At 36.6% G+C, this 72,089-nt stretch overlaps 1 protein-coding gene across 1 annotated transcript; it reads left to right on the top strand.

Moving 5' to 3' along the window:
- Nucleotides 1–33,556: 33,556 nt before the first annotated feature.
- LOC131067612 (uncharacterized) lies at nucleotides 33,557–37,083 on the top strand. The gene is made up of 4 exons (XM_058002687.2): nucleotides 33,557–33,974; nucleotides 34,063–34,275; nucleotides 35,040–35,195; nucleotides 35,411–37,083. The coding sequence occupies exons 1-4, from the start codon at nucleotides 33,795–33,797 to the stop codon at nucleotides 36,680–36,682; spliced, it is 1,821 nt and encodes a 606-aa protein (XP_057858670.2). The 5' UTR covers nucleotides 33,557–33,794; the 3' UTR covers nucleotides 36,683–37,083.
- Nucleotides 37,084–72,089: the final 35,006 nt, after the last annotated feature.

Genomic DNA, 72,089 nt, shown 5'->3' with positions numbered 1-72,089 from the left:
CATCATGTATTTACCTGATAACAAATGTGAAACATAGTTTAATTAGCAAAATCTTAGATAGATGTATTCCCAAAGTTATTGGAATTTTAATAGAACAACACAGAAAAGACCATCAAAGCATACTGAAAGAGGTATCATAAAGGCCACAAGCACAATTTGAATAACCTTCTTCAGACAAGCAGTAATATTTTTTTAAAGGCCAAAATATCTACTAAGTAAACTTAATTGTTCTTCAAAAGTTTTGAATCCCCTGGCAACAGGGAAAAAACAAGCATAAATAGAGCACCCATCTCTGGAAAACAGCTCCCAAAACATGCCAAAAAGGCATAACCACCCTGAACAGAAAACCATGTTGTGTCGACCCTGAAGATCGCACCCAGCAAAACGGCCCTGAAACCCCACTTCTTGCCGGCAACAGTCTTCATACTGCCATGAACCGAAAAGATTTCACTAACCGTGGATAGGCTGCTAGAACATCTACAGAAATATGGGTAACTGCTTGCTTATTACGCTAAAAGGTGGCCTCAAAAAGGAAACTAGTCAACATGCCTTTCCATTTGTCACCATCACACTACTCCAAAAATTGGACGCCACATACAGACCGAGGGAGTAACGTCGTGCCGACAATTGTCCTACACGCCCTGCGTTACTGGAAAACTAAAGAGGCAAACAAAAAAAGGAGAACCCAGCGACAAACCTTAGACCATGGGGTTTTAATGTGAACATTTCTTGGCGACTAATAGGGGAAATTCTACCTGCGAAATAGGAGAACCCAAAACTACTGGCTCGCAGACCAGACTTCATGCCAAAATGGGACGAAGCAGATCGAAGGCCTGTTGCAAAGGCAACCATTCATCCTCAGAGAGCGTAGCCTGTGCCTCTAAATTCTGGAAACACTGATCCAGGCAAATTACTTCATCAAAAGGTAAGGTTACAAGCTCGTCCTATACCTGCTTCAAGAGAGCAGAGAGTTGGGCCAGAGGGTGTAAAATACACTCCACCTCGGTCACAGAAATAGGGTTCCCCAGGCACTATAGGAAAGCTCTATCTTGCTGCAAATACTCAACCTAGCTTAATATTTGCTCAAACCTTAGCACAGTGTCGTCCATGGGAAAAGGAGAGGGCAGACCCAATGAAACAAACCTCTCTAAATGTCGCTTGATGTCTAGAACTGAAAACTGCAAGGGCGTTAGGGCCGTTGAAGCCTACATGACTATCCTGTGCCAGTTTATGAAAACATTCATCTTTTTAATCAATTGGCGATGATCAACAATCCCTTTCTCCCTTAGTCCCTCATCCTGAGCAGAATACAACAACTGAATAAGACTCTGGGCTACTGAGAACTTACGGCCAATAACAAGCATGGAACTGCTAATGAGGGCATTAGCCTCAGCGCAGAGGGACTGCATGTCACTAAGGAATCTTAACACATGTTGCAGGGAGGGACAATACTACTTTACCTTTTCCCAATGAGAAACATACAATTTTGTCAACATGGTAGAAAAGTCTGGAGAAATCTACTACGGAGGTGGAATGTTCAGTAATCACGAAATTTTATTATCCTTCACAACCATTTCCTGCTGGAGCCGGCTGCATTTTCTTTGTTCAATGGCCACTTGATTTTCCAAAGTAAGGATCTTTCCCTGTCCACTCCGAACATCTTGCTGCAGCTGCGATGTGTGATCTTGTTCATGCCGCAAAAGAGTCTCCAACTCTAAAATGCGCTCACCAAATTGTCCAAGACTAGCCTCTCTCGCTTTTACTTTTGCTTTGAAATTTGTCTTTTCCTCACACAGTGATACTTGGGCCTCACTCAGTTGATGGGCATAATCCTCTTTGAGAAAGATTTCTTCGAGCAGCTGCATTTGGACCTGAGTAACATCCCTAGACGCATCCTTTAATTGTTATATTTTCATATCCTTATCTTGCAATTCCTTTAGAGCCACGTTCCTTGTCGCTTCTTGGCCTTTTAGTTGAGAGCTCACATTGTTGAAGGCCGACTGCAACTTCCCTTTCTCTTAATTAGCCTAAGCTAGCAAACTTTGCAGACGATTGATTTCTGAGCCCCGAGATTTGTCTTCCTTCCTTTGCTGGGTAAGGGAATCTCAAAGACTAACATTCTCTGCTTGGAGCTTTTCCAGATGGTGGCTCTTCTTGATAAAATCTATGGATACTGCTTTTGAAGTCTCCTCCATCATTCCTATTTTGTCAGATGTTGTGGCACTTTGAAGACTAACACCGATGGCTTGTAGCACGTAATCATTTGGTCTCATCTGAGATTCTGATTTGTCAACCTTGGAAAAAAGATTTGCAAAGTAGAGGCAATCCTTTTGCTCACTGAAATGTGTTTGCAATTGAGGGCGGGCTGGATGAGTTCCTTCCTTTTCCTTCCGCTTGCTCGTCTTACCCAGGCTAGTGGTCCTATCATAAGCAACCTGCTGCTGGAAATCATCTGGGTTATCGATAGCTTGACCTGCAAAAGCTGCACCAGGAGGGACTGCAAAGGGGAATTGCGAAATGGGCCCAGCGAAAGTAGTCTGGATGGGGTGGGCCAGAGTCAATGGGGAAAATAATGGGACAAAAGGGGAAGCCCCTAATGGGAAAGGGCTTGAGGACGCTGCGCCCATAACCTGAGGAGAGGACTCTCCAAAACCTAGCCTACACAACACAGGGGTTGTTTCTGATGCTAGCAAGGGAAATGCTGAGGATATGAAAGTCATGGCCAGGAAAGGGACAGAGGCCTGCAGGAGCACATTTTAGGGATCAACCGACATACCTTTCGGGGCTAAAGTGAGAGGGGTAGGGACTGAGGTTTGCATTGTGGCCACGGGGACAGTTGACAGAATATCCTGAGCCAGAGATGAGAGAAAAAATGGATGTACCTGAATAGTGGAAGGCAGCGGTCGCTGAAGATCCGAAAGTGGGTTTACTTCTGACGTGCTAGGATATTGTTTCTTCTTTGGAGGGATCTCAAGGGACTGCTTCTCAGACTGCCTCTTACTAGCTTGCAAACGAGGCCTGCGAGCTGCGCTATCCAAAGGAAGGAGAATTTGTGGTTCTGGGTCTTGCCCTTCGATATTTATAACCTCAACCTCCGATCACATGGCAATCTTGGGAGATGAGTCCCCACGTGAGGAACTATCACCTGTCTCATCATCAGATTTATTTACCTTACACCATTCCTGTTCAAAACACTCATCTAGGGGTGCATTCCCGATGCTGGCTCTAGGCTGATTTACCTTCTGTCGATAAACCCAAAAATCTTCCCTTTTCTTTCTAGACCAAACTAAAGTCTTCATGTTTTCCAACAACGCCTGAGGAATAGGCTTCACGGGGTTGAACTTCTGCAAGGGAGAATAGAACTTTAGCCATGGGGGTGTCTTAAGACAGAAAAATTGTCAGGGCCCACATACAGGTTCAGGTCGTCAACCTGGGGGGTCGTGCGCTTTGCCCATAAATTCTGAGGTTCATGCCCGACAGCATTCTTTCTTTTGCTTAAGCAACCATTGGGGTCATAGCTCCAAGAGTCATCAATCACTACAAAATCAAGCTGCATCATCTTTGATGTCAGGATTTCTTTTGCAATTTTTCTTCTCATTAGGGTGATTGAGCCAATGGCCTTGTTATCTTTGGTGATAGAGGTATCATGCTTTCCAGCCCCGATGGCTCCTTCGATCCTCACCAACTGCCTTGCCATTTCAAGGGCCAGGGTTTGATCAGTTACATAAGTGGGCAGCCGAAAAGGTTCTTTAGAGAACCCATGCACTCGGATGAAAGAAAAATCAGGGCCCATGAACCAGTCGCAAGGAGGGTGCTCATTTTGCATACAGTTCATCTGGATCTAAGAGAAACGGGCTAATGGCTCATTGGGGATCACTCCAAAGTCCTTGAGAACAGGAGCCATGAACAGATCCAAAAATTGATAGGAATCATAGGAGGCCAACAGTAGGGGTGTCCAGCAAGACACCGACATTACATTTCCAGATTCGTCATAAGTGGCCAAGTGCATGAACTGTCCGAAGAAAGCCTCATTTTGGTGCAAAAGAAGGTGTACCAATACCGAAGAGAATCTGAAGCACTGCAACTATTGGAACTCAGATAATTGCTTAATGATGGCCCTAGCAATAGTTACAGAGAAGTCAAAGTGAAAAAGTTCTCTTTGCTTCCTACATTTGAAGAGAAAATCCATCATGGAAGTTGTGATATCTCAGTCGCTGTCATGACCACACAACCATGTAGTGTAGAAGAGATATCTTTGAGGTCGTCCTACTTTAGGTCACTGTAGGACAAAGGGAACTTCGGAAGTCCAGCCAACAGACTTCGGTTGAAGGTACTTTGACAAAAAGTCAAAGCATCTCTCCTGGTGCTTCAGAACTCCTCCATTGAGCTTTTCGAGAAAACCTATGTTGCTTCAAAAATTGGGAAGCACATCATCTCCCTAATGGCTTTCGAGGATATGACCAATCTCAAGAGGGAGCCGCTAATAGAGCATGAGGTGGGATCAAAAACCTCCGCACAAGCTGCTACGAGCTCAGGGCAGTACGAAACTGCGGGAACCAAGCATTGGGGAGCACCACTGTTCCAAAAATGCACCGCCACAAATTGAGGGTCAATTATGTGATGCAACATCCTCGAGCAAGTAGCCTCTCTGAGGCTCTTGGGCTACTTACGAATCTAGGGTTCGAAAATATTTTCCAAAGAATCCAAAATAGCAAACGCATTTCAGGTTGTCATTTTAGTCTTGGCCTTCGTTTTTGGATACTCCTTCTTTAGAGGGACAACATGCGCAGAATAAGATAGTTCTCTGAAAATATTAACCTAGAAACCTCTGGGAATAGCGCTTGCAGACGTGGCTTCAAAATCCATTATGAGTAGAAAGCTTCCCTTCTTTTTCCTGGAAAAAACTAAAAATGGGAGATAAAACTTTGCTTGCCTTCTTTTCTCTCACTTTTCAAAAACAAAACGGACCGATAGGAGGGAAAAGCTTCAAGCCTTAAATGCATAACGTGGCTAGATTTTCGCAAAAACTAAATGCTTAATGGCAAGGAGCTGCTTACACGTGCACCAACTCAAATTGTTGCTGCAATAAACCCCGGCGGATGAAGGGTGTCGTCATTCCCGCTTCCCTAGAATACCTTTGGCTAGTTTAACATTACTTGGGGGAAAATCCCTCAGGAAAATCTTTTCTTTGATCGAGAGGATTGGTTAGAAATAATGCTCGCGCGAGTTGAAACAGTCTAGTGAAACTTGATATTTAAAGCGCAACGTACTTGAATGTACGCATGGTTCTTTGCTTATATCCACTTCTCTCTTGAGGTAATTGACAAGACCTCGGTATCTTGAGGATAATCCCATTCACATGACGTGAATTAATGGAGAAATGACAGAAACATTGGCATTTGGGAAGGCATGAGCTCTAAGTATTGGACATCCTTGTGCTGAAATTTTGCTATAAATATGTCTTTTCAAACATTCTTTTACCATATTGCAAGCTTTAATAGTGGAGCTTCTGTAGAAATGGATACTCCTGTTAGGCTCATCAGCAAGAAAGCGCAGGTCACTTTCTTGGGAAACATTTCCGACCAAAGGTTGCAGGGGATGACATGCAGGAAGAACCCTTTAATAATAGTTGCCATTACATGGATACTTGGAGAGGATTTTGTTGGTAACCTAGACCGATATCGAGTGAATACGAACATCTGCTCGTGATTCATAGCCTCTCTGCTGGATTGCAGTCAGTTTGGGGTAATAGCAACGCAACTGACTCAAGCTCTCTTTTTAGAGGACTACTTGGGTGGACTGGAGAATGTAGTTGAATACTATGTACCCTTCTGAGGGCTCCCTCTGGCGTCAGACTTGGAGTAGTTCATCACACTCAACGAGGAGGTGGCTTGGCATCCACTCATTGGTGGGCTAAAAACAATGATGTTGTCCTCTCATCAATATCGTGCCGAGCTTGCCGCAAAATTTCTTTTGCGCATATATTTGATAGTCCCGATTCTGAAAGGCACGGGATGGTATATTGGATTCAGGGATTATATCTTCCCGAGAATTTTAATGTCAGATCAGCAACCAAACCTGGTTGTTATTTTCATGCCTGGGGAGCTCGAGAGTGCCTCTGACTCGGAGTGACTAGGGAAAGAAGAAAACTCTAACACTGATGAGGGAGAGACTAAAAAGAGCCACTAAAGAGGTGACAAACCATCCACTTGGATTTGAACAAAAAGATTGTAGAAAAAGGAGAGGCCAAGAACCTATTCATTTTGTAACGAAAATACAAGAATGCTCTTAATATAATTGATTTTTTCTTTTCTCCTTTATCTGTCTTCTCTTCTTTATCTGCTTGCTTGGTTCTAGGTAGAAATAAATAAGATAAATAGGCACTATATACATTATGAACATGATATACATTATATACCTTAAAAAGGGAAGGGAACCTTTAATGAAAAGGTTTGAGGTGGAAACTGTTAACCGGGATGGGGAGGGCATCCCCATTCATATCTTCTAACTCGAAAGCATTGAAACTTTTGTAACCTATAATGCGGAAAGGTCCCTCCCATAGGTAGTCGAACTTGGCGTGTTGACTAGGTTTCATTGTCCTCTCGTTATATTTCAATACGAGGTCTCCAAGGGCAAAAATCAGATTAGAACTCTTTTTACTGTCAAACCATCTTTTGATGACTTCCTATTTTCTTGGAGAGCCGTGAAAGCTACCTCCCTTGCTTCTTCTAGCTCCATAATCTCTGCCAACCTTACGGCCATGGACCTATTTTCGGCAATCTCCATTGATTTTAGCAATTGCAACATCGGGATCTCTAGTGACATAGGGAAAAGTGTATCTTTTCTATATACCAGCTTGTACGGGGAGTTTTTTAGAATCTGTTTGGGTGTTATGTGGTCTGCCCATAGTGCGCTTCTTAGGTGGTGGTGCCACTCTCTCTTGTATTCAGAATCTATCATTTTAATAAGTCTGATCAGGTTTTTGTTAGTGGATTCAGCAAGTCTATTCCCTCGAGGATAGTAGTTAGAAGAGGTTTTGAGATAAATACCTCTATTGAGGGCGAATTGGGTAATCCGTGAGCCTATGAATGCACGTGCATTATCTGATATAACAGTTTTTGGGGGACCATACCGACACGTCAGATCCTATAGGAAAGCCAGTACCTCACTTTCTGATGAATTCTGTAAAGGAACGAATTCAGACCATATGGTGAAATAATCAGTAGTAGTTAGGATCCACTTATGTCCGGCTGAACTTGGAGGGTTGATCATTCCAATAAAATCAAGGCCCCATTGAGCAAAAGGCTCTTCCACTGACACGGCCCTGAGTGGCATTGCAACTTTCTTCCTTCTTCCTGTGTAATATTGGCACTCTTTGCATCCCCTTACTAAATTGTGTGTATCTTTGAACATGGACGACCAAAAATATCCAGCTTGAGTAATCTTGATAGTGGTTGTGGGTGCAGAGAAGTGGCCTCCTAAGGAGTCGTAGTGAAACTCATGTAGGATTTTATCAGCTTGGCTTCGGTCCACACAATAGAGCAGGACTCCATCAAAGTTTCTTTTCAAAAGAGTTCCATCTATTAAGCGGAAACCACTATTTTGGAGTTTGTAGAATCTCCTCTTAGCCGGGGGGAGATTTTCAGGAAAAATCCCAGTCTTCATAAAATGCTTCCTTTTGTCAATCCAGCTATCACTGGGAACATCTGGCACAAACATAACCATTTCCTCTACGGCCACTTCATCATTGCAGGGTTCACAATCTTGCACTATATATTCACACAGGCCTCTGCCGCGAACAAGCTTTGTTGGCTTGATATCGACATCATATTCTAGAATCTTAGTGATCCAATTTGCCCTCTTTTTTAGTGATGTCGTTCTCCATGATGTATTCCCTTACTACAAGATGGGTTACGTACACCATGGTTTTATTACAGGCAATGAAATGCCTGAATTTCTTTAGTCCTTTTACGGTGGCTAAGGCCTACTTTTCAACAAAGTTGTATCGGCCCTCATAATCCTTAAGAGTTTTTGAATGGAAAGCTATGGGATTCTCTCCTCCTTTTTGGACATCTTTTTGGGTTAGGACCATGGGGATGCTATGCTGACTAGAAAAAATGTACATTATGAAGTCCTTAGACATGTCTGGGTTAGACAATACGGGAGCGGAACAGATAACATTTTTTATTTCAACAAAAGCTTTTTTGGCTTCAACAGTCCATTTGAAATGTATATCTTTTTTTAGCATGAGAGTGATGGGTCTTATTATTTTGGCAAAGTCAGAGATAAAACGAATAACAAAATTGACCTTTCTTAGAAAAGATTGGACTCCCTTTTTGTTGACTGGGAGGGGAAGGTCTTTAATAGCTTTGACCCGGTCTAGATCAATGGAGACACCCTCTTTTGAAACTATATGCCCAAGTAATTTTCCTTGAGGAACCCCAAAGATACATTTTTTGGGGTTTAAGGAGATCTCAAATTCAAGATATTTTTGGAGGACTAACTCGAGATGATCAAAATGATCCTCCCGGTGCTTGGAAAACACAGTCAGGTCATCTAAGTATATTAAGATGATCTTATTAATTAGATCTTTGAAGGCTAAATCTATGGCCCTTTGAAAGGTTGCTCCAGTATTTGACAATCTGAAAGGCATCTTTTGGTATGCAAACATTCCCCACTTAGTAGTGAACGTCGTCTTGTGCTGGTCCTCCATTTTCACACTTACTTGGTTGTATCTTGAGAAACCATCGAGCATTGAGAACATTTCTAATCTGACCACTGTGGTCAGTAATTATTCCATGGATGGCAGGGGATAGTGGTCTTTGAGCGACACTCGATTCAAATCTCGAAAGTCCACACAAAGCCGAATATCTCCATTTTTCTTCCTAACAAGGACCAAATTTGACACCCATGTATTGTGCTTTATGGGGTAAATAATCCTTGATTCGATCAACTTTTTCAACGCTTGAGCCATGAGGGATTCAATTTTTGGGTTAACTGGTCTTTTCTTCTGTCAAACCATCTTAGCCTCATTTGCAAGCTCGATGGAATGCTGGATGATGTTAGGATCGTAACCCCTTAAATCCTCATAAGACCAAGCCATGACACCTTCATATTCATCACAGTATTAGACCAACTTTTTTCTGTCTTCTGAGGAAACATCTTTTCCTACCTTGAGAATTCTTCCACTATCGACTGACATCTCGGCGTAAACCTCTTTGTTTGCTATGAGCTTCCATTTATCCTTTTTAGCATCCTCATGGTCAAACAGGTTCTCTAAGGTGATAAAACTGTTAGGGAGCTTATTGGACCAACTGGATGACCTAATTCCTGCAAGCTTCTTTTATCTTAGGTTGCAGCTGGTCAGCAAATTCTCTCGAGCTTTGGATGAACAAAGCGATTTGTTCATCACTTTTGAACACTTGCCAATAAGTATCATTATCAGGAATAGCTAGGAAAACAACCACACTGACTGCTTGGGAGTCAGTTAGGAAGTATGTAGCAGGATCAAAATGTGCTCCTATGGTGGACATTTGGTCCGCTATGGTATTTAGTTTCTGAGGAATGCTTATAATATTGAAGGCATTGAAACTTTCTATTAGATCCCACACTCTGGCATGGTAAGACCTCATGCGAACATGCTTGGCATTGGATATCCATCAAACTTGATGAACCACTAGCTCATAATCACCAAGGACTTTCAATTTTTTCATGCCCATCTTTTCCGCCATGTTCAAACCTTGAATCAGTCCTTCATACTCTGCTTCATTATTTGAGCATGCAAACTACAACCGGAAAGGCTTTAGGATTTGATCGCCCAAAGGGGAAGTGAGACAAACTCCCTCTCTAGAGCCCATCTTGCATTTGGCTCCGTTGAAGTGTAGGGTCCATAGTGCCGAAGACAACTGTTCTTCAGAGAACGGATCTTTGGTGAGCTTTGGGATGATCTGATTTTCTTCGAAAATGCAATAGGTACCCAGGCTGGTGGCATGGTAATTAAAGAAGGGGTCCAAATCTATGAACTCATTCAAGAAAGCTTCTTGCTCAGGTGGAATCTCTCTCATTACTTCTTCATCTTCTAAAAGCTCTACTACCTTTCGTTCATTGGATATAGAGGTGTGGGTAGGCTCGAAATTATTCAAGGCCTGGTCAGCTATATGCTCAACATGAAGGGATTCTGAAAGGATTTTCATCTTGGCGCTGTGTCGGGTACGAAGGATAAGATGGGACCAATCCAGGGACATATATCCTCCTATTTTAGCGATAAAATCTAGAGAAAGACAGAGTCCAAAGACAGGGGGGATATCAATGACTACTACTTCTTGAGATACAGTCACACTTGGACAAGAAAATAATGTTAGGGGGAGGCTTTTCATGAGACCTACCATCTGAACCTTGTTCCCATTGAGCTGCATGACTCCTTTATTCAAAGGATCATACTTGATGTTTAATACCTCGGCAATTTTCTTAGGCATGACAGTAGTGCTAGCCCCAGAATCTATCATGGAGTTATGCAAAAGTTTATCTCCAACTATAAGGGTAAGGTAGAATGGATTTGGCTTAGGCTTACCTTCTCCTTTGGCAGCAGGGGGTGAGCCCTCATTTGTCAATACGGTCAGAGAGCGCACTTTACCCGCTACTGGTCGGGGACCCATTCCGTCAGTCTGAAGGGATTGTGGAGGTACCGCACTTGGGTCTTTTTGGTCACAAGACAATGCCTCTCTTAGTCTTCTCTTTTTCTCTGGGATACTCAGGAGATCCCACAGAGAGACATCAGTTGGGGCCTTCTTCAAATTTCAACTACATCCAACACCTGAGGCGTGAGAACCTTCGGCTTCTTCGACTTATAAGGGATGAACTCTTTCCTCGGATAGGCAAAATTAATGACTAGTGGTTCCAGGGGCCTGTCCACGCGCACTGATCTCATACTATTGGTGTCTTCCCCGGTCAAATGCCTTTTAGAGAGAAGATTGTAATCTAAGTGCACAAGAGGGGCTCCATCCTTTGGGGTGATTACGCCATTAGTTAGTACTACGTCCTCGTCCTCCATCCATGAAAAAAGTGCATGGTCAGGGGCGATCTCTGCTTCTTGTTGTAATGACATCCCTTGCATCTGAGCGACAAAAGCCGCATTGTCCATACCCGGAGATGTATATGCAGACTCATCCGACATCATGCCTGAGTTCCTTTGTTATGCAACCCTCTACTACAAATTCCATCTTGGGCAATTCCTCGAAGTATGAGCATTGTTGCACGAGAAACACCAAGAGTTGGTGTCATCTGCCAAGTTATTTTGACCTACTGTCAATTCCCTACTAGTGGTTGGGTAGACAACCTACAACGGGTTGGGGACTGGGACTATTTGGCCATTCGGCGGAAGAGGTTTCTCAGCACGATGATTCATATGCTGGTACGGAGGTCGATTCCCTTGGAAATTTTGCAGAAAAGGGGGCTTGGTGGGCGAGACCTGGGCTCTTTTTAGGTTGACAATTTCATTGGAGAAGGATCTCAGGAGATTTTTCATATCACTAACTTCAGCAACCAAAGAAGCGGTTTGGGGAGTAAGGAATGAGTACATAGACTGCGGAGTAGATGTACTAGGAGCGGCCTCTTCCATAACTAAGGTAGATATTTCAAGGAATACTGGCATTATAGGGTGAGGGGCTAGCTTTCCAGTGTCGATAAGGTTATTTTTAGCTTGGACTACTATATCAAATGCTTGCTAAAGAGTATTACCTCCTAAAGATTGAATCATCACTCATATATCAAAATTGAAAGCTTTTAGATAGAATACAAAAGCCATATCTGCCAGAGGACGAGCAGAGAATGGTATCCTATGCCAGGTTCATTGAAACCTCAGGTTAAAATCGGTTAGTGCTTCGGTTGAAGCTCTCTTTATTGTAATGAGTTGGTGCATTAAGGATGATCTGTTAGCTTTATTCGAGAATCTCTGAAAGAAACGATCTCCCAGCTGATCCCAATCTACTATAGTGTTGGGGCTTAAGGATCTGAACCAGTCCAAAGCTTTTCCTTTGAAAGATGCTATGAGCAATCTCAGAGCCACATTCTATTCAGTGATGCCATGGATAGTGCAGACAGTAGCTACATCTTGCAAATGCTCCCTAGGGGTTTTATGACATTCTCTTGTGAACTTAGGAATGACCTTAAGTGTGACTGCAGGGATGGCTCCCCAAACCACGGGTGGAACTAGGGGAATGAGGGGGCTACCATTATCCCAAGTCATAATTTTTGGGGGGGGGAACTTGTGCCATCACAGCGTGTATGATTGTGGGAAAAACCTGAGAGGATGAAGCTGTGGCTGAATGGACGGTCACCAATGGAGGAAAAAGAAGGTGAGGGTTTAAGGCTATTTGACTCCTGGTGACAAGTCTATGACTCATAAACTAGCTCAGAGATATATTTTGAAGTAATTGCGTCCCACCGGGCGTGCCATAAAAAGAACTATTGACTCTAAATTTTACCTTGGAAACGAACAACCTTATGGGAAATTTAGTGATGGGGGACCTGTTATGTGGGTTTCACTGAATAACCTCCGGGATTGAGAAGTCGACTCTTCCTTATGGGTTTGGAGGGAAAAAGGGGAGAAAGAAACATAAAGAATAGTAAATCTAGACTATTGAGGCGATACGCCAGAGCTTTTAAAGGACATGAGCATACAAAATCCAAATACATATGACTTTCATAAGCCCATTCAACAATCTACAAGTTCGGATCAAGACCATAACCAAGATACAATTAAATTTCTTTGCAACATAAGGAAATACTGATCATGCATTTACCAGATAACAAGTGTGAAACATAGTTTAATCGGCAAAATCTTAGATAGATGTATTCCCAAAGTTATTGGAATTTTAATAGAACAACATAGAAAAGACCATCAAAGCATACTGAAAGAGGTATCATAAAGGCTGTAAGCACAATTTGAATAACCTTCTTCAGACAAGCAGTAATAATTTTTTAAAGGCCAAAATCTCCACTAAGTAAACTTAATTGTTCTTCAAAAGTTTTGAATCCCCTGGCAACAGGGAAAAAACAAGCATAAATAGAGCACTCGGCTCTGGAAAACAACTCCCAAAACATGCCAAAAAGGCATAACCTCCCTGAACAGAAAACCATGTTGTGTCGCCCTGAAGATCACACCCAGCAAAACGGCCCTGAAACCCCACTTCTTGCCTGCAATGGTCTTCATACTGCCATGAACCGAAAAGATTTCACTAACCGCGGACAGGTTGCTAGAACATCTACAGAAATGTGGGTAATCACTTGCTTATTGTGCTAAAAGGTGGGCCCCCAAAAGGAAACCAGTCAGCACGCCTTTCCATTTGTCACCATCGTGATACTCCAAAAACTGGATGCCACATACGGACCGAGGGCGTAACGTCGTGTCGACAATTGTCCTACACGTCCTGCATTGCTGGAAAACTAAAGAGGCAAACAAAAAAAGGGGAACCTAGTGGCAAACCTTAGACCAGGGGGTTTTAGTGTGAACACATACACCAAGTAAAATCCTTCCAAACATGAAAAACACTTGGTTAATTCCCTTAGAAAATTGAGGTGTGCTAATAATTAAAAGAAGACATGATGTAAATTTTAAACACATAATGTTTTTTAAAAAATCACCCCTCTTTAGCGGTCCTACAATAAACTAGTTAGCATTTAAGTTGTGGGGTCTTTGACAAGCGATGGAGCTACACAAACGTTAGCAAAATGCAATCAAACAACAAACATTAGCAAGTTAGCAACAAATTGAGAAAATTTAAATTCAAGAAAATGACATAAAATAAAAAAACATAGAGCATTCCTACAACTTCACAAAGCAATCCCACTATTTCTAAAAATTGAAATTGAGATGAAATAGACTTCCATCAAGGTAGAAATCCACTTGTATTCTTGCATTTTTGCCTGCAAGTGTCAAAAATCTGCAATACAACACACTAAAGCAACAAAAAAATGTGACATGAACCCGTGAAGTGAGTGCCACCGAGCATGCCAAAAATGTGTGCAAATAAAATATTGAAATACTAAGTTAACAATCTAAGCAAAACCGAAATCAATTAAGCACTCAAGATAAGAATGCTTAAGAAGGGAAATTTCATTAAATAAAAAGAAAGCAATTAAAATGCAAACCAATAACCCTTCGATTTGATGGTCTTTTCATTGGATGTGTGCTCGATCTATGCTTCCAAGAGTGCTTGAATGTGCTCCATGATGGTTGGATATGCAAAAAACTAAGCTTAATTGGATGCAAAGTGTATGAATGTGAGTAATTAAATTGGCATTATAACGGTATGATAGCATGAAAGTAGATACAAAATGGCATTACAATGGTAGGAAAGCATGAAAGTGGATGAACTGTGAAGGAAAATAAGGAGATTAAATAAGCCAAGCTAGGAGAAGAGGAGGAATGAAAATGAGACACTTATCCTTGAGAAGGGCAAGTGTCATGGATGAAAATGACAAGTGTCCTTGAGAAGAGAAAGTGTCATGGAAATGACAAGTGTCCTCGAGGACACATGCCTATTTGGGAGAGAGACACCCAAAAAAGAATTTTCCATTCCAAATCTGAAGATATTTCCAAATATCAAGATAATTAGGGAGAGATACAACAAATTAATTTTAAAAGAAGGATCTCCTAATCATGAAGCCATTATTGAACTCTGCATCAAGAGACCAACATCAACTCACACAACTTTGATCTCATTTGTCAACACACAATCTCATACTTTTGACATAATCTTAAATAGCTTGCATATCATTCAAACACAACTCTTCTTCTTTGCTCTTCACTAAATTTCATTTACTATTTCCACATTGCACTCTCTTCCATGCTCTCTTTCACAACTCAATCACATACATTCTTTACATACATGATAGATCATCAAAGCTTGAACCAAGTTGGACTGAACTAATAATATACCTTCTAGATGAAAACATAGATGTTGATCTAGTCCAGGAAAAAGAGGGGACCAAAACATATCTTCCTAAGTCCAATCCACTAATCCACACTCACTAAAATAAAAACCTCAACATTTTAACACATAATGTGTCCACATAGATAATTAATTAGGTCAAAACATATTCTCCAATGCAAATTACTCTTATCTGGATCTCCACAAACTACAGTGAGACGCATAACACATCGAATTACCTTCCACAAATCATATATAAACCAAAAGTTAGGATTTAACATAGAATATCACAACTGGAAATGAAATATACTACAACTTTCAAAGAACACAAATAAATTTTTGAACCACAAAACTAAAATATAATAAATATAACCAAAGAAGATAACAACACCAAGAAACATTAGAAACACTTCCTGGATGTAAACATTTCTGGAATAGCCAATAGAATAACTTCAACATCAAAACAACAATATATCTTTACACTACAGACATTCTAGGCCAACAACTATCTGAAACAACAAGTTTGACATCAATGACAACCACAACAACACATACTTCTAACAATCTCCCCCTTTCTCATTGATGGCAACACTTGACCAAACTGAATACTCAACCAATCTAAAAAACATATTGCACAATCAGAAACTGCAACAACTTTCTCTTTCTCTCTTTCTCTCCCAAGTAGCTTTCTCTTTCTTTCCCCCTTTGCCATCAAAGATAAAGGTCACAGTACCAACACACACTCCGCTACTCCCACTGAGAGTAGCCATAGAATCAATCCAAGAAAAAGAATTGTCATGAAAGCTTCCCCTAGAAAGATGCACGCTCATAATACACCTACCTAGAAGGAGGGACAATAACCCCAAGCTTCTCACCAAGAAACTCAAAAGTTTTCTTTGCCTATGCCTTATTTAAAATATATACACACCTGCTCTTTTGTAGAAATATATTCCAACAAAATTTCCTTCTAAACAACCTTCTCCCTTAAGTAGTGATATCTGATTGAAATGTGTTTTGTTCTTGAATGGATAACTAGATTCTTTGAAATGTTTATTGAACTTGTATTGTCACACATAATAAGAATTGCTTCATCATATGTTACTTTGATATCATTAAGATTTCGTCTCATCCATATTACATGAGTACATCAAAATATTGTTGTAATATACTCCACTTCAACAGTAGATAGAGAAATTAAACCATGTTTCTTATTAAACTAGGAGACCAATCTATCTCCTAAAAAGAAAGCACCACCACTAGTACTCTTCGAGTCATCACTTCTAGCCCAATCTGCATTAGTATAATTTTTTTCCCAACTTTCATCTTTATTTACTTCCTCATAAGTCTTCGACTTAGTCATTAATAGAAAATAATAGTTGGCTTATTCTTGTGCTTTTGCAATTTTCCTTCTCGTCTAAACACTTTTTTTCTTGTTTCCAATTATCCAATTTTCTGATAATGCTTTTGGACACACTTAGTAGGAGTTTTTGTTGTGTCTTCTTATTCTTCTTCATTTGTTTACTTCTCCTTGTTCTCTTTTGGATCACTTATATTCTCTGTAATAGCTAGAACAATCTCAACCTCGATCTGAGTATTAGATTTAGTCTGATTCCATTCTTCACATACCTTCACATTTGTACTCTCTACTATCTTGTTTAGCCTTTTGTTGAGACATAGGTAAGTCTTGCTATTAGCAGCATATCTTAGAAAGATCCCTTCATATGCTCTAGAGTCAAACTTCCCAAGTTTATCCTCATCTCTTTTAATATAACATTTGGTTCCAAAAATTTTGAAATATTTCACAGTAGGCAGTCTTCCATTCCACAGTTCATAAGGTGATTTAGTATGATTTACCCTAATTTGCACCCTATTAAGAAGATATACAACAGTATGTATTGCCTCTCTCCAATACACATTAGCCATATTAGCATCCTTTAATAAGGTCCTAGAGATGTTAATAACTATTCTATTCTTTCTTTCCACAACACCATTCTCCTGAGGACTCCTCGGAGAAAAAATGTGCCTTCTAATCCCATGTATTTCACAAAAATTATCAAACTCACATGAAGTGAATTCTCCTCCTCTATTTGATCTTAAGCATGTAATTTTAGCTTCTACTTGATTTTCAACCATGAATTTGAAAAATTTGAATCTATCAAAAGCCTTGTATTTATCTCTTAGAAATGTAACCCAAGTCATTCTAGAGAAATCATCAATAAGTTACATGAAATGCCTCTCTTCATTTAATCCTCTTGTCCTTGTTGGTCCACACAAATCGGTATGAATCAACTCCAGTGGTTTCAGAGTGGAATAATCCTTATTTTTGAATCTTCTCTTTATTTGCTTCCCCAATTGACATTATTTGCACATTGTATTAGTATGCTTCACAAGTCTAGGTAGGTCTCTAATTGATTTAGATATACAAATCTTAATCATGTTATCAAAATTCACATGTCCCATTATTTTATGCCACAACCAACATTCATTACTCTGAGTTAGAAAGCATTTTCTCTCCTTTTTGTCCTTGATTTAGTATAAATTTCCATTTTTTCTAATTCCTTGTGCAACCTTTCTACCAAGATTTTATTTTCTAAATCACACATCTGGTACTATTGAATAAAACTTCATAACCATTTCTACACATCTGACCAACACTTAATAGACTATGTCTTAATCCTTCAACATAATAAATATCATCAATTTTATGCTTACCATCAATAGAAATATTGAACCAATACCTCAAATATCTACTCCATCTTCTCTAGTAAATTTCACTGATCCACCATCATATATCTTTTAAGATTAATAATCCTATCTTTGTCACCAATCATATGATTTGAACATCTAGAGTCAATCATCCATGTATTCGGTTCTATTTTAGCATGCAATGTAGTCTTGATTGTTTTCTCCTCTTTTGATTTATCTGATGCATTCTTCTTTTCTTCAATTACCAAAAACAAGGATTCTTCATTTGGGTAATCATCAAGTTCATCTTCAGATGAATGTTCCTTTATAAAACACAAGCCCTTTTTCTATTTTCTATTAAATTTGCATCTTCTAGTTTTATTTATCTTCTCATCATTTTCTAGTCTCTTATAGTCTTCCCTATAAGTGTAGTGAGAAGCATTATAAAAGAATTTTAGAGGTAACTTACCTTTTTATTTTCTAGTTCCTCGTTGCAATGTTCTCACAAAGTTTACTTCTACTTCATCCATGTCCCTACTATGTTTTGGATCATCATGTCTTAAAACATTTAACACCGCTTCTTTCTTTTCTCTTTTCTCTTCCTCCATTTTTAAATTTCAAAAGTTGCTAAGGTATTAGTAAGTTGATCAATGGTATACTTTCTTAAATCATTTCTTTCCTCTATGGCACACCTCATTGCTTTGTAGGATTCTAGTAGGGTTAACACGACCTTTTGATCAACATCTCCTTCATCCAAATGTTAACCAACAACTCTAATACCATTAGCAAGATCAATCACTCTGTGTATTTAGCTCTCAACACCTTCATCTTCAAGCATTCTTAGATATTCATACTTTTACTTTAGATTCATTAGCCTAGCCTATTTTCTCTTTAGATCACCTTCAAATGCCAAACACAACTTGTTCCATACAACTTTCACTTCCTTTAGTCCTCTTACTCTTCCAAACATTGAATCACTTATACAACTAAAAATTATAGCTCTAGCTCTTGCATTTGTCTCTTGTAACTTTTTCTCATTTGGAGTCTAAGGACCACCCTATGGTGGTGTATAACCGGTTTGAATGATCTCCCATATTTCATTCTATAATGTCTCCAAATGTGTTTCCATTCTCTCCTTCTAGTATGGAAAGTTTGTGCCATCAAATATTGAAATTTTGTAATGAACATCCCACACCATATTGGATCTACCTCAAATGGTTAAGCTTGCCCAAGAGGAACCTTTCTCCGGTACCAATTGTTGAACCTAAGGTAGGACTAAGAGCGAGGGGTGAATCATTCAAAACCAAAAATTAATGCAACATATAAACACTTAAACAATAACACAAAACCAACACATCAACACCAAGATTTTGTACGTGGAAAACCCAAATAGGGAAAAACCATGGTGAGCACATGTCCACAAAAATGATCCACTATATATATATATATATATATATATTACTGTAGACACCCAAAATTGTCATGATTAATTAAATAAATATTTTATTTATTTAATTATCTAAGCCTAATTCTTCTATTAATTAAATAAATCTTTATTTATTTAATTAATTCATTTATCCTCTTCTAGCCTTATTTCTCATTTAAATAAATACATTTATTTATTTAAATTACCCTTTCCTAAATTAAATAAATATTTTATTTATTTAATTGTCCTATTTCTTCTATTAATTAAATAAATCTTTATTTATTTAATTAATTCATTATCTTTTTCTACACATGACACATGTCATTCATCTCTTAATTCCTACACTTTCATTATTTTGGTATTTCTTATACCTACCCTCTAATCCTAGCCGACCTCTCTTTTTACACCTCTCAATCTTAACCCTCCATTTCATATTGTGTCTTCTATTGAAGAAGATGCTTTCTTCATTGTCAAACCCTAATGACTGATCCTAATCACTCATGCTAATGATCACTTGGCTACACTACGATCCTACTTGCAACCACATTCCGTTCTTTGTTGAGCTCTTGCGCATACAAAAATCTGAGAGCAAATATATCAAGCAAGATCAATGGAGATAGGAAGAATGGAGATCAAAACCCTATTGGACATGTGATGGTATAATCTTTGTGATTTCATTTGATTTGCATTGTCTTAGGTAATCTTCATATGTTATGGTGGATCTTTGTTGATTGTTAGGCTAGGGTTTTGTGGTTGGATTCATTTAGTCTTTCAATATTGTTATTATTGTTATCCATTTTCACCATAAACAATTACAATAAAAGAGCTCACTACTCTATACTTGCAGACTAAGGCTAACTGTAATGCCTGCCAAAATACCTTAAAGAAATAATCTAAAATCTACTAACAAATGGAGATTTAAAATAAAAAAAACATCCATTGCATTATTCCAACATTAACATACATCAATACAACATTATCTAATTGTAAGAACACACATATTAACATGTAAACATCATAAATCTATATTACGCAAGCGGATTAAATCTTTCTAACATCAACATATTCCCAAATATACTCTTGCAATACATCTATTCCCTAGGGTATCCTAACGTCACTACTTATCAACATTCTAACATAACATTTATCTACCTAGAAGATCATATTCTATAATCCTCTAACGATTTACTTTTCATGCATCTAAAATAACATTACCACATATGCATATTTATTTCACATAGTAATCTCTTAAGAAAGCAACATAGGTTACATTTAACCATTCATTCCCAATAAACTCCTAATTACTCAAATAAGTATCAATGCAACTATTCTATTCCTTCCATCATTCATTCTAAGACATAACATAACCCAATTCCATAACATGAATACAAATGTAACCCAAATACATATAATTATTCCATTTCACTTTCACATAGATTCCATAAGCTCATATTACATAATAATCATCCTATACATCAAGGAAATATCAAAGTATTCTTCCTAATCTCTACATAATGTCTTATTTCAATTACATATAGATACCTATTACAAAGATGCATAATCTCTTTACATAATCTAATCATCATGATACAATATCTTCTTTCCATGAACATAGAAATTAGTTTCGAAGTGCAATCTCATGAAGAATCCAAGCCATGCATGCAACACCAAGGAAGTATTCCAATGGAAGAAGGAAATCAACCACCTGACCATGTGGAACCAATCAAGGAGCCACCCCCCACGCTAGGAGATGACAAAGGTTCCAACTCACACTCATGACCTAAGCTGACACTTATCAACCAAAGGATACATCAATACTCAACAAGACTCCAACAAGAGATCACAACACAAAAATGCAACACAAGGCTAAAATCAACTATAGACCCTCTAGAGGAAAAATCAATAAAGCAAATCATATGGGCAATGGACACATGTAGGGAAAGAGTGTCATCACATGATATCCTCACAATAGAAGGGGCCAAGCCTCACCCTGATAGACATGTGGAACCATCTCAACCTTGGAGCCATTCAAGGGAGATCGGTTTACCACTACAACAGTCTTCCCAAGCTCATCCTGAGTGTGCACACTTATAGGGCTATGAGGAGGGGCACACAATCAATTATTATCTTGTTTAGTGAATTCCTAAGTGCCCAAACCCACTAATAAATTTTTTTTTATCACTTGCAATTACAATAAACTCTTTATGTGGTTCCAACAAGTCTAGACCCCCTCCTAGAGGCCTAATGCTCAAGACCCTAGTACACACATGCAAGAGCCCACTCTCCCTACCATGGACCATTACCATAGGGTGAAAATACATATCAAATCAATACATAACATCATCATGAATGCCCAAAGAAGATACAATAACAATCACAACAAACTGAGCATGAACTGAGCAAAATGGACTCATGAATCAAACTCATAGAAGGAGGCCTTCACAAATGCAACATCAAAGATAAGCCAATCATGAATGAAAACTATAAAAGAGATCCAAGTAACATAAAATACTCAATAGTGAGGCATAACACATCCCACTGGAGTCATATAATCAATCCCTCAACAACGAGGCATTCTCCCTCTTGTCAGAGCATCAAATCGCATAGGAAACACCTCAATGATAAGGCATGAAACCTCTTACCGGAGAACATGAAACACCATAAGAGATCAAAATAAATCATAATCAACTCTGAGAATGTCAATACAGACTATACAAGCCTCTAGAGTAAACCCACAATCCAAAAATGCACAAAAACAGGCTTAAAACTAACTTTCGGAGACCCCCAGGACAGTTCAGCGCCTCTGGTTCACAGATTGGTGCCCCTAGTATGTATGCTATAATTTTTGGTACTTAACATGGCATTTTTGGTTCATACCATATCATTTTTGGTATCTTGGATGGCATTTTTGGTCAATTGGCTTGCATATGCAAATCGGGACCCCCTACACTCTTGGCATGTTTTTCAGTGCCCTTGGTAGGTACAGTGGAGATTCTAAGGTGCAGGTTGGAACCCCTGGTATGTAGGGTAGTTCCCCTAGTATAATTGGCAGCTTTCTTGGTTGTTTTCATAGCATTTTTGAAAGAAATTCAAAAAATTGCATAATACTGAGTCCTAAGGCTTAGAAGGGGTCCTAGGAAGACTCTAGGGTCCAAAATGGCCCTCATATTGCACACATAAGGTTTGAAACATCCAATTACTAATGGTACATCAAACATAACAAATGCACAGTCACTGCAAAAAGATGCATCAAGAAATCTTTCTCCCATAGAGCAAAAAATGAGGTTTAAGGAGCCAAATTGGTCAAGGGAGAACAAGAACAGATTGTAAACACTCAAGAGAGACTCAAGCAAGCTAGATAGGGTCAAATTGTAGCCAATGCAAGAGGATTAATTGTGTCTACACATACACAGTGCAATCACAAAGAATACCCAACCATTCAACATAGATAAGACACCAAAACAAGCTCAATCCAAAGGAGATTTTACAAACTACTCTAGGGAATAAACAAATGAAATTTTGAACATGATCCAACACTTTCTCAGAAGAAAAATCAAACATAGAGAATACACTTGAGCTCCCAGCAAATGCAATTTCCAGAAAAGAGAATCAATGAAATGCAGATCTCCTCAAAACCATACACTAGAAAATAGCAATCAAACTATTGCAAATCATGAAATCATTTCCCCCTCAGACAATCTTTTCCATACAATGTAAACAATCTTTCTAAAACAAAAAATGCAGAGTGTCGACAATGGAACCAACCTAGAAAATGATGAAACAAGGAGAAATCTAAAAGCACAATCCAATTCCAACAAAAATCTTCAACAATCTCAATCTAAAACCAAAGCAAGATCTTCAAAGCTTCCCAAAATTTTCTAACCCCCGTGAATGTATAGGAAGCCGGATAAATACAAAAAATAAAACCAAAAACCATATTGCAAGCCGACCAATGAAAATAATCTCAAAAACTATATTATTTACCTATCTTGTATAGTTTCGAGGCATATATTAATTCCTCAATATAATTTACCTACCAATTAAAACTCGATCAATCATATACAAGGGTAGGTTATATATATATATATATATATATATATATATATATATATATATATATATATATATATATATATATATATATATATATATATATTTGTAATTACCGACAATATTATCTTTATAAAAACACATTAAATAATGATTCATAACTTAATATAATCAATTAATAAATTAAAAACATAAAGCTTTAGAAATAGGAACCCACTTAAATATAAAAAATCAAATCTCAAATAATAAAAAATAAATCGATAAAGTCAACAAATCAAAGATAAATAATAATTAATAATTAAATAAGGCTCAACAACAATAAATAAATAAATATAAATAGATTGCTCAACAATAAATCAAAATAATAAATATAATCGAATAATTGATAATCCTCAAGTAAATAAATAAATATTCACAATAAAACACTACAAGTAAATAATAATTCCATAATGGATAAACCATCAAAAAATTAAAATAATTAAATCTCATCAATCATAATTAACCATCAATAAATAGATAATTGATGATTAGAAATACACCATGATTAAATCAATTAATCAATTAAATAAATCCTAACTGGATAAATAAAATCTCATAATAAAATCATGACCCCATACTAATCAAATAAATACTTACAATCTAATAATTAAACAATTACACATTAATCACATAAAATATAGACTCTAATCCACTTACGCCAAGGGAATGAACTCGATACAAGACCCTAACCACAACTTGCATCATGGCGCAACCGACAAGGTACACATCTTAGACCTACAGTGTGTGAGGGAAACTATGTCATCTCCGACAACTTGCCATTGGGATAAAGACACGCTCAGACTTGTGAAGCCAGGTGGAGTCAATTTTTGGTACCTACAAACCTGCATCAAAGACCAACACATCATATACGAGACATATACCTCATAATAAACAGACAAGTGATAGAGAATCCCGATGACATATCCCGCTCGCAATGAGTGATATGGCATCGTCTCTACTCACGAAGACAATCACACAATATAATATCAAAACATCACATATAATCATCATCATGAAATAGGGTTAGTATCATCATAAGTCATATAACCCACATAAGTCCTAACATCGATGCTACCATCCAAGATAGTAGAAGAGTCATAAATAACCATCATAAGTCTAAATAAGTCTTATCTGAATGCAAATCAAAATGCAAGTCTAGGAGAGGCACTACACTAACTACTTTTGGGGCAAGATACAAAAATGACTTGCAAACCTGATGCTAACTATAAGAGGGAAAGATACAACAAATTGATTTGAAAAGAATGATCTTCTAATCCTAAAGTTGTCCTTGAACTTTGCATCAAGCAACCAACATCAACTCACACAAGTCTGATCTCATCTGTCAACACACAATCTCATACTTCTTCCATCGTCTCAAACAACTTGCATATCATTTGAACACAACTCTTCTTCTTTTCTCTTCATTGAATTTTGCTTACTATCTCCACATCACACTCTTTGCCATGCTCTCTCTCACAACTCAATCACATACATTATTTATATACAAGATAGATCATCAAAGCTTGGACCAAGTTGGTCTGAACCAACAATACACCTTCTAGACTTGTTTATGTAAATTTTGTCTCATAATTACACTTTACTTAGGTTGACTTAGGATAATGCATCTCATAGTAGTTTGCATATGAGACACTTAGGGAATTGTGCATTTAGGGAAGATGGTTGTAGGAGAAATTCAACCTTTTGTGGTGTTATCTTGTTATCACATTCCACCTTCAGTAGGTGATACACCTTTTGTGGAATATTCTATTATTTCTCCTACCTACCACTACCTACCCTTGTATCTCATTGGACCACATCTCATGATTGTGTGCTCTCATTTCCCTATAGCCTTGCCTAAGCAAGCTCATATAAATTGTATTCTAATTAATCCATTGTTTCATCATTGACGAGAATACAGTTTGTTCTTGTCAAATATTATTTCTCTCTTGTTCTTGTGCTTTTTATTGGACTCTAGATTTGGGTTGCTATAGGAAAATTCTCACAAGACCAGAAACACACATGTTGATCCACTCTAGGAGAAAGAGGGGACTGAAATACATCTTCCTAAGTCCAATCCACTGATCCACAATCACCAGAACAAAAACCTCACCATTCCAACATGTAATGTGTCCACATAGACAATTAATCAAGCCAAAACATATTCTCCAAAGCAAATTACTCTTATCTAGATCTCCACGTGCTATGGTGAGACCCAAAGCACATTGAATTACCTTCCACAAATCATATATGGACCAAAAGGTAGGATTTAACATAGAATATCACAACCGAGAATAAAACATACTATAACTTCCTGTAATGCCCACTTTTTTAAAAGTGGGCATTACCCTTCCAAAGAACACAAAGATATTTTCAAACCACAAAAACTAACATATAAAATATATAACCAAAGAAGATAACAATACCAAGCAACATCAACAACACTTCTCGGACTCAAACATTTCCAGAACAACCAATAGAATAACTGCAACATCAAAACAACAATATATCTTTGCACCACAGACATTCCGAACCAACAACTATCTGAAACAACAAGTTTGACATCAATGACAACCAAAACAACACATACTTCCAACAATATCCCCCTTTGTCATTGATGACAACACTTGATCAAACTGAATACTCAACCAACCTATAAAACATACTGCACAACTAGAAACTACAACAACTTTCTCTTTCTCTCTTTCTCTACCAAGTAACTTTCTCTTTATCTCCCCATTTTCCATCAAAGATAAAGGCCACAGTACCAACACACACTCCACTACTCCACCTGAGAGCAGCCACAACATCAATCTAGGAAAAATAATAGTCATGAAATGTGCCTCCTGAAAAGATGCACCCTGATAATGCACATAGATAGAAGGAGGGGCAATAACCCCAATCTTCAACATGCAATAATTTCAAAAGTATCCTTTGCCAATGCCTTATTGAAAATATTTGTAACCTACTCTTTTGTAGAAATATATTCCAATCGAACTTCCTTCTTAGAAACCTTCTCCCTTAAGTAGTGATATTTGATTGAAATACGTTTTTTTCTTGAATGCATAACTAGACTCTTTGAAATGTTTATTGCACTTGTATTTTCATACATAATAGTAATCACTTCATCATATGTTACTTTGATATCCTTAAGAGTTTGTCTCATCCATATTAACTAAGTACATCGAGATGTTGCTGCAATATACTCTACTTCAGCAGTAGATAAAAAAACAAAATATTGTTTCTTACTAAACCAAGAGACCAATTTGTCTCCTAAAAAGAAAGAACCACCACTAGTACTCTTTCGGTCATCACTTCTAGCCCATTCTACATTAGTATAAAATTTTACCCAACTTTCATCTTTACTTGCTTCCTCATAAGTCTTCGGCTCAATCATTAATAGAAAATAGTAGTTGGCTTGTTCTTGTGCTTTTGCAATTTTTCCTTCTTGTCTAAACACCTTTTATCTTGTCTCAAATTATTTGATTTTTGGAATGATTCTTTCAGACATACTTAGCAAGAGTTTTTGTTGTGTCTTCCTCTTCTTTTTCTTCTAGTACTTCATTTGTTTCCTTCTCCTCGTTCTCTTTTGGATCACTTGTCTTCTTTGTAATTGCTGGAACAATCTCAACCTCAATCTCAGTATTAGGTTTAGACTAATTCAATTATTCACATACCTTCACATTCATACTCTTTACTATCATGTTTATCCTTTTGTTGAAATATTGGTAGGCCTTTCTATTAAAAGCATATCCCGAAAATAGCTCTTCATCTTCTCTAGAGTCAAACTTCCCAAGATTATCCTCATCTCTTATGATATAAGATTTGCTTCCAATTTTTTTTAAATGTTTCACAATAGGTGGTCTTTCATTCCATAGTTCATAGGGTGTTTTAGTATGATTTAGCTTCATCTGCACCCTATTAAGAAGATATAATAGTATGTACTACCTCTTTCTAATACACATTAGTCAGATTAGCTTCCTTTAACAAAGTCCTAGCCATCTCAATAATTATTCTATTCTTTCCTTCCACAACACCATTATGTTGAGGAGTCATCGGAGCAAAAAAGTGCCTTCTAATCCCATGTATTTCACAAAAATTATCAAACTCCCATGAAGTGAATTATCCTCCTCTATTTGATCTTAAGCACTTAATCTTAGCTTCTACTTGATTTTCAATCATGAAGTTGAAAACTTTGAATCTATCAAAAGCCTTAGATTTATCTTTTAGAAATGTAACCCAAGTCATTTTAGAGAAACCATCAATAAGCAACATTAAATACCTCTCTCTTTTTAATCCTATCATCCTTGTAAGTCCACACAAATATGTATGAATCATCTATAGTGGTTTCACAGTGGAATACTCCTTATTCTTGAATCTTCTCTGTGTTTCCTTCCTCAATTGACATTCTTTGCACACTGTATCAGTAGGCTTGACAAGTCTAGGTAGGTCTCATACTGCTTCAAATCTACAAATCTTAATCTTTTTATCAAAATTCACATGTCCCATTCTTTTATACCACAACCAATGTTCATTACTTTGAGTTAGAAAACATTTTCTCTTCTTTTTATCCTTGATGTAGTATACATTTCCATTTGTTCTAATTCCTTTTGCAACTTTTCTACTAGTCTTTTCTTTTCTGATCACACATCTAGTACTACTAAACAAAACTTCATAACCCTTTCTACACATCTGACTAACACTTAACAGAACATATCTTAACTCTTCAACATAATACATATCATTATTTTTATGCTTACCATCAATAGAAATGCTTCCAATACCTCAAATAGTTGCCCCATCTTCTTTGTCAAATTTCACTAATCCACCATCATACCTCTTAAGATTAATAAACTTGTCTTTGTCACTAGTCATATGATTTGAATATCTGGAGTCAATAATCCATACATATTTAGTTCTATTTTAGCATGCAATGCAGTCTTGACTGTTTTCTCCTCTTTCGGTTTCTCTAATGTATTCTTCTTTTCTTGAATTGCCAAAAACAAGGATTCTTCATTTGAGTCATCATCAAGTTCATCTTCGGATGAATGTTGCTCTATAGAACACAAGCGCTTTTCCTTTTTTCTATTCAAGTTGTGTCTTCTAGTTTTATTCTTCTTCTCATCATCATCCAGTCTCTTATAGTCTTTCGTATAAGTGCAATGAGAAGCATAATGTCCAATTCTACCACAAGTAAAATATTTCAGAGGTAACTTACCTTTGCATTTTCTAGTGCTTTGCTACAATCATCTCACAAATTTTACTTCTTCTTTATCCATGTCTCTACTATATTTTGGATCATCATGCCTTGAAACATTAAATGCTATTTTTTTCTTTTTTCTCTTTTATTCCTCCATTTTTGAAATTTTAAAAGCTACCAGGGTACCGATAAGCTGATCAATGGTATACTTGCTTAAATCATTATTTTCCTATATGGCACACCTCATTGCTTTGTTGGATTTTGGCAGGGTTAGCAAGATCTTTTGAACAACATCTCCTTCATCCAAATGTCTACTGGCAACTCTAATACCATCAACAAGATCAATCACTATGTGTAAATTGTTCTCAACACCTTCATCTTCAAGCATTCTTAGATATTCATACTTCTACTTTAGATTCATCAGCCTAGCCTTTTTTCTCTTCGGATCACCTTCAAATGCCAAACACAACTTGTTCCATACAACTTTCACTTCCTTTAATCCTCTTACTCTTCCAAACATTGAATCGCTTATACAACTGAAAATTATAGCTCTAGCTCTTGGATTAGTCTCTTGTAATGATTTCTCATCCAAAGTCCCAGGACCACCCTACGAGGGTGTAGAACTGGTTTGAATGATCTCTCATATTCCATTTTGTAATGTCTCCAAATGTGCTTCCATTCTCTCCTTCAGCTATGAAAAGTTTGTGCCATCGAATATCGAAACTTTGTAATGCATTTTTTGTGCCAATACCAAATCTACCTCAAGTGGTTAAACTTACTCAAGATGAACCTTGCTCTGATACCAATTGTTGAACCCAAGGTAGGACTGAGAGGGGCATGAATTAGTCTAAACCAAAAATTAATGCAACACATAAACACTTAAACAACAACACAAAACCAACACATCAACACTAATATTTTGTACGTGGAAAACCCAAACAAGGAAAAACCACGGTGAGCACCTGCCCAGAAAATGATTCACTATATATATATATTAGATTACAATGAAAGAGACCACTGCTCCAGACTTGTTGACCAAGGATAACCGCTCTTGGGGCAAGATACAAAAATTGCTTGCTGTAACAGAGGAAATTTGCTACCTCAAGGATGATGGGTCCTAGAGAATGAATCCGCCCTTCGATACCTCACTCGAATTGGTGCTAAGGGTGAGCTAGGGGATGAAAATAACAAGTTGGACCAATCAAAATGCAACTCGGGGCTCTCAGACAACTCTGCCAAGCCTTTGTCTAGAGGACGAGCACATAGGTCTAGAACACTAGCGCAACACGTTGTCATCCTATACAAACAAGGTATAAAAGTCGTATAGAAAGTACCAAACATGGGGATAACATGACAAAAACACAAAAAAAATAATGAGACCAAGCTAGTAGATGCGAAATACGAAATGACTAAGATAAAATAAAGTGAAGAGATGAAAAGAGATCACAACCAGTTTATGATTGGAGCTTCCCGTAGTAAAATAACTCGCCCACGTTTATGAACCTGCACACAAGCAAGAAGGGAAAATGTTGGGGTTGTGTTTTGGAGTCTGCCTAAGTCAGACCCCCATTTTGGTGTTTCCACCTCCACGAACAACTTAAGTAAAACCACGGGGAAATAAAATGATAAAGATAATGGAAAGATAATGCAAGATAGAAGAATGATAATGGTGAGATGAATGCAAAATAGAATAAGGAGACTCCCCTTTTTGAGATGTTATGACAATGGTGTTGTAAGTTATTTGGAAAGCTGCAACAATGGTGGTGTTTGTAAGAGAAGTTATGAACGTTGTCCAAAGAGTTTGCCAAAAGCTCCAACTTGCAAGAAGTAGTCTCAAAAATGGCAAAAGATCCTCAAAATGCCTTCAAATCGGAGAGATAGAGGACTTGGACGAAAAAATGACGTCGGTGGATGCATGCAGAGGTGTTACGATTCCCTTCAAAGGCAAGCGTAATGCTCAAATGACCACCTACAAACTGTCAGATTTGCGGGACGCTAGTGTGTTGCGCAGATGTCTCTACGTCGTGCTAATATCTCGAGGATAACAGGTTGATGAAGTTGGTAGGATTCCAGTTTGGAGCTGACAAAGTGGTCTCGATGGGAAAAAGGACAAAGATGGTGGTATCCAACCTCCGATGATGTGGAGGAAAGTGTCACTTGTCGCATTGAATTGCATAAGGTGTGGTTTTTGATATTACACTTGCAAACCTGATGCTAACTACAACAAGAAAAGATACAACAAATTGATTGGAAAAGAAGGGGCTTTTGATCATGAAACTATCCTTCAACTTTGCATCAAGTGACCAATATCAACTCACACAACTTTGATATCATCTGTCAACACACAATCTCATACTTCATCCATAGTCCCAAATAACTTGCATATCATTCGAACACAACTCTTCTTCTCTTCTCTTCACTCAATTTCGCTTACTATCTCCACATCAGACTCTCTACCATGCTCTCTCTCACAACTCAATCACATACATTATTTATATACAAGATAGATCATTGAAGCTTGAACCAAGTTGTCCTGAACCAAAAATAAACCTTCTGGACCAAAAACACACACATTGATCTAGTCCAAGAGAAAGAGGGGACCAAAACACATCTTCCTAAGTCTAATTGATCGTTCCACAATCACTACTGGATCAAAAACCTCAACATTCCAACATGTAACATGTCCACATAGACAATTAATTGGGCCAAAACTATTCTCTAATGTAAATTATTCTTATTTGGATCTCCACACACTACAGTGAGACCCATAAAACATCGAATTACCTTCCACAAATCATATTCGGACCAAAAGGTATAATTTAACATAGAATATCACAACCAACACTGAAATATACTACAACTTCCAGAGAGCACAAAGATATTTTTGGACCACAAAACTAACATATCAAAAACATAACAACACCAAGCAAAATCAACAACACTTTCTAGACTCAAACATTCTTGGAACAACCAATAGAATAATTGCAACATCAAAACATCAATATATCTCTACACCATAGACATTCCAGACCAACAACTATCTAAAACAACAAGTTTGACATTAATAACAACCACAACAACACATACTTCCAACACTACACACATAACAAAGTTTGTAATGACCCTTTGATATGATCTCTAATAATTTTTGTATATTATTGGTTAAGTTGTGCTATCAACTTACTTGCAAGGGGGTAATTGTGATTATTGTGCCAAGACCTTGATTGAAACAATATGAGTAAGAACCAGTAATACAATTTCTTTCTAGCAATGATCCTTCTTGAATGTGTGAATCAATAACTTCTAATATACATAGAAGGGTACTAACTATAATATAATATTTATCAAAGCATAAATATACTAAGGACTGTTGTATTGATATATAAATGCTCTAATTCTTATTAATATGAATATGTCAGAGTTCTGATTTGCAGAATAATTACACAATGAGATGTTGTAGATCTTGCTAATTATATGAAGAAATATAGTACACAATCCTTGCAATAGTTTGATTTCTTTTTTCTTAATCACTTCCTTATGCTCATGCAAATGAATGGAGTTGAATTGTGTATGAAAGAATATGGTCTTGAAACTGATCACTTCCCAAAATTATTGCCTTCTAACCATGCAATTTCCTTGACACTACTTTTTCTTGATTGGCTCTTTGTTCATGCGTCCAAAGCCATGTAATCGGTGGTAATGAACTCTCCAAATACTATGTAGATCATAGGCTCTTTGAGCACTTTGAGTAGACCAATTAAGATTAACAAGTCTTTGATGCCTCTTTTGTGAGCCACAATTCTCCTCTAATAGCTATTGAAGGGACATGATGTGAGGAGTTGTATCTTACAACAGCCATGTCTCTTTTGACACTCAATTAGTTATATCTCTAATCATACTTCTTCCTTGTTTACTAACAACACCATTTAATGAATTAATTATTCCTTGATCAAAATTGTTTCTTTCTCCTTGGGCAACTAGAGTATTATTCTTGACTATTTTAACATTATACTTGAATTGATTAGTTTATGGATTGAATAGGGTTATTTCGAATTTGAGGCAAAATGTATTGATGAAATTTGTATACCCATGTCATTTATTGTTTATTTTAACATGCATCTTAATATATAAATATATTGACAAGTGATATACTTTGGTACTAAGTTTGGCTCATGACCCATTCTTTCAACCAACTTTATTTATTGCCATTTACACCAACTCTTAAACATTTGTCATTTATTCATCATTATTGCACCCTTGTTTACGCTTGCTTCCATGCATTTTTCCATACCTAAAAATTAGTGTTAGCCCTAAGATTCATTTTTAAGTGGCTTGGGGTTGACCTATTTCAATTCCACAATGTGTAGATTGAACTTAAAATCCAAAATCTAAGATTAACCCCCACTATGAGCAGTTGTGAGCCAACTAGCACACATTATGTACAACATGCAATTACTATATGTCATGGTATTTAAAGACCTTTAATGGGCACTTCATTACAAGTGCATTACATGGAGAATGATTAGAGAATGCTTTAATTTTTAGGGCAATCAAAGAATTTGTTTTGTGATCATCATCATACGTGTCATTTGCATGTCTACAAATATAGTCTTAGATATTTCTCATTGACATTGATCCTACCTACCAAGGGTTTGATGTATGAGAACCCAATGATCTATTGAGTTAGCAAATTGCTAAATGGATTCCCTAGACACCACCTTGATAGGTTCATATATTGAAAAGGTGAACACCAACAACTTTTCAAGTGCACATTTCACTTGATTATTACCACACATCAAATCATATTCATGTTGCTCAAGATGAAATAAGAGTTGATATTGTATCACATAGATTTATGAAAAATTAAACCAAGGACATCAATTATTGATCAATAGTGAATTCATACCTTTAATATCAATTTTAATCATTGATTTTATAACTAAACATTAACTCTAATTTTTAATTTTCATACATGTCTTATAACTATTAGGATAACTCTTTACGATATTTTTCTCTATTTAATTAACCTAGATTATTTATGTAATGCGATTTATTTCGTTTACAATATTATAAGCAAAACGAAATACGAACGCCTCGGAACAAACGGAAAAGGAAATGTTGCAATAATAGTGGTTTTTAAAGCTCTTTAGTTTGCGAGCATGTTTCAACGGCTATTTTGCAACGGTTAACTATTCAAGCAACGGTAATGTTAGCCAAGCAACGGATCTGTTTTTTAACAGATCTCCTTTCTCCAACAAAAACCCCACAACCAACAAAGGCTCTCATCCATTTCTGATCTCCTTCATTCCCACACAGCCGAGCTGAGCTCCTTTCCCATAAAACATGCGAGAGAGAGCTTGGCTCAGCCCTGTTTTGGTTTTTCTATTGTAATTGCAAGGTTTTCAAAAGCCTCAATCTTCTGATTTCACAAAGCTTTGAAGAAAAACAGGGAAGGAAGGAGACCAAAATGGAAAATATGAGGAGAAGCATCCCTCAATGCGGCCAGAGAATATCTAAGTCCGCTCCTTGTAGCCCTGCGAAGCCTTCTAAGAAGCCGCCTTCTCTACCTGCTCGTGCTGATTCATTTCACATCATTCACAAGGTCCCTCTGGGTGACACCCCTTATGTTAGGGCCAAACATGTTCAGGTGTGAATTTTTTTTTGGTTTTTTATTTTTAATTATGAGAAATGGAGAATGTTTTGAACAGTGGGTATTGATGGATTTTAAAATGTAGTTGGTAGAGAAGGATCCAGACAGGGCAATTGCCCTGTTTTGGGCTGCTATCAATTCCAATGATAGGGTTGACAGTGCCCTTAAGGACATGGCCATTGTGATGAAGCAGCAGAATAGGCCTGAGGAAGCTATTGAAGCGATCAAGTCCTTGCGCAATAGATGCTCTGATCAAGCACAGGAATCCCTTGACAATGTATTGCTTGATCTGTTCAAGGTAGGGGGCTATGTAATTCACCTGTTGTCTTTAAACTGCTGTTAGTAGAATAATTTTTCGTTTTCTGTCCATTCAAACAAGCAACCCAACAAATTCCTGTGGATTGAAAATTAAGATAAACCCACATGTCTATTCACTTATATTTGATCTTATTTCATGCACATTCAATAGCGTTAGATAACATTTTCAATGCATTTTTCTTATAATTCGGTTTGTATTTTCAATAGTCCAGGATACCATTTCACGCACTTTTATGAAATGTTTACTATCTTGTGCCAACTTTCCTTATTGCTAATTTGTTTTTCATGGACTTTATATGGGTAGGAACTTATAAATGTATTAGATATAATTACATGGTATAAATTCTGTAGGGTTAGGCCTGTCCCAGTGGTTCCCTTAATGCTAATTTAATTTTCATGGGCTTCATATACAATATGAGTAGCAACTTGTAGATTTATTAGATGTATATATATAGTATAAATCCTGTAGGGTTAGGCCTGTCTCGGTGCTTGGTTGTAATGAAGATTTAAAAGATGAATAAATTCGAATTCGGATATGAAAATATTCTCTGCCAGGAGACATCAGTTTTGTTTAGAAATCTGTCAATATAGTTTGTTAGAGTTGTGGTTGAAAATGCCACGAAAAGGTAGTGAAGCAAATTGGGGCGGACAATTTAGTAATTCTATCACTACTTTTTTGTGAGGGAAATATTTAGCAAATTTATGAATTTGATTTTGATATTGAAGATTGATTGTTAAATGCAGAGATGTGGGAGATTGGATGATCAAATAGGCCTCCTGAAGCACAAACTGAATCTCATTCATCAAGGCATGGCATTTAATGGCAAACGCACAAAAACTGCTAGGTCCCAGGGCAAAAAGTTCCAGGTTTCAATTGAACAGGAGACCACCCGCTTGCTGGTATGAAGATCTCGAACCTCTCTTTCTGTTCCACATGTGGGATCTTCTGTGTCATTTGACACTAAATCCATTTGTCACCATTATCCTGACAAAATAGTGATTGTACGTTCTTTTGCATATGTATGTTCTAACTAAATGGTGATCTTGTGCTCTACATGTCTAAATTTGGCTACAGTTTGATATAGCATTGTAAAAACTGTTTGTGTTTCTTGCAGGGCAACTTGGGTTGGGCTTACATGCAGCAGAACAACTATGTTGCTGCGGAAGCTGTATACAGGAAAGCCTTATCCATTGAACCAGACAACAATAAGATGTGCAATCTTGGAATTTGCTTGATGAAGCAGGGAAGGATTGTAGAGGCAAAAGCCATGCTTCGATGTGTAAAGCCTGCTTCTTCAGAGGGGCCTTGGGGTCTTGACTCTCATCTCAAATCATATGAAAGAGCTCAAGAGATGTTAAAAGAGCTTGAATTGCAATCACAATCTAACTCTAATGAGAATCCAGAATCAGAATTGGCTATTGCTGCTCTGCAGTCCTCATTATGGTGGCAACCTCAGCCTTGTCCTGCTAGGCATCAATTCCCAAACAGAAACCAGCAAACCAAAAGTCTGGTTTCAGATTCACTGGGTGCAGGACATACCACAACATTTTTGGCAACAGCAGGATTTGGACCTTTACAACACAAATCCCAACACCCAGTGTTAGCTCCCCCTCCTCCAAAGGCACCTAATTCCCACTTCTCAATGTTCAGCAATGGTTTCTGGGAAGAAAATGGAGGAGATGGAGTGGGGGAGGCTTTTGCCGATGAAAACATCAATTCCAACATTAATATCCCTGGCAGGCTTCCCCCTTTGGGTGCTAATGGTTCTATGATGCAGAGGCATACAGGAGCTTTGAAGCAGAAGCTGGATCAAGTGGTATTTAATGGCACTGCAAAAGCTGCATTTCCTCCTTTAACCTCAAACAACATTATGAATAAAGACCATCTTCTCAACAGTGCGGCGCCACCATTTTTTGTCAGGAATAATAATAATAAACAGGGCACTGAAGACAGAATGCCTCTCACATTAGATATGACTAATAACCCTAACATTGTGATGCCATTTGCAGCAGTAAATCCGGTTTTGGGAGACAATGGTAGGAATGCTGCCAAATTCAGAGAGCCCATCAACGAAAATCACCCTCCACCAAGGAGATCACTCTCTTTTGGGTGTGTGGATAACGGTGGCAATTTTGATTCTCTTCATTCTACAGATGAACACCACTTTCATTTACAGAACAACAAGCCTCTCACAAAGGCTAATTCAATTTCGCTTCCATTGCAAGATATGGCAGATCCATGGCCTGATAGCCAAGAATTTGAAGATGCCATTTTGGCTGCACTATGTGATTCTAATCCCACTTCCCATGAGGACAAAGTCCGGAAAAGGCTCCGAGTATTTCAGGAGCTAACTGCGAGCCCAAAAGTCGGAAAGGGGCTTGCCTAAAGGAGATACAACAGCATCATTTCATTTCTTTTCAATTGGAATGGATTATTTTTAGTCCAAAGGACTTAAAAGTATTCTTTTAACAGCAGCGTTCCAAGTAACTGATTGTACAGCAAAAAAATTGTTTGTTTAACGGCATAAGGCGTTGGGTGCTTTATTTAAGGAGAGGAGTCTGGATTCTTCTACAGAAATCAAAGAAGAACAAACTAGGTGTGAAGGAAAAAAATGTCAAATAGGTGGCGACATTCTTAGTCGCTTTTGATCTTGAACTTGCAGGCAGAGCCTGGTTCATATGTAAAAGTTATAGAGATTTCTATTTATAATGTTCTCTCTGACTTGGAATCATTTCTGTTCTTTGGTTATGTAGCAGAATTTAATTTTAATTCTCTAAATGTTTTTAATGGACCTTTGAAACGAAATGTTAATTCTGATTTTATATCAAGTGAACATTAATGTACTGTTAAGAATGTCCCAACAGAATCAATTATTATCGAATACAGAAAGTCCTAGTAGACTGTGTCATGCTGTTTTTGCAATTTGCCAGATTTTAAAAGAGTTGCTGAAATTGTATTGGCTGATTGCTCTTCTGCTTCTGCTCATTTTGATTTTTCCCAATGTTCTGAGCTAAAAGTAATAAGACTCTGTTTCAATCAGATTTAATGACTTTCCACTTTGTCTTCTACCATAGGTGGGTTTTTATGGTCATTAATCGCACTTCAAGCCACTTTTGATGTCTTTCCACTGTCTTAACCAGAGAGGTGGGGTTTAATCGCACTTTCCTGCCTTAGTTTATTATTTTCCTGTATGGAGATTCTGGAAAGGCAAATAGTAATGACACTTTCCTGTCTTCTAGCAGAAGTGGGTTTTTAATCCCGCTTTTCCTGTCTTTGAGTTTATTATTTTCCTGTATGGAGATTCTGGAAAGGCAAAAGTTCCACCGTGGATATATTCTAGCTTGTAAGGGAGTAAAGTTCGATGAAAGGAAAGTTTACTGTGTGTTTGAGAAATCCAGTGGATTTTGGTTAAACCTGGTCCGCGTGTGTCATGATTTGTCCTGGCGATCAGTGAGCGGATGCAGAGCAAAGGTGGCTACTGAGAATCCTCTGCATCGCCAATTTCTTTCCGTGTGGGGTTAGTGTTATTGTCCAGTTTCCTGCTTTTCCTTGCCGAATTCTTCAGAGAGATTATTTTGTTGATATAATTAAATAGGAAATGTTTATTAAAAATAATAATTTTTATTATATTATTTTCACACCTTTTTCTTCTTGTATGTCATATATAAAAATTTCATTTTTTGTTATTCACTGTTGATATTAATAGTTATACTAGAGATAGAGGGATAGATGAAAGAAGAAAAATGGCAAGATGGATATAGAAAGGAAAAGAGATTGAAATATAGAGGTCTAAAAAGGGGAGGAGGAGGGGAAGGGAGAGAGAGGGGGAGAGAGGATGGTTAAGAGAGTGCTCATGCAATCAAGTTGTAATTGCTTTGTCAATTATAGAAGTATAGTACATGACAACAACTCATAGAAGGGGGTTGGAGAGAGAGAGAGAGAGAGAGGCGGGGCTGGGTGGTTGGGGAGAGGGAGAGAGGTAGAGAGTTAATAAACATAAACATGTAGTTAAGAGAGTGTTCATGCAATCGCGCTGTAGTTGCTTTGTCAACTATAGAAGTAGAGTACATGAACACAACTCATGCTTGTAGGGAAGTCATTTGGCTTAAGAGATTGTGTTTTAGTATTGGTTTTATGCAATATAGATTACTATCTGTTGTGACAACTTGAGTATCATTTTCTTAGTAAAGAATCACACTTTCAATGCTAGAACAAAGCACATTAATGTGCAGTTTTAGTTTGTTCTTTATATGGTGGAAGATGGAAAGGTGAAGACGAAGAAGGTTGAGGATTCGGCATATGTTGTAAATGTATTGATGAAGCTAATGAGCATTGAGAAGTTCAAATGGTGTGTCGGTTCTATGGGGCTTTGAGCAAATGACGAAGTTTTGACTCTTGACAAGTCTTCAACAAGTGGAAGAATGTTGGGTTTAAGGTGTCTCAACCTTAGAGTCCTAACAAGTTGAATTATTTAATTATTTGTTGCATATATTGTTATATCCTAAGTTTCTATTTCCTAATGTCATGTCATCTTTGTGGGAACTTTTGGCGAGGTGGCATCCTACATGGAAAGTGAGTGTATGACATGGATTCCTACTTTCTAGGAAGTTGGTGCCCACCTTTGGATTTCCTTTTTTTTAGGGGTCTAGTGTTATGTTGGGACTATGACAAGTTTCTATTATGACTATGATAATTAACTAGTTTGTTGGAAGAGTAATGAAGAGTTTAGCAGTTGGCATTTATGGTAGAGTTCACTTTTGACAAGTGGTGTGAGATAATGAAGGTACCTATTCTTGGTCATTGTAATTTCTATGTTGAACTTACATTGTATCTGGCAAGATGACCGTTATGAATGAGATAGTTACCTCTTTGTGTTGAGCTCATATATATGTTGGTGCCTTAGTTGATTTCATGAGACAAGTTGATTATTTTCTAACACATTGTTACATTGTTGAAATTGCTCCTAAATTCTCTATTGTTGTTGCTCCTCTTAGAGGAGCATAGGCTTTGTACTTTGTATTGTAATTGTTGTTATTGATAATAAAATAGACCTTTTTGTTTGGAGTGTTTTTTTTTTTGAAAGGGTTTTTCCATGTAAATTTTGTGTTGTGTTTATTTGTTTAAATTTAAAATTTGTATGTGTATCTAATATTTAACAGTTTAAGGGTCTGTAAGAAGTTTTTGCATTATCTCTTTTGTTAGATTTATTCCACACTCTGCTTCCTTTCATATGGTGGTATGTCAAGTTCTCAATGATAAATGGCTAAGAAGTGTCTCCAATTTATTAACTTTTGGAGAGAACAATAGAGTGCTAAGATTTAAACAAAGGAATCAAGAGCCCATGATTATTGAGACCTCTCAATGAAGGAGAAATGGACAAGTAGATGAAGGGAATTGGTTGATATGGAAGGATTCAATATTATAGGAGAATGGAAGGTGTAGATACATTTTGGGAAAGAGTGGACAATGGGGATGGGATGAAATACCTCAAGTATTTTGGAAGGATCTCAAAAAAGAGAGATTTGGCATTTTCCCATACTCCAAGTAAATGGGGTGAATATAAAATTTAGACTTATGGGGGATAGAATATTTGACCCATGTTCCAAGTACCTCATGCTATGTCATGCATGCAAAAGCAATGACATGTGGATCAACATGGGGACATGGACCTAAGTATAACTTTGATGAGCACATGATTATACCAAGAGTAGGTGGAATCAATATAATGCAGTCTTTTACTTTTTCAAGTTAACAATCACAATAACATCATTTTCTCACTCTTGCAAGCTTTAGGATCAGATCTACAACTTTCTCACTGTCACAAATTTGAATTCCCTTTGCACGTGGTGATCACCTATAGGGGGGGCCTTTGGCCTCTAGATCTTGCACCTCTTGAGATCCCCATTTTAACTATGGATTTCCTAGAATCTCCTTCATGGGTCATCTCTACTTTTGAGGAGAATATTATACTGTTGGAAGCATGAGCTTGTATGGTTCTCATTGATGTCAAACCTAGTTATCTAGATGGATGTTGGTTTGGATATGCTTTGTGTTGCAGATTGAGTTGAGTACTTTTGGTGTTGGTTGTGGCATTTTGTTTTGGATAGTTATCTTTGTTCTCTGGCAGTGAATGTGTCTATTAAAGTGGTCCAGAAAGCTTTTGGTTCCCTTTAGATATGTTGTAGATTGTATTGTGGTTTAGTGGATGATTGTTTCATGACATGTATACCATTCTCAGTATGTTTTTTAGATGATTGCTTAAATTCTACAAGAGAGCTTTGTTGATTTATGATCAGTTGTTGTGACTTGATATGTCTAATTAAGTTATCTTAGTTAGATCATATTATTTTGGTCTAGATGTGAGTTGGGAAGTTGTATTGGGATATATTTATGGGTCTCACCTTGGTGTGTGGAGATGTGCATGGATTATTTTGCATTAGAAGATGTTCTGTAGCAACTTGATTGCTATATCTACACATTACGTTTGGTAACGACTTTGGAGAATGTAGTAGCGTGTGCGGTTCATTGAATTAATTTTAGAAGGATGTATTGGGGTGAACTCACAATAATGGTTCCCACTTTTTTGCCACTTTTGACACTGAGATGTACATTTTTAAAATAATCTTCAACTTCCGAGAACTATAACTTTTAAACTATTAAAAATTTGAAGATGATGTAAATTAGTGATTTCTAGCATTTTGTTTTTAGATTCTATATACATTTTTTTCAATTTTTTTTGAAAGATTTTTTAAAAAAATTTCCATCTCCCTCGAAAAGTAGTTTTTTACAACAAACTACATTTTTTAAGAGTGATGTGCCTTCCGTAACGCATAACTTTTTTTCTATAAATGATAAAAACTCAATTCTTTCGAATTTTGGTTTGTAACATCAATATCCAGGGCATGCATTTGGTTTTATAGTGATATGTTCAATATTTTTTATTTTATAAAGTTTTGAAGTCCGACTAGTCATAATTCAAACATAGGTTTACGTTTGAACACATAACTTGTTCTATATAAATCGAAATTCAATTTTTTTTTTTTTGTTAGAAAGAAGACATCAATACCAAGGGCATAGATATTTTTCAAAATTTTTTTGAATTAGTTTCTTATTTTTCCCAATGCGTTGAACAGAGAAGTTTATGTTCGTTTAAAAACCAACTTTTAATAAAATTAAAAAATCAAGAACATAATAAATTCAAAATATAACAAAATTATATCCGTTGGAAAGCTTGTTTCGAGTACTACCATCTAATATTTTTGGGTTATGAAGATTATTTCATTTGTGTACTGAATCAGAGCTCCGAAGTCATTAATTCTTCAGAACTCTGAAATTTTTTGGGAGAAACTTCCAATTTTGGGGTTTCGATCGAACACATGTTCGATCGGATTGGGTTCGCTCGAACCAAAGTGGGTTCGAGCGAACCCCCATTCGCTCGAACCCCCGAGCTAAATTTCGGCACGCATTTTTTGGTAACTGCCATGTTCGAGCGAACCCAACAATTTTTAACTGTCGGCTTTCGTTCGAACACGGGCCGACGCATTTTTTGTTTTTTTTTTCATTTGTGGAATCGTATAAATATCTATAATTTTTTTTCGCTTTTTATCACTCAAATGATTAAAATAATTCGCACTTTTGGATGAGAGAAGATATTTGAAAATTATTTTGAAAGCGAATAATTTGAAGGTTTTTTGTAAAAGCATGGGGAACAAGAAGAGAAGGCAAAATAAAACTGCAAGGAATTATTCTCCCGAAACGGAAGAAAGATATCGAGAACAAAGAAGACAAAGATATCATGATGCAAGTATGTATTTTTAATTTTATTTCTATTTAATTTAATATGTATTACGTATCAATTAATTAGAATTCAATATTTTTTATCTAATATTTTTAATAGGATTAAAAATAATTTTGTTTTAATTGGAAAACATAATTAATTTGAGATAATACATGTGTATTTGCAAATTTCAATTTCCATCAACTTGCTTGTTGTGTAATTGCATTTTTCTCCTATATAATTAAGTTCATTTATAATAGATAAGACCTATTATGTCATAATTTTTAGGTTCTAAATTATATATATTGAATATTTAATCTACATGTACAAGTAATTTCATGTGATAGGTCCTTTAATATCACATAATATATTTGTCTTAAGGGTAGTTAAGCATATTAATTTTGTGAAATGTTTTTTCAAATGTGGTCATATTGATTTTAATAATAAGGCCTATTAGGACTATTACATTGATTATAGTTCTTAAATGTGACATAAATTTATAACAAAGAAGATATTTAATTTAATATGTATTACGTATCAATTAATTAGAATTCAATATTTTTTATCTAATATTTTTAATAGGATTAAAAATAATTTTGTTTTAATTGGAAAACATAATTAATTTGAGATAATACATGTGTATTTGCAAATTTCAATTTCCATCAACTTGCTTGTTGTGTAATTGCATTTTTCTCCTATTAAACATGTTGAATAATTTAGGTGAACTATTTATATTCAACTTCACGTACATGCAAAAACATTTCAGATTAGGAGGTCTATTATGCAATAATAGGTCTTAAATATACTCACATGTGACAAATTATAGTCCACTTACATTATGGTCCATAACAAATTAATATGAGGTCACCTAAGTTATCGTATGCATGCATCAAAATATTTGTACTTTTAATTTTCAAAATTGGAATTTCTAATTTATCAAAATTTTATTTTATGTGTTAAATTAGTGCTCAAAATTAGAGATTGAACTTTAATCCTAACCTGAGAACAAATTGAACTTTAAACCTAAACAAGTAATTTAATTAGAGTTATAACAATAAGGTCTTAAAAAAGTATTTAAATTTAATAAACCAAATTGAATGGGCTTTAATTTTAACATGTAAAGCTTTAAGCCAAATTCACCCCTATTCTTAATCCTAATTGAATAATCTCTGATTAATTCAAGAACCTTACACAAACTCTTAAATTATGTGCAGAACGGGCAAATGAACCTGTTGAAGAACACAATATAGTTGATGAACATAGGGAGGAGATTGTCCAAGTTGAACCAATGGAGACCTTTGAAGGAGAGGGGTCAGGCTCCTTACCTCCTACCACTGATATGGATGAGCATATTGTGGATCTAGCTAAACAGGTGAAGAGAAATATTTCTTATAAAAATTTAGATCATTTACTTGAAATGGATGTGGATGAGTTGAAACGTCTCAGTGAAGAACCTAGACATACTAAAAGGAGGTCAATGAATAAAAGTGCAAAAGAAATAATGTCGCATTTCAACAATCTTGATACTACACTAGAAAAAGCTCAATTGTTATCAATTGTACTTACTCATAAAGACTTAATAGATCCAATGAAATTGTTGGGTATAGATACAACAAATCAAAAGAGGAAATATTCTCAGCTACAAAAATCTATTGTTGATAATGTTAAGAAAGGTTTGGTGAACATTGGTAAAAAATCTCGAAAACTAGATAAGACCATTTCAAGAAGAGTGATGTTGACATCTTTAGTAAATGAAAGATTGCCTCAAAAAAGACAAATCTCTTCACTGTCATCTGAGTTTGGTTTTAGTAGAAGGACAATATCTAAATATGTTAAAAGGAGAAAGATTTTGGATGATACTACCTCAGAAGGGAATTGGGCAATTATGTGTAGAGCTCCTCGTTCTGATAGAATTGAAGATGTTGTTAGGAACTTTGTGACAAGTTTTTGGAATGATAATACTCGCCCTTCATCAAATAGTAGAGATGTTATCAAGCAAAGGATTGGTCCTGATCGTTATGATCTCCATGTAAAACATTGGCTAGACACAACAAAACATGAATTGTATGTATTGTTTACTAAAACAAACCCTCATATAAAGATTGGACAAACCATGTTTGAACGGTTAAGGCCATATTATGTGAAGTTAAACAAAGTTTTCGAAACTTGTTGTTGTCGTTATCACATCGAATTTGACTTGTACTATCAGGTGTTTCGAAAGATTAGAGAAGATAATGATGGTTATGAAAATGCTCCTCCTAAACGAACAAGTCAATTTATAGCATCCATCTTATGTGATAAATCAGATGATAATGCAACCGGTCAAATAAATTGCATAAGAGGAATTTGTGGAACATGCGGGGACTTGGCTAAATTGCCTTTGAGAGATGAAGATACTGACATGAGGAAGATGGTAAATTGCAAGAGTTATAAGTACAAAAAAATTGAAACAAAATTTGGAAAGGAATCTACAAGACTAGATTATGTAGAAGAAGAAATACCTATTGGAACATTTATGGAAAATTTTCGTAAGTTGATAAAACCATACATATGCCATGGTTTTTTTGCCAAGTGGCAAGCAGAACAATTTAAAGGATTAAGAGACACTTTCCCACTTGGAACTATTTTATCTGTAGTTGACTTCGCAGAGAATTACTCTTTTGTGCATCAAAAAGAGATTCAATCAGAGTATTATTTTTCAAAGCAAATCACTATTTTCGTGCATGTGTGTTATCGACATGCACAGATGAATTTAGATGGTGTTGATAGTACATTTGAAAATCGTGTCATTAAGAAAGAGTACCACTTCTATATCAGTGATGATAAGGAGCATGACACACTTTTTGTACAACATTGCTTTAAGAAGTTTTTTGAATATTTGAAAGATAGAGGCATAACAATAGTTAAACATTTTGTTTGGTTTGATGGATGTGCGGCACAATTCAAATCTTCGAGGCCATTTTATGCACTATGTAGATATCATCGAAATGACAAAATACCACATGTTTGGAGTTTTTTTGAGAGTGGTCATGGAAAGGGTGAACATGATGGTGCAGGAGCTTGTATCAAACGTGCTATAAGAAAGCATCAAATAAAGTACACAGGAGAACGTATAGAAAATGCACATGATGTTGTTGAATGGTGTAAGAAACACTTTGAACAACCTAATTATCCTGGGGAATCATCATCAAGAACATATAAGCCCATTCCATATAGAGTGTTTTGGGAGATAACTGGTACGTGTTCTCTTTTAGTATTTTATTCTATTTTTTTTTAATTTAACAACTTGATCTACATGTATGTATTCTTGTACACATGTACATTTTACAGATGTGGATAGAAAATCAATGCATGGATGCAAGAGTGTGGAGAGGACAAGATCTTTGCATTGTGTCATGAGTACAGATAATCGCCCATGGACATTATACACTAGAGATTATTCATGTTTTTGTTCTGAATGCATTTTCGAAAACTATGTTGATTGCAAGAACCAAGAGCTTGGATATGTTAGTGAATGGAAAATGGTGCCACTAGATGTTTCTGACACATACGAGGATTCAAATGAGGATGAAAACTTTGAAGACATTCCTTTGATTTCTGGTGATTACGATCATATTTCAGGATTGATTAAAAAAGGTATGTATGTACATGACGTACACATGTAAACATTTCCTTAAAAATGACATATAACTTAGAATTTATTTAAATTGTGTCAAATTGCAGGAGATATTTTTGCAGTCATAGCAGAAGATGGAAATATAGAAGGTGTTAGTTATTATTTATTGCGTTGCACAGAAGAGAGAAAGAAGTTATCAAAATCTGAGATGAGTGATGGAATGTCATTTCCCACAGGTTTGAGTTCTAATTTGAATATGTACATACATACAAATCGCTTCTGTGAATTTTTTTAATTTCTCATGTTTCTTATATACATGTACATGCAGGATTAGTTGTAGTGCAAGGGACATATTTCAAACAAGTTAAAATTGTTCAACATGGGATTCATTTCACTGAATACCAAATTGATAACAAGGTATATCAGTATAGTCACTTGGTCATTGCTGTTGGCCTAATTCTTCAAACAGTTCCACGTCGAGGGCGGACTCAAAAGTGGAGACTAGATAGTGAAGATCATGACAAAATATTAAGTGTTATTGAAGAGCGTTGTGAACCACTTGATGTGGTATGAACTATATATACATAATTTAGTAATCCACTTGAATTGAATTTTAATGTAAAAGTTCAATCTATAAATTCTAGATCTCAAGTAACTTGTTTTGAAACTATTTAGGATAAATATTTTTTTAAGTTTATTTATACATTATATCAAATTAGGATGTATTTAAATGTGCACGTGTTTAATTGTATGTAATTGTATTTGTATTTAATTAAAAAATGCATATTTAAATTAGAATACATAATATGTACATTTGTAAAATTGATATATTTAATATGGAATTAGGACATGTACATGTTGTGAACTATTTAACTACAATATACATACCTAGAAGCTCACATACCTACAAATATACATACCTATGTAATATACATGTACTGGATGTGAACTATTCAATACATGACCTATCTTAGTTTAGTTTGTTCATTTCATACATACTCTTTTGTTTGAAAATCAAACATTTACAATTGAATACATTTAAATCAAGTTTGTTTGAAAATCAAACATGTATTTAAATCTAATCTAATCAAACATGTATAAATCTAATATAATCAAACATGTATAATAGATGATCAAACACAAACCAGGTATACAGAATAATCTAGAGTCTAAATAAGTCGTTGTACATGCATGAAATATACAATCTAATCAAACATGAATTTAAATCTAATCTTTAATCAAACATGTGTATAAATCTAATATAATCAAACATGTATAATAGATCAATCAAACACAAACCAGGTATAAAGTATAATCTAGAGTCTAAACAAGTCATTGTACATGCATGAAATATACAATCTAATCTTGAACATGAATTTAAATCTAATCTTTAATCAAACATGTGTATAAATCTAATATAATCAAACATGTATAATAGATCTTGATCAAACACAAACCAGGTATAAAGTATAATCTAGAGTCTAAACAAGTTGTTGTACACATGCATGAAATATACAATCTAATCAATCATGTATTTAAATCTAATTTAATCAAACATCATGTACATAAATCTAGAATATAATCAAACATGTGTATAAATATAATATAATCAAACATGTATAAAACTTATAACATGTATAATCTATAGTCTAAACTCCATGTATAAAGTATAATCTAGCTCTAGTCAAACACAAACTAGGTATAAAGTATAATCTAGAGTCTAAACTCCATGTATAAAGTATAAAGTATAATCCAGAGTCAAACATAAATCAGGTATAAAGTATAATCTAGAGTCTAAACTCCATGTACGTGCATGAATATATATATAATATGAAAGTATATAAAAAGATAAATGTAAATGAGCTATAAAGTCTGGAGCAAATCAACACTGGGGATCATCATGTCGGCTACGAACTGAGCGACCATCTGAGGGGGAGTCCTGCAAAAGTAGAATTTATTTAAATATTAAATATAATATATATAGATCTCTCTAGACGTGCATGTACATCAAATATATATATACCAAAAACCATAACTAACCTGTACACTAATGTCAGCATCTAAAGAATCTCTCCTACGCACATGCTCAAAGCTCAAGGAAGGAGTGACATGAGCTAACTGTCAATTTAAGGATTAGTCCACAATCAATTTAAATGATCTACAAATTAAAACTTAGAAAGTTCTAGATTATTTAAATTAAACATGAGATCTATATATATATATAGATTTATTAGGTACAAATTTGCAATGTAAGTATACATATCTTCTAAAATTTTAAACGCACATGTACATGTACATACCTGTGTATCACCTGGAGTAGGCTGTATAGTAGACTGATCCTGTCCCGTAATCATATCAACAACATCACTCGTGCCAGTATATCTCTCTCTAGCTGTACGTATCACTGAGGAGTGCAAGGGGCTAACTAGATGAGTGGGCATCGTGGATGAAGTGTCTGACTGTAGTAGCATGTCCATAAATCCAGTATGGCTCAAATCTCTCAGCTGATCCTCAAATGAGTCCAAACCCTCATCTGTGATATGTACCTGATCAGCTCGTATCTCCTCACATGAATCCAACCGGCCCTCATCTGTGATATGGAGCTCATCAGCTCGTAGCTCCTCCTCTGCAGCAACAGAGTGATCTGTAGGTGGGTCAGTGCCTGGAGCATGCGTAGAGTGATGAGAATGCTGTGACTGCCTCGGGGTATGCATCAATGCCGCTGTACCCTGAACATCTCTGAGAATCTCCTCTCTAACATCACCCAATGGTATCCCAAGTCGAGATGAAATAAAACTATAAGCATGTAGTAGGTCCTCGACTAAATACTGTGACATCTGTACATGTCTACTACCTCCGACTATAGCTGCTACCTCATCTGGGGAGGGGATGCCAGCAGAAATATACCGATCATCTGAATCTGAAGCCCCCCCATGACTAGAAGATGCATGATCTATGGATGATCGCGAACGTGGTCGAGTCATCATATATCTGCCCACCCTGTCAGAAGATATGGTGGCTGCTACTGATGCAATATGTCCAATCCTATCAATTGCTTCTCTCTGAGAAGCAATCACAACGTGATCTGCTATGGGTGCCATGGCTGGGACTACTGCAGGAAATCTCTGGCCAACAAGGTCCCTGTGTCTAGGCGGAGCTCTATCACGCCTACGGTATGCATCTCTATCAGCAATCCTGCCCCTCCCCTGTCCATAATATCCCGGAATATCAAGGTAGTTTGGTTTCATCTGACAATGAACCTCAGCAAATACCTGCTGTGCAAAGTATAATGGAATCTGGTCGTTATTAGGATAATGACCATGGGCTGCTAAGAATCGTGGGTAAATCAGTGACGCAACCTGTGGGTCAATACATCTGGTAACCTGATATCCCCTCACCTTACTCTTCTCCTGATATTGTGGGAAGCATCTCTCCTTGATGGTCTCCTTCGAGACCACCCCCACCACATCAGCAAAAGAATGAGGACCCCTCACCTCACTCCTCAACTGTCTATATATATCCTCTATAACCTCAGGTGAGAATGAGGTATGAGATACTAAGCGATCCCTCAATGTCTGCAAACTGTCAAAAATGGACGTGCACGTACTCTTGTACATGCCATCAGTACGAGGGTCATCTAGTATGGCCCTCAACCTATGCAGCTCTCGATCACTATAATGAAAAATAGTGGCAATATCGGGCAAGGGGGGATCCTGCTGTTGTGGCTCTTGATGTGGAGCCTGCGCAGGTGGATCCTGATCAGGAGCCTGTGAAGGTGGATCCTGATCAGGAGCCTGCAAAGGTGGATCCTGATCAGGAGCCTGTGAAGGTATATCCTGGGATGCCATCTATCTAGGTACATGTCATAAAGTTAAAATAAATACGTAAGCAGAGAGAGAGAGATCATTTTCATGAGAGAGAGAGAGAGATCATTTTCATGAGAGAGAGAGAGAGAGATTATATACATATAAATCTTCATGACAGAGAGAGAGAGATCATTTTCATTTTCAAAAAATACATGTAAAAATTTCAAATATTTCAGTGAGAGAGAGAGAGAGTTCATATATTTCAGATCTAGAGATAACATATATTTCAAAGAGATAGAGAGATCTAATGTACATGTACATATTTAAATCTTTGACATACATAAAAAATTCAAGAATAGAGAGATCTAACACGTCATATGTATGTTAGGACACTATATGATCCTAAGGGGAATGTCATATGTATAGTAGGATGTTATAAGGGGTCATACGTGGGTCTAACCACATATGACCCCTTAGGACACTATATGATCCTAAGGGGAATGTCATATGTACAGTAGGATGTTATAAGGGGTCATATGTGGGTCTAACCACATATGACCCCTTAGGACACTATATGATCCTAAGGGGAATGTCATATGTACAGTAGGATGTTATAAGGGGTCACGCATGTGTTAATGCATGTTGACCCCTTAGGACCACATACGACCGCTTAAGATAGTATGTGATGGACTAAGGGGTATGTCGTTCACACTAGGATTCTATAAAGGGTCACGCATGTGTTAATGCATGCGTGAGCCCTTAGGACCACATATTCAACCCCTTAGGACACATAGGAAATTTCATATGTATAGTAGGATGTTATAAGGGGTCCTATGTGACCTACTAAGGTGTCACGCATGTGTCAATGCATGCGTGGCCCCTTAGGACCACATATGACCCCTTAAGACGCTATGTGATGGGCTAAGGGGTATGTCGTTCACACTAGGATTTTATAAGGGGTCATATGTGGTTATAGGATTTTATAAGGGGTCATATGTGGGTCAAACCACATATGACCCCTTAGGACACTATATGATCCTAAGGGGAATGTCATATGTACAGTAGGATGTTATAAGGGGGTCACGCATGTGTTAATGCATGTTGACCCCTTAGGACCACATACGACCCCTTAAGATAGTATGTGATGGACTAAGGGGTATGTCGTTCACACTAGGATTCTATAAGGGGTCATGCATGTGTTAATGCATGCGTGAGCCCTTAGGACCACATATTCAACCCCTTAGGACACATAGGAAATGTCATATGTACAGTAGGATGTTATTAGGGGTCATACATGTGACCTACTAAGGGGTCAGGTATGTGTCAATGCATGCGTGGCCCCTAGGACCACATACGACCCTTAAGACGCTATGTGATGAACTAAAGGGTATGTCGTTCACACTAGGATTTTACAAGGGGTCATATGTGGTTATAGGATTTTATAAGGGGTCATATGTGGGTCTAACCACATATGACCCCTTAGGACACTATATGATCCTAAGGGGAATGTCATATGTACAGTAGGATGTTATAAGGGGTCATATGTGACCTACTAAGGGGTCACACATGTGTTAATGCATGCGTGACCCCTTAGGACAACATAGGACCCCTTAAGACACTATGTAATGGACTAAGGGGTATGTCGTTCACACTAGGATTTTATAAGGGGTCATATGCAGTTCTAAGGGGTCATGCATATGTTATAACAAATGCATGACCCCTCAGAACCACATATGACCCCTTATGACACTATGTGATCCTAAGGGGAATGTCATATGTATAGTAGGATGTTATAAGGGGTCCTATGTGACCTACTAAGGTGTCACGCATGTGTCAATGCATGCGTGGCCCCTTAGGACCACATATGACCCCTTAAGACGCTATGTGATGGGCTAAGGGGTATGTCGTTCACACTAGGATTTTATAAGGGGTCATATGTGGTTATAGGATTTTATAAGGGGTCATATGTGGGTCTAACCACATATGACCCCTTAGGACACTATATGATCCTAACGGGAATGTCATATGTACAGTAGGATGTTATAAGGGGGTCACGCATGTGTTAATGCATGTTGACCCCTTAGGACCACATACGACCCCTTAAGATAGTATGTGATGGCCTAAGGGGTATGTCGTTCACACTAGGATTCTATAAGGGGTCACGCATGTGTTAATGCATGCGTGAGCCCTTAGGACCACATATTCAACCCCTTAGGACACATAGGAAATGTCATATGTACAGTAGGATGTTATTAGGGGTCATACATGTGACCTACTAAGGGGTCAGGTATGTGTCAATGCATGCGTGGCCCCTAGGACCACATACGACCCTTAAGACGCTATGTGATGAACTAAAGGGTATGTCGTTCACACTAGGATTTTACAAGGGGTCATATGTGGTTATAGGATTTTATAAGGGGTCATATGTGGGTCTAACCACATATGACCCCTTAGGACACTATATGAACCTAAGGGGAATGTCATATGTACAGTAGGATGTTATAAGGGGTCATATGTGACCTACTAAGGGGTCACACATGTGTTAATGCATGCGTGACCCCTTAGGACAACATAGGACCCCTTAAGACACTATGTGATGGACTAAGGGGTATGTCGTTCACACTAGGATTTTATAAGGGGTCATATGCAGTTCTAAGGGGTCATGCATATGTTATAACAAATGCATGACCCCTCAGAACCACATATGACCCCTTATGACACTATGTGATCCTATGGGGAATGTCATATGTATAGTAGGATGTTATAAGGGGTCCTATGTGACCTACTAAGGTGTCACGCATGTGTCAATGCATGCGTGGCCCCTTAGGACCACATATGACCCCTTAAGACGCTATGTGATGGGCTAAGGGGTATGTCGTTCACACTAGGATTTTATAAGGGGTCATATGTGGTTATAGGATTTTATAAGGGGTCATATGTGGGTCTAACCACATATGACCCCTTAGGACACTATATGATCCTAAGGGGAATGTCATATGTACAGTAGGATGTTATAAGGGGGTCACGCATGTGTTAATGCATGTTGACCCCTTAGGACCACATATGACCCCTTAAGATAGTATGTGATGGACTAAGGGGTATGTCGTTCACACTAGGATTCTATAAGGGGTCACGCATGTGTTAATGCATGCGTGAGCCCTTAGGACCACATATTCAACCCCTTAGGACACATAGGAAATGTCATATGTACAGTAGGATGTTATTAGGGGTCATACATGTGACCTACTAAGGGGTCAGGTATGTGTCAATGCATGCGTGGCCCCTAGGACCACATACAACCCTTAAGACGCTATGTGATGAACTAAAGGGTATGTCGTTCACACTAGGATTTTACAAGGGGTCATATGTGGTTATAGGATTTTATAAGGGGTCATATGTGGGTCTAACCACATATGACCCCTTAGGACACTATATGATCCTAAGGGGAATGTCATATGTACAGTAGGATGTTATAAGGGGTCATATGTGACCTACTAAGGGGTCACACATGTGTTAATGCATGCGTGACCCCTTAGGACAACATAGGACCCCTTAAGACACTATGTGATGGACTAAGGGGTATGTCGTTCACACTAGGATTTTATAAGGGGTCATATGCAGTTCTAAGGGGTCATGCATATGTTATAACAAATGCATGACCCCTCAGAACCACATATGACCCCTTATGACACTATGTGATCCTAAGGGGAATGTCATATGTATAGTAGGATGTTATAAGGGGTCCTATGTGACCTACTAAGGTGTCACGCATGTGTTAAAGCATGCGTGACCCCTTAGGACCACATACGACCCCTTAAGACGCTATGTGATGGGTTTTGGGATATGTCGTTCACACTAAGATTGATTTTATAAAGGGTCATATGCGATTTTAATGGGTCACGTATGTGTTAAGACACTATTTGATGGACTAAGGGGTATGTCATTCACCCTCTAGTGTCCTAAGGGGTCATATGCGATTCTAAGGGGTCCCGCATGTGTTATAACACGTGTGACACCTTAGAACCACGTATGACCCCTTAGGACACTAGATGTGATCCTAAAGGGAATGTCATACATGTACATTATTATATTATATGTGATCCTCTATGACCTCCTAAGAGAATGTATAGTGTCATATGTGGTCTCAAGGGGTCATGTTGTGCGTGTAATAGGATGTGAAAATAGGTCACATTGTAGAGGAAATTTATTTTGTCTAATTTGTTTAAATTTGGTATCTAAATTTTCTAATGTTTATTTAAATTAATTTTTTTAACGTTTTTCTTTTTTTGCTAATGTTTTTCTAAGATCTGATTTACTACAGGGTAGTTTTCTATGTTTTTCATAACAATTTTTTAAAATGTTGAAAAAAATATACATCTAAATACAATTACGTAATTTTAAAAACAAATTTACACATTTCAATCAATATATTAAATTATCAAACATTTTTCTAAAATAATGAAAAACAATAAATTATCAAACATTTTTCTAAAATGTTCAAAACCAATAACTATATATAATTATTTAATTAAAAAATTAAATTAACAAATAAATTATTTACAAATTTAATAAAAAAAGACATTATTAAACCAAACAAAGGGTTATTTTGTGCACCTGATATAACAAGGGTCGAAAACTGAAATAAGAAAGATGCTAACTGCTGCAGACAATGCTCGATGACGTGATGCTGACGACTGGTTCGATCTAACCCCCACCAGACAGAAAAAGTCAAATATAACAATGACCTTTTAACTGTCATTTTCGATATTTATAAAATTTTAAAAAAAACCCTAACTGCCAAGGGTTCGAGCGAACGGGGGGTTCGAGCGAACCCATTAAAATATCGATATTTTAATGGGTTCGCTCGAACCACCTTGTTCGCTCGAACCCTGCTGAACCGGTTGGTTCGCTCGGACTCCCAGGGGTAGTCTGAGCGAACATTTATGTTTCGCTCGAACATTGTCAAATCCGAAATTCCCACTTTCGCCAAATTCTTTCGTTGGCAAAAGTGGGAACCAGTTTTGTGAATTCACCCATTGTAATATGTTTTGGTTCCCTCTTTCTCTTGGAGTGGACAATTTTAAGTAGCTTATTTTGTATAATTTTACTTATTCTATTTTGGTTGACCCTCAATTAGGTTTTCAATGTTATATCTCATGTTTAAGGTGTGTGGATGGATGAGTTGTGTGTGATGGGAAAGTGAGTTGTATGTGAAGTGTATGCAAATGGTATGTGGAGACACCTAAAAATGTCTCATTGATCATGTACTAATTATTCCTCTAATTGATTAAATAATTCTTTAATTATTTAATTAAGTTAATTAATCTTATTCTTCTAATTTCATATTTCCTCATCATCTTACTAATTATTCTATTTCAATTTCATTTCTATCATTATTTAATCATTTAAACCATTTTCTAACGTTAATTAAATATTTATTATTTAATTAATTTAAATAATCTTTATTGTTTAAATAAATTAATTCTCAATTTCTATCTCTAATCATCTAATCATTAACCCTTTTTTGAATATTAATTAAATATTAATTATTTAATTAATTGTGACTTTAATCCTTTATTTAAATAATCTTAATTATTTAATTAAAGTCCATTTCTAAAAAAATAAATACTTTCGTTAAATTATTTAATTATTTAATTAATTCTTCTAATTTCATTTAATTTCATATTTCTTCTAATTTCATTAATTCTCCAAATTCTTCTAATTTAATTTAATTTCTAATTTCTTCTAATGTGCGTGATTTTAAAGATCAAATTGAAAATCAAAGTCAAGTTCTAAATATATTCAAATAACAAATTGAATTTAAAATAAATTCAATATTTGAATTAAAATATTTGAATTAAATCTCATGCAAAGATTAAATTGAAAATCCAAGTCAAAGTTCAAGCACATGCTAAATTAATTAATTCAATTATCTCTTCAATCTCTATTTCTATTTTTTAGTTAGCTTTTTCTAAATAAAGCTCTCAATCAACTTTCAATCAGTTAACTATCTCCTCCCCTTTATTTCCTCCAATCATTCTTTTTCATCCTTTAGTCAGCTTTTTCTCAATCAGTTGACTCATTTTATCTATTCAATCTATTCAGTTCCACCTCCAAATTAGTAGTTCAACTATCAATCAGCATGTGAGCTCACTTGAGTTCCACCTCTTGATCAATCTATTCCACCTTTCAATCAATCCTCTCCAATTATCTATAAATTGAGCATTCAATCTCCATTTTGAACAATCACAAACTTCGAATCTTTGTGCCAATTGCAGGTTGCCAGCACGATATCTGAGAGCCACCATACCACAAAAAGGAAAAGAGCAATGGAAGCTATATGCAGTCTTGGAATAGGGGATTTTGATTGATAAACTTTATATTCCTATTTCTTGCTTGTTTTGCATTATTCCATTGTTTGTTTGTTTGAATTCTATTAGGATAGGGATTTGTGATTTCCCTTTCATTCCTAGTTGATTTTATTAATGAATTTTAGCATAGGACATTTGGTGAACCCAACGTGAACTAACAACAATTTAACCTTGTTTTTCTTCAGTGTGATTTTGCAGATTGTACGAAATTTTTAATTTTTTTTGCAGGTTTGTATGGATTGTAGAGCAAATTCCGAATCATGCAATCATGTTTACATCATCACACAATCACATAAACAGACTCGCGTTGTTGGCTTGATGATAATTGTTATGTATTCGTCACTTGTTGTCATTGATGAAACACTCTCACACACATATATGAATACTTTGACTAGCGGTATAACTTAAATTGTTTTTTACTACCAACCGGTATGTTTAAGGTCTATCTCTAACAGGTACTTTGTGTCAACCAGTATGTGCCTAAGAGATAACCTATGGTAACACTAAGTCAACATCAAAGTGAAGATAAAGTTGAAGGTGAAGATCAAGTGGAAGATCCCTGGACAACGTTTCACTAGTTTTATTCCAACCGGTATTGATTGCTCTAACTGGTATCTCATTTTGTGATGAGTTACCAGCACCATTTGTTTGTAGTCATTTTTGTGATGAGTTATGTTTACTTGTCTAGATACAATGCACCTAGGAAATTGTATTCCTATGACCGACATAAGATATGAATGTCTATTTAAAGACATCTTAGTGAATCATTTGAAAAGAACACATAGAGTTGTTATGTGAAAAAAAAACTTTTGTTGAAAAGTGATAAGTGTTAAGATGAAGAGCAGTGTTGAATGTACTTAGAATGATTTGATCAAGCAAGTTTGTGCTACTCAGAATAGATCAAATCTTTCTTGTTGTTTTCTAATCATTACAACAAAATAAAATCCCTTAACAGGGTAAGCTCTAACAAGATTCATTGTACAAATCCTCTAACAAGGTGATCCATTAGTTTGGATTCTAAAATCCTCCAGCAAGGTTACTCCTAACAGGGTAGTACTCTTAACAGGGTAGTACTCTTAACAGGGTATAAGCTTCTAATCAAGCTTGGGATCTCTAACAAGATTCGCTCCTAGTAGAGCTCTTTGGAAGACCTTAACCGATCAGTTATCTATTACTATAGATAGTTAACTTGTGAGTTCCATCTCACCGTGGTTTTTACCTATTTGGGGTTTTCCTCGTATAAACACTTGTGTTAGGGTGGATGTTCTACTTTATGTGGATGTTGTTATTTCATTTTGGATAGCATGTATTTTGTTTAACTGCTTGGTTAAGTTCATCTACCAGTTAATGTTTGTTTTGGTGTCACTGATTCACCCCCCCCTCTTAGTGCTTCTCAAGTCCATCAATTGGTATCAGAGCCTAACTTCTTTGAAGCCTAACTGCTTGGAAGAAAATCTTGAAACTACCATGGGGGATAGAAGTTACTTCGAGATGGTTAGAGAGCTAGATGCTAGAAGAAACAAGATTGAATCCCTTAGGGGAAAACTAAAAGTTTCTCAAACCAAAAGAAGAGAGCTATCTGAAAAACTGTTAGAAATATCTGACAATAGTTCTTCAGACGAAGCTAATATTGATGCTTTATCAGAAGAAGTTGAAAAGTTGCAGGGTGAGAAATTGAATTTAAGAAGAGAGCTGGAAGGTCTCACTATCCGCATGAGTCAGGAACTGGAAACCATAAGAGCTATTGAAGGTCTTATCAAGGTAAGAGATCAAGAAATCATAAAGATCAAATGGGAAAAAGATATTATACATGAGGACTTAATTGTTGAAACAGAAGAAAAGGAAAACCTAAAGCTAGATCTTGAGTTGGCACCATCTCTGCAAGAGAACCTGTCTAAGCATAATGAAGCTTGTCAAAAAGCTTACTGAAGCCAATGAGAAATTGGAGAAGTTTGTCAAAAGTTCTACCATGCTGGAAGAACAAATTCAATCACAGAGAATGAAGGGTGATATCTCTAGACTTGGTTTTCATACAACTGAAAAAGGTGAATCCTCTGGCACAAAGAGCAACAATCCAAAGAACAAAACTGCTTCAACTACCGGTAAGAAGGCTTTTAAACCTGTCTGCTTTGTTTGCCATAAGCCTGGTCATACTGCAAATGTTTCTAGGAACAAACCTAACAAGAATGCAAGTTACAATACTAGTGCTAGGTATGTGTCTATAAATTTTGAAGGACATTGCTACACTTGTGGAATGTATGGGCATAAACATATTGAGTGCAGATATGGATCAAACAATCCTGTACCACACATGCATCCTAGACCATATGGTGATCGGACAAGGAATTTTGATAATTGGGTAAACAGGAACTGACAAAGATCCTATGGCAACCATTTTAGTCCATTCGAAATGGAAAAGGTAACAAATGTTGTTTGTACCTTTTGTAATAACCTTGGTCATGTAGCTATGAACTACAGAAAAAGAACAGGAAGAGGAAATGCAGGACCCTAGAGATCATCTGGTATGGTCTGTTACCACTGCAACAAACCGTGGCACTTGGCAAAGTTTTTTAGATCAAGGAACAGTAAACCGGTCAACTCTTTCAAGGATCAAAAAGGAAAACAAAAAATTGATGTTGAGGAAACAAGAGAAGATATGAACTGGACTCGGAAGAAGAAAAGAAAAGAATTGTCTGTAGAGGAAATCATTCCTTCACCTAGTGAAGAGAATCCAACACCGGTGACTTAAGCCTGTCTAACACGGTTAAGGGGAGTGTAATGGTAAAACTTTTCCAGACCCCTTTTGTAAAATGAGCGGGAAATAATTTTTTTTGAATTTTAAATTTTGGTGATTTTTGTTGACGTGTTATTAACCGGTATTTCACTTAAGCGGTGAAATTAGGGTTTGTAACCTAAAAGTATGAGCATTTATTGCGGTTGGTAAAAAGGATAAAAACAAGTTTTACCTTATCATTTTTACCCTAACTCTTTCATAAGAAGAAATTGAAGCAATTGCAGAGTAGAGCAAGATTGTCTTGGTGCGAATTGGTGAATTGCTTTGTGATTAAGAGAAATCAAGTTGAATCAGAAGCTGTAGAGAAGCAAACGAGAGTGCATTTGAACAGTCCAACCGGCAAACAGAGCGACATGCAAGACACTAGGTATTTCTTTGTATACTGCTTTGAAACTTGTTTATCTAGAATGACATCTACTTCTAAGTTTGTAGAGAGGTTGATGATCACTACTGAGCCCGAGGAAGCTCTAAAGGTAGATGAAATTATGTCTTATAATGCATTGTTGGAAGTCCCAAGTGGTGTCGTGGTCAAGGGTGATTTGTCCAGCTATATAGATTGCAAAATTGAAGATTTGGGAACTCTTCACATCTATACTTAGCTGAAATAACTCTGTAATAAGGATGGAAAGATTGAAGCTAAATATGCTAGGGCTTTTGAAAAAGGGTTTCATAATGCTGCCTACTTTCTTGGAGACTTTGAGGATGAACACATAAGAATAATTTTGAGTCAAGTCCATGGTGAAAATATGTATCTAGAGAGGACTCACACAATAACCAAGGAGGCTATTAGGGCTGTAACAGGTTATTGCTCAACCGGTGAAGTTCCTGAGTTGAGGAGAATTTCAAAAGATACTGTCTTCAAGTTAACTGGTTCTACATCTGATAGGCATTCTTTTTCTATCAACAATATTAGGGATCCCGCGGTGAAACTTGCAGCAATGGTGATAGGCTACCGAGTGTTCTACTCTAGTAGACTTAATAGTATTCCATCCACAACAATTCATACAACACATAGGATGATAATTGATAATGCAGACTATGATATTTGTGAAGCTATCAGACTCCAGCTATTTCAAAATTTGAAATCCATTAAGAAGAACAATTCTCAGAAGTTCAAATATGGTCAGCTATTAGCTGGGTTATTTTTCTACTTTCAGAACTTTCTACCTAGTATAGGTGACATTGAATGGTCCAAAGAACAACAGGTCAATGCACAGATCAAGAACAACATTAAGGCTGTGAAGAATACCTTTTTAGCTGCCACAAATAGGTACTTTAATAAATTCCATAAGAAGATGAGATTGAGAATGAGGTTACCTGAAGATGTGGTAAAACACTTTGAAAAAGACATAATCTTCATGGTTACCACTGACTTTTGCTTGATGCAAGCAATTGAACAAAGGAAGGAAGAGATGGAAGATATGAGCTACGAGGTCAATCATGACTTACTAGTTGGCTATGCTAATACTCTGTTAGCATTGCCCAAAGACAAAAGAAGGCAAAATTGGACATCTTAGCAGTCCAAGCTGCACCAACTGAAATCGACACTACACCTATAGCAAAAGCAAAAGGAAAGCAAAAGAAATATGATGAAAAATCTCCTGTGAAGAAGACTAAAAGGGTGAATCAGAGTGTCTTGACCAAGAAGGAACCAACACCTAAAATCTGAGAAGAAGGAGGGTGCACCAAAGAAGAGGAATAGGAAACTGATTTTGCAACCAGAGTCCAAGGGTATAGATTCTGAAGAAGAACCTACGAAGGAAAAAGCAACCGACAGAACACCTAAGAAGGTAAAGGTAGTGCCAAAGGTAACTACACCTATAGACATTGCCACCTACAAACCCGACACAACATTTGAGAGAACAATGAAGTCATTGGGAAGAAACAGGTTAGACAATGTCAAAGAACATTATGATTCTTTTACAGAAGATGAGCAGAAGCAAGCACTTCAATAGGTAATAACCTACTTGGGTCATTACAGTAGATTTCCACATGATTTGGAGAAAGATATTTTAGTCTCTTTGTATAATACTTTGTTAGATAAATGGGAAGAAGCCATTCAATTAGAAAATAATATTTTTGATGAAGTATTTGTACAATATTTTCCCAATCTATCATCAAATGGAATTAGTGCTTTAACTGAGGAATACAAAGAATATTTTGATTTTAAAGTAAGAAGACTGAAGCTTCTAAATGGAAAAAGGTTAGTTGTTGAGTCTGAGACACATCAGCTAGCCTGTATAATCAAAAAGAGGGAAGATGTCATCCACTCAAACAGTAAGGATGATACCACAGAACATGTTCCTCGACCAAAAATGGATGAAGAGGAATTTGTTCAAGCTGACGTTGCCTATCCAACCAAGAAGAAGGATGATTCCATTATTCTTGTTGATGAAGATATTCAGGACACAGTAGACTTATCTGGAGACATTACTGCACTAGATATGGATCCTCCTACAATCACAAAAGTACAGGTTACATCAGGTGATCAACTAAAAGAGGTTAGTGAACCGACAACTAAACAACTGGAGAAACCCCAATCTCCACTGGTCATTGAGACTACTGAAAAGGAGTCTATTGAGGAAGTTATTACTCAACAAACAAAATATGCAACAGAGAAGAACACAAAAAGAGCCATCATTAAGAGTACACCCCCTGAACCGGCAAAGCCAGAACTACTTGATGATGATGATGAAGAATCTTTAAGTATTTCAGGACCTATTGACCTAAATACCTTGAGTGCATCTGAAATGATGAAGATTGCTAATGTTATGCAATCTCATGCACACAAGAAGAGATTGAAAGAGCAAAGAATTGAGATAGAGACAGTCCAAAATGCAGTAGAAATTTTGTCTGGATTACTACCTGAAACCTCTATCACACATCTTCCTACTCCTATCAGCAAACTTGGTCAGTTAGTTGCAGATGCATCTGATCAAATCAAAATGCTTGAAGATGCTGCTCAAATGTCTGCTGAGAAGAGCCACAAGAAGGCATATGGAGATAAACTAGCTAAGCACATTGAAAATGGCAAAATGGCTTTGTCTCATAATGACAGTTTGTTAAAGAAAGCTATTGAATCTGGAGGAAAGTATCTTGCCTCTACCTCCAATATTACTTTCCTTTATTCTGATATTTCTAAGAATCAAGTTGAGACTGAGCAGGAAATAGAAAGGTTATACAAGGCATATGTCCCAATCCAAGACTTTATTCATGCCTTTAACCGGTCTATAGATGATCTGCATGACAAACTGAACATGTATGATAATGAGAGAGATAAGAGATTCCAATCTCTAAGAGAGCTCAAGAGTTAGATCACCTCACTGGTTGACATTCTTCAAAGAGCCTACTCTAGTGCATAAGCTATTCTTGCTACTCCTGAAACCCGCACGCTAGATTCCATGGAAGAATTCTATTCTCAGCCACTGTCTACCTCTAAGTATATAGATAACATACTGAAATCATGGCAGAATGCTCTATCCTAGATGAAGCAGAATTTCAATAATATTTTCATGAGAATATCCAATGCATGAACTTGTTTAAAATTGTAATATATGATGAACACTTTGATACAAATTTTCTATATATATGTATATATTTTACTTTATCATTTTGGCATTGTTGTCAAAGGGGGAGTAATAATATGTATGTGTGTTTTTGAAAATTTTGTATTTATGCATGCATTAAGGGGGAGTATTACATTCAAGGGGAGTATGAGTATATATATGTAAATATGTTGTGTACGCACACTTAGCGGTATTGTGTTACTAAAATTTTCTAAAGTGTTTCCATTAATGCCAAAGGGGGAGATTGTTGGCTTGATGATAATTGTAATGTATTCATCACTTGTTGTCATTGATGAAACACTCTCACACACATATATGATTACTTTGACTACCGGTATAAGTTCAATTGGTTTTTTACTACCAACCGATATGTTTAAGGTCTATCTCTAACAGGTACTTTGTGTCAACCGGTATGTGCCTAAGAGATAACCCGTGGTAACACTAAGTCAACATCAAAGTGAAGATAGAGTTGAAGGTGAAGATCAAGTGGAAGATTCTTGGACAACGATTCACTAGTTTTATTCCAACCGGTATTGATTGCTCTAACCTGTATCTGATTTTGTGATGAGTTACCAGCACCGTTTGTTTGGTGGTCATTTTTGTGATGAGTTATGTTTACTTGTCTAGATACACTACACTTAGGAAATTGTGTTCCTATGGCTGACATAAGATATGAATGTCTATTTAAAGACATCTTAGTGAATCATTTGAAAATAACACATAGAGAGTTTTTATGTGAAAAAAAAGCTTTTATTGAAAAGTGATAAGTGTTAAGATGAAGAGTAGTGTTGAATGTACTTAGAAAGATATGATCAAGCAAGTTTGTGCTACTCAGAACAGATCAAATCTTTCTTGTTGTTTTCTAATCATTACAACAAAATAAAATACCCTAACCGGGTAAGCTCTAACAAGCTTCATTGTACAAATCCTCTAACAAGGTGATCCATTAGTTTGGATTCTAAAATCCTCTAGCAAGGTTACTCCTAACAGGGTATAAGCTTCTAATCAAGCTTGGGATCTCTAACAAGATTTGCTCCTAGCAGAGCTCTTTGTAAGACCTTAACCAGTCAGTTATCTATTACTATAGATAGTTAACTTGTGAGTTCCATCTCACCATGGTTTTTACCTATTTGGGGTTTTCCATGTATAAACACTTGTGTTATGGTGGATGTTCTACTTTATGTGGATGCTATTATTTCATTTTGGATAGCATGTATTTTGTTTAACTGCTTGGTTAAGTTCATCTACCGGTTAGTATTTAAAGTAGTGTTTGTTTTGGTGTCACTGATTCACCCCCCCGCTCAGTGCTTCTCAAGTCCATCACACGCAATCGATCACATAGGGTCACGCATTCATGTAGAACCCATCACGTAAAAGCCTTTACTCTGTCACGCATTCATGTAGAACCCATCACGTAAAAGCCTTTACTCTGTCACGCATTCACTCATATATTGTCACACATTCATCAAGGTTATTTATGTGTCTGTTTATTTTCTATTTCTTGTTTCCTGATCTCTAATCTGTTAAATTATGTATGAAATTGGGTAAATCTGAATACGGTTTACATTTATTGCATGGTCAATTATGACATTTTATGGAACGTAAGGTACAATTCAAAATTTCAAGTGCAAGGAGGATGAAGGAACAAAGAAGACAAGACAAACGCTATCAACAAAGCCTAATGGCAAAAAAGAAGATACGAGCTCTAGAGGATCAACCAACCATCAACAGATACAACAACCTAGTCCTCTCATATAGAGTAAAATATGATTTTCTTAACATAGAATGGATGATGAGAGATCTTGATAGGGCATCACAATCTGTTTTGCAGGTTCCAGATCAGAATTAGCTTTCTTTTTATTTTTTGTTTGGTCTGTCTGTGTATCACGCAATCACTCTGTCAGGATCACGCAAACACTCTGTCAGGATCACGCAAATGCTCTGTCAGGATTATGCAATCGCTTTGTCAGATTTACACAATCGATCATACAAAATCACACAATCGGTCAGGTATCATTACGCATTCGTGTTTTTCATAGTTAATTTTCTATTTTCTTTCATTTTTCTTGGGTTACTAATTATCTGTTTGTAGCATGTGGCGAATTTACAAAGGATCGTATTATTACTGAATCATAAAAACTCATGCTTTCGCACTTCAGTTTTGGGATTAAAATAAATCTGGTTAAAATGGACATGCATGTGTTGGCAATTGACACTCATTGGATTCGCATGTTGTCATTGAAGGCAACAAGATTCTATAGAAGGCTTATTCTGGCTAAAACTGGTATTTGGAGGCATACACCGACAGATACTGACATTGGAATATTTAGGGTCATCACTGACATCCAGCACTTCAGTGAAGCCGACATCAATTTGGATCCATAAGGTTTTATTTGTAAAATCATTTTATTGTATAGCGTTGACATTGAATATCTTTTGTATTGTAAGTCGACATAAGGCATATTGTTTTTAAAGGGTATATAAGTTAGTCTGTTAGGTCATTTTGATATATGACAAGGTAGAAGAACTATGTAATGTGAAGGATATGTATGTAGGTCATTTGTATGAGAATTTTATATCATGCAATGATCACTAGATGGTTTGTAAAGCATTCTTGGAGGAGAGGAGATACCGGTAGAAGGGTTCATGGTTTATGAACTGGTATAGAACAAAGCTATAACTAGAACTCTTTTTGGCATTGCAGATGCATTTTGTGAGTTCATCATTATTATTTTATCTCAGTAGAAGCTTGTAGTCAGTGAGACTCTTTTGTGTTGAGCAGTGTGCCTTCCTGCATGAGCAGGCCCCCATGCTATGTAATATCTTTCATATGGCCAATGAATTGATATTGTGGGTCACAAATCTCACCATGGTTTTTTCTCTTTGAGGTTTTCCACATATAAATTTTGTGTGTTATGGTGTTCATTCATGTGGCTAGTTTTTTTACTTCATGTTATATATTTCTTCATTTACTGACTTATGTGTGTATGTTATAAAAGGTTAAAATCTTGTGTTACTGACAGAACACTGATTCACCCCCCTCTCAGTGTTCTTAGATTCATTATATTCCAACAACATGTTATCACACTTCAGTTTTGGTCTTAAAATAAACATAATTAAAATTGACATGCATGCATTCACATTTCACTTTGGTGTTTTAAAATTGACATGCACATGCGTATCTCACACCTAAATTTGGGTTTTAAAATGAACGTGAATCAGGTTGCTCAATAGAATAACTCACATTTCTTTTTTCTTAAGGGAATTTTTTTTTTATTGTGTTTGGGGTGGACCTATTGTTGCATCAACTACCTTTCCACCTGCCTTCGAGGTCTTGGGAGAAAGGGAGAAGATGATAACAACACCCAATTTTTTTCATTTTAGTAGTGAGGGGTATCTTTGAATGGGGATTTCATCACCCCATAGAGGTACTTTGAATTGGAATGCATTGGGGATATCATCTCTCCCAACGTACTCTCGACCAGGTTTTTCGAGCCGCTATATAAATATACTGGTCAAGCGGCTAGAGTGTTGAGTGAATTCGATGTATGTGGGGGCCTTGTCTGCACTGATAAGCTCAATTAAAGTCTTAAGTGGCTTGCTCTAAGAATTCGTCGTTGGATCGGGACCCCTCAAAATTTTACAATAAGAACCAACTTAGTAGCCCAAATCCTACATTCAGTGGTTCCGGGAGTGCAGATCGTACCCCATAGATACCCTTCATGTACCTTACATTATGATACAAAAATCCCTTAGTGATAAGATCTTTGGATCTTCGGGGTAAGAGAGACTGGCATGCCTAGGAAGTGTGTGCCGTGGAGTGGAGCTAGTGTTGCCAGACTCTCTATCTGTTCATTTTGTTTTGGTATTTTATTGTAAGGGCCTCATTTGAATGGTTTCCAGTTTCCAACCTAAGATTGTATTCTGTGATTTTATATGTATCATTGTACTAGACCAGTATTGAGTCAATTTTTGGGCTATTTTCAAGCCCTATCTTACGTATCTTTGAATTCTCAGAGTTGGTTAGGACACAGTTTAGTCAGCTATACCTATCTTCAAACAACTATTCTTAGATTTGGAAAACAACAAACTTTTCCTACACACAGAATTACTAGAAACAAAGTTCATCTTGAAACGTCAGACAATCCTACAAACTCAAAATTTTACATACTTGTGACCATAGGCATTCTTTGCATAGTCCTCATAGTCCTCATTTACGTCCTTATTATCATCCTTAGTCCTTGCATAGTCCCCATTTACATCCTTAGAACGTCCATAGTCCTTTCATAGTCCTCATTTATGTCCTTATTATCATCCTTAGAAGTTGCATAGTCCTCATTTACATCCTTATTATTGTCCTTAGAAGTTGCATAATCCTCATTTACGTCCTTATTATCATCCTTACAAGTTGCATAAGTCCTCATATACGTCCTTAAATTTGGTCCTTATTAGAATTCATATACATCTATCTTAGTCCATCATCATTTGCATAATCATCCTAGAAAGTCATAGCATGCATCCTAATGGGTCTCCCAGGTGATGGTTTTCTCCCCTTCGAGAAACCTAATCTAGTGCCAAACGGTGGTCAACGAGAAATCATTGACGGTTTAGGTAACTTGGCCTGGCAATTAAAGAGAAACACACATCATTATATAGGAGTCAAGTACAAGTTAAATAGAGAGTATAAAATTGCTCGTAGAACTAATAGAGAAATTGCTGCAGAACTTCTATGAGAAGAGCTTGAAAAACTCGTGTTGCATGAATCTCAAAATACTCAACAAGTCTTACGTCAAAATCCTCAATAGAGAGTCTAGTCTAGTGTTGCATATTCCATATTTAGGTCTAGAGTCTTGCATTATTATCGTCTTGCATGAGGTTCTAAACCATCCTCATATAGAAGTCTTAAATGCCCATCACAAGGTCACAAAAGGCAAAAAGTAAGATGGACCCAAACAACGACCTGTCAGTAAATCCAACTTGGAACATGGACATATCAAGTAGTCAACAATCAAATCCTCAGGCAATGCCCATAATACATGAACTATAACAAAATTTAACACTCGAAGAGAATGAATCAGCTCAGCGGGACCCACATGTCTTTATGATCTTAGACGCTCTTATACATAATGATAGGGACAAATATCTCTCATTGTTATTATAAAATGGGGCCAAATTACCTAAAGATTTTGATATCACAACAATCTTACCACTAGGAAATACTTTAGGTCCAAATAGCAGTCAAATACCACATATGACACAAACGCAAGCGATGACCTCAAGTTTTCCTTAGAATGCACCAATATCATCTATACAAACAAATGTCATTTCAAATGTGAATTCTCAATCAAGTGCATCATCCTCAACAATAAACGTTAGCACATAAACACAAGCTATACCAATAATGTCAAGTGTCTCAGCACCTATTCAAACACAAATTCCTCATACAACAAGTGCGATTTAACCTTCGGTTTCCTATTCTATAGGATCTACATACAGTCATCAAAATAATAATCCAGGTTCTGCTAATACAATGAGTACAACCCAATCAAACATGGGTTCACATATCACTTATTTCATAGTACCTAGCGAAACCCACAACACACACAATTATAATTATGGTACCTTTCAATAATCTCCTAGTTATACTACGACAAATCCTTTTGTGGGAAATATACATGCGCAAAATGTATTTCTAACTCAAACATATATTTTGTCCCAACAAGTACAAAATCTACAACAATAGATGACAACTATGCAAACCGGTAATGATAAAAAGAGCTACACAATGTAGGACTTACGTCCTTATCCTTTTGATCATACATTATACATGCCACCTTTCCCAACAAATTTTGAAACACAAATTTTTGATAGATATCGAGGGAAAGGTGATCCTAGAGATCACATCAGAGAGTTTTTTACGAAATGTATAGAGGTTTCAACTAAAGACACTTATCTAATGAGACTGATTCCTAAAAGTCTGGGAGGGTCAACCTTGGAGTGGTTTTTGTGCATCTACCACCAACTATCACATCATGGGGTGAATTAGCTGAACATTTTATTGCTAACTTCTCGCATAATATTGAAACCCTAGTCACTTTGATGGACTTATGTGCTGCAAAACAATATGAGAATGAAACATTCACATCCTTCATACAAAGATGGAGAGATCTCTATAGGAGATGCAAGACTATTATTCCAGAAACAAAGCAAGTTGACATGTTCACATAAAACTTAATTCCTAAAATCAAGTACCTGATACAAATGCAATGTTTGACCACATTTAAACAAATCACTGAAAAATCCCTAAAGTGTGAGAAAGGACTAGTAGAACAAGGTCTCATAAAATATGGCAATAACAACAACAACAATAAATCCAAATTTAGGTCAAAAAACAAAAATGTGACCAACGATGGTGTTGTAGACACCTGTACAGTGAACATAACTCAATTGATTTTGTCTTTACAAGGTCCAAGTCAATCATTTATTCCACATACAAATAATAACATTGTATCGACTAATGTAAATGCTGCACAAACTATGAACAAAAAAATTCCAAGGGTAAATACTCCAAAAAGGAATTACACACCTCTAGGGGAACCTATTGAATCAGCGTTAAAAAAGTTAATACAAACAAACATGATCACTTTGCCAGAAGTAAGAGTATATGAACCATGTCCTTTCAAACCTACATGGTGGAATGATAGTGCTTTCTATGAATATCATCGTACTAAAGGTCATAAAACTGCAAGTTTCTATAAATTAAAAAACTTAATCCAAGACATGATCGATCAAGGTGACATTATGATTGACACCAACAAAACTTCAGAAAACATGAATCATACCATCTTTAAGGATCAATTTGTCAAACATGATAAAGGGAAGTCATCTACATCGGGAACACAAGACAACACAACTAACTACACAAAAGTCTCATATGACTATACTATTCATGCCATTAGCTTAGGAGATGTAGTAAATGATGATTCACAAGAAGCACTCAATAGTGATGAGCAATATCAAGATACTTACAATGATGATAACCAAATTTGCATACTATCAGAAGCACCAAAATATGATGAAGACAAGAATCTTTGTCTTATGGACTGGGGGCATGAAGAACCATTTCATTCAGGATGGTTTGAAGATGAACTTATAGCACATATCATGGATGTCAGACTTGCACATGATGACTATAGGAAGGGATATGAAATAAACCTTGATAACACAACATATGTTACAAACAGTTCCTTCACAAGAGATGATACAATGGCTACAATCACGATAACTCCCAGAGATAGAGACTATGTAGTAGTTACTCGCAGATCTAAAGTAACTTTAAAAGGAGTACCATCAAACCCACCACTAGCAGTAGGGACCTATAATGTTGTTAAGCAACTCAAGAAAACCCCAGTACAAATATCACTCTTTGAACTATTGCATATATCACCAACTCATAAAGCTATCTTGGACAAACCACTTCAAGATTCAGTAGTTGACAAAGATATAGATGAAAATGCCTTCCAATCCATGGTGGGGAATTTGGTACAAGGTACCCTATTGTGTTCACAAAACATGATATTCCTAGTGATAGACTTCTCCATAATGACCCGCTACATCTAGAAGCTTACATACATAAGAGAAGAATCAGAAGAGTACTTATAGATGGAGGAGATAGTCTCAATATTTGTACATTAAAGTTGGTTAAGGCATTGGGATATTCTGAGCTTCATATTGATCCTTCAAAAATAATAAACATCAAAGCATATGATGATGAAGAGTGTCCTTCAAAAGGTGTAGTTATGCTACTAGTGCAAGTAGGACCTATAACAACAGAGGTTACATTCCAAGTGTTGGATAGAGAACTAGGGTACAACATGTTATTGGGCCGCCCATGGATTCATACCATGCAAGTTGTACCATCAACATTTCATCAATGTGTTAAATTATTGTATAATGGCATTGAAATCACCATAAAGGGTGATCCAAATCCATTCCAACACTGTAATCACTTAAAGACAAGTGTAGATAACCAGGTACCCATTAATCAAGTAACACCCCTCACTACACAAATGGAGTCATGAACAATCACATAAATATAGAAGAATGCACCTACAACATCTTCTTTGTAGATTAAAGATATTGGTTGTAGGGAATACTCTATTTCAAGTACCTCAAATGGAAAACAATTATCTCTTTCTCCTAGGTCTTTTGGGAAGCCTCAAAACATAGTAATGAGACAAGACAAAGGAAAAGAAATAGTCAGATACTCAGATTCATGCTCTTTCATTAGGTGGGGAGATTTACAAGAAGAATATTTGAATGAAGATGTCAATCACTTGATATACAGAGAAAAAGATGACATGACAATACCCAAGTTACCTTTAGATCAGTATGGCAATGGATTTAAGATGCTACAAAAATATGGGTATGACGGTACCACATGCTTGGGATTATAAAAGCAAGGAAGATTAGAACCCATTGTACCAAACAAAAATCCAAAGAATCAAGGGTTAGGATATAAACATGTACCAAATATAACAGAAGCAAGACAACGTACACTAGATATACTGAATAGACCAAGGCTACCATGAGAATACATATCTCAAAGTCAGTTATCAACATGAGTATTTCCTTCTTCATCTCAGACAAGCAAGAAAGTACCATCATCTCCTAGTATGGAATCAGATGGTGAAGATATGAGACAACTTCTACAAGAACCTAGCACCAAGTCACCCAATAATACAGTATCTGACACATCCGTACAAGAAAATATGGTAATAGACACAGGCTTAGCAATAGTAAATGAGCCTAATCCTTGGTTGTTGTCAATACTTTTGCCAAGGGAAACAACTCAAGCTCAACCCAATGAATTAGATAAAGAAATACTACAATGACTTATACCAAGTTTAAGAAGGGCGACCCCCATACAAAGGAGGCCCACAAATCTACAACAAAATCAGATGCAAGAACAAGAGGAAATAAGTGATACAACCTCAAAAGCTAAAACATACATAGAAAGTGAGACAGATTCTCACGACTATGAATTCCTATCTGATCATGATTCCAACCCACAAACAATTGACATGATAGAGTATCACAAATCGCCTATAGATGATGAAAACATATCGGGTCACTCAAATAACCAAGTATGCATGTTATCAAAATCTATTACAACAGAAGTGACCAATGAATTACCCCTTGTACACTCACATTTGATTGATTGGGGATGAGAAGGAAAACCAACTCTAGATTGGTTTGAGAATGATGAAGCTATTGCAAAATTCCTTGGTGCCAGAGAAGGGTTTCCACAAGGTGATCACAAGGTAGAATTTGTTGTAGATCTGGATAGAACAACATACTTTGGAGAGGCAAGTGCCTCTGTGACAGAAGATATGGATCAAAGTGATCGCAATGGCAAGAGTGAGTTAGACAACCTCCCTATTGAAAAAGAGAATTCAACATTACTCATAGAAGAAACTGAAGAAGTCAATATAGCAGAAGGAGAAGTTGTACATAATATCCACTTAGCAAAATCATTGAACCAGGAAGAAAAGGACAAGTTCATATAGTTTTTCAAACAAAATCCTATCAATTTCACTTGGTCCTATGCAAATATGCCATGCCTAGATCCAGAGTTGGTGTTACATCATTTACCATTGCTACTAGGAATTAAACCGTACAAACAAAAGATAAGAAAGATGCATCTACAAATTGCATTACTGGTCAAAATAGAACTCCAAAAGCTTTTGGATGTGGGTTTCATTTGACGTATTGACTATGCAGAATGGATATCCAATTTGGTACCTGTGACTAAGCTCACTGGGGGCATAAGAATCTGTACCGATTTCTGAGATCTAAACAAA

Source organism: Cryptomeria japonica, chromosome 5 (genome assembly GCF_030272615.1).
Source record: "Cryptomeria japonica chromosome 5, Sugi_1.0, whole genome shotgun sequence".
In the NCBI taxonomy this organism is placed as follows: Eukaryota; Viridiplantae; Streptophyta; class Pinopsida; order Cupressales; family Cupressaceae; genus Cryptomeria; species Cryptomeria japonica.
The sequence above is the reverse complement of the archived record's forward strand: the minus strand, read 5'-3'. Positions and strand labels throughout refer to the sequence as shown.

Coding starts and splice junctions, on each gene's coding strand:
- LOC131067612 (XM_058002687.2), top strand. CDS start 33,795: ATGGAAAATATGAGGAGAAGCATCCCTCAATGCGGCCAGAGAATATCT. Junction 33,975..34,062: donor TTAGGGCCAAACATGTTCAG/GTGTGAATTTTT, acceptor TTTAAAATGTAG/TTGGTAGAGAAGGATCCAGA. Junction 34,276..35,039: donor TATTGCTTGATCTGTTCAAG/GTAGGGGGCTAT, acceptor TGTTAAATGCAG/AGATGTGGGAGATTGGATGA.